The sequence below is a fragment of the Pan paniscus genome, chromosome 9 (assembly GCF_029289425.2).
Source record: "Pan paniscus chromosome 9, NHGRI_mPanPan1-v2.0_pri, whole genome shotgun sequence".
Taxonomy (NCBI): Eukaryota; Metazoa; Chordata; class Mammalia; order Primates; family Hominidae; genus Pan; species Pan paniscus.
Window position 1 is genome coordinate 61,119,931 of NC_073258.2, and position 70,346 is coordinate 61,190,276.

General features: G+C 37.8%; 2 protein-coding genes across 2 annotated transcripts; both read left to right on the plus strand.

The window, feature by feature from the left end:
- Positions 1–28,868: 28,868 nt before the first annotated feature.
- On the plus strand, positions 28,869–42,918 carry OOSP4B (oocyte secreted protein family member 4B). Its single transcript, XM_034934203.4, has 5 exons — positions 28,869–29,101; positions 35,584–35,765; positions 36,614–36,711; positions 41,603–41,750; positions 42,625–42,918. The coding sequence occupies exons 1-5, from the start codon at positions 28,993–28,995 to the stop codon at positions 42,655–42,657; spliced, it is 570 nt and encodes a 189-aa protein (XP_034790094.3). The 5' UTR covers positions 28,869–28,992; the 3' UTR covers positions 42,658–42,918.
- A 9,170-nt stretch (positions 42,919–52,088) lies between these two features.
- Positions 52,089–60,716, plus strand: OOSP2 (oocyte secreted protein 2). The gene is made up of 4 exons (XM_003826353.4): positions 52,089–52,348; positions 55,309–55,487; positions 56,509–56,612; positions 58,785–60,716. The coding sequence occupies exons 1-4, from the start codon at positions 52,285–52,287 to the stop codon at positions 58,912–58,914; spliced, it is 477 nt and encodes a 158-aa protein (XP_003826401.1). The 5' UTR covers positions 52,089–52,284; the 3' UTR covers positions 58,915–60,716.
- Positions 60,717–70,346: the final 9,630 nt, after the last annotated feature.

The following is a 70,346-nucleotide window of genomic DNA, read 5'->3' on the forward strand; positions in this document are numbered from 1 at the left end:
TGTAGTATAATTTAAAGTTAGGTAATGTGATTCCTCCACTTTTGTTCTTTCTTGCTTAGGATAGCTTTGGCTATTCTGGGTCTTTTGTGTTTCTATATAAATGTTAGGATTGTTTTTCCTATTTCTGTGAAGAATGTAATTGGAATTTGGTACAGATTGCAATGAATCTGTAGATTGCTTTAGGTACTATTGATATGTTAACAGCATTGATTCTTCCAATCCATGAAAATGGAATATTTTTCCATTTTTTGGGGGTGTCCTCTTTAATTTCTTTCTCTAGTGTTTTATAATTTTCATTATAGAGATCTTTCACTTCTTTGGTTAATTCCTACATATTTAATTTTGTGTATGGCTATTGTAAATGGGATTACTTTTTAATTTATTTTTCACATTGTTTATTGTTGACATATAGAAATGCTACTGATTTAAAATTTTTTTAATTTTTAATTTTTTAATTTCAATAGGTTTTAGGAGAACAGGTGGTGTTTGGTTACATGAATAAATTCTTCAGTGTTGATTTCTGAGACTTTGGTTCATCCATCACCTGAGCAGTGTACACTGTACCCAATGTGTAGTGTTTTATTCCTCACCACCCCCCACCCTTCCCCCGAGTCCCCAAAGTCCAATGTATCATTCTTATGCCTTTGCATCCTCATAGCTTAGCTGCCACATATGAATGAGAACATATGATGCTTGGTTTTTCATTCATGAGTTACTTTACTTAGAATAATAGTCTTTGATTCCATTCAGGTTGCTGTGAATGCCATTATTTAATTCCTTTTTATGGCTGAGTAGTATTCCATGGCATGTATATACCACATTTTCTTTATCTGCTAGTTGATTGATGGGCATTTTGGGCTGGTTCCATATTTTTGCAATTGCAAATCATGCTGCTATAAACATGAATGTGCGAGTATCTTTTTTGTATTATGACTTTTTCTCTGGGTAGATACCTAGTAGTGGAATTGCTGAATCAAGCAGTAGATCTACTTTTACTTCTTTAAGGAATCTTCACACTATTTTTCATAGCAGTTGTACTAGTTTACATTCCCACCAACAGTGTAAACATGTTCCCTTTTTACACCATCCATGCCAACATCTATTATTTTTTGATTTTTTGATTATGGCCATTCTTACAGAAGTGAGGTGGTATCGCATTGTGGTTTCGATCTGCATTTCTCTCATCATTGTGATGTTGAGCACTTTCCATATGCTTGTCAGTCATTTGTATATCTTCTTTTGAGAATTGTCTATTCATGTCCTTAGCCCACTTTTTGATGGGATTGTTTTTTTTTCTTGCTGATTTGTTTGAGTTCCTTATAGATTCTGGATATTGGTCCTTTGTCAGATATATAGTTTGTGAAGATTTTCTCCCACTCCGGGTTGTCTGTTTACTCTGCTGATTATTTCTTTTGCTCTGCAGAAGCTTTTTAGTTTAATTAAGTCCTATCTATTTACCTTTGTTTTTGTTGTTTTTGCTTTTGGGTTCTTGGTCTTGAAGTCTTTGCCTAAGCCAATGTCTAGAAGGGTTTTTCTGATGTTATCTTCTAGAATATTTAAGTTTTTAGGTCTTAAATTTAAGGCTTTGATCTGTCTTGAGTTGATTTTTGTATAAGGTGAGAGAAGAGGATCCAGTTTCATTTCTTCTACCTGTGGCTTGCTAAGTATACCAGCACCATTTATTGAATAGGGTGTCTTTTCCCCACTTTATATTTTTGTTTGTTTTGTTGAAGATCAGTTGGTGATAAGTTTTTGGCTTTATTTCTGGGTTCTTTATTCTGTTCCATTGGCTTATGTGCCTATTTTTATACCAGGACCATACTGTTTTGGTGACTATGGCCTTATAGTATAGTGTGAAGTTGGATAATGTGATGCTTCCAGATTTGTTCTTTTCACTTAGTCTTGCTTTGGCTATGCAGGCCTTTTTTGTTTCCATATGAATTTTAGGATTGTTTTTTCTAGTTTTGTGAAGAAGGATGCTAGTGTTTTTATGGGAATTGCATTGAATTTGAAGATTGTTTTTGGCACTATGGTCATTTTCACAATATTGATTCTACCCCTCCATGAGGATGGGATGTGTTTTCCATCCCATTGGAAGCACTTGTTTGTGTTATCTATGATTTATTTCAGCAGTGTTTTGTAGTTTTCCTTGTAGAGGTCTTTCATGTCCTTGGCTAGGTATGTTCCTAAGTGTTTTATTTTTTTTGAATCTATTGTGAAAGGGGTTGAGTTCCTGATTTCTCAGTTTGGTCACTGTTAGTGTATAGCAGAGCTACTGATTTGTATACATTAATTTTGTATCCTGAAACTTTACTAAACTCATTTACCAGTTCTAGAAGTTTTTTAGATGTCCGTTTAGGGTTTTCTAGGTTATACGATTATATCATCAGCAAACAGTCACAGTTTGACTTCCTCTTTACCGATCTGGATGCCATTTATTTCTTTCTCTTGTCTGATTGCTGTGGCTAGGACTTCCTGTACTATGTTGAATAGAAGTGGTGAAAGAGGTCATCCTTGTAGTGTTCTAGTTCTCAGGGGGAATGCTTTGCAACTTTTCCCTGTTCAGTATAATGTGGGCTGTGAGTTTGTCATAGATGGCTTTTATTACCTTGAGGTGTGTTCCTTCTATACTGATTTTGCTGAGGGTTTTAATTATAAAAGGATGCTGGATTTTGTCAAATCCTTCTTCTACATTGATTAGATGATCATGTGACTTTTGCTTGTAATTCTGTTTGTGTGGTGTATTATATTTATTGACTTGCATATGTTAAACCATCTCTGCATCCCTGGTATAAAACCCACTTGATCATGGTGAATTACCTTTTTGATATGCTGTTGGATTCAGTTTGCTAGTATTTTGTTGAGGATTTTTGCATCTATGTTCCTCAGGGATATTGGCCTGTAGTTTTCTTTTTTTGTTATATCCTTTCCTGGTTTTGATATCAAGGTGATATTGGCTTCATAGAATGAGTTAAGGAGGATTCCCTTTTTCTCTATCTTGTGGAATATTGTCAATAGAATTGGTACCAATTTTTCTTTGAATGCCTGATAGAATTCAGCTGTGAATCTCTCTGGTCCTGGACTTTTTTTTCTCAAGCAGGAGTTTTGCCCCATAGCCACCACAGCTTTATCCGTAATGTGGTAAGTCCCACCTGAAGTCAGCAAGTCTCAGAGGCTCCCCCCAGGCCCTTGATGTAGTACCTGCTTATCACTGCTGATAATTCAGGGCCCAAGGGCTTCTCAGTTAGCAGGTGATAAATGTTGCCAGGACTGCATCCTTCCCTTCAAAGCAGTGGGATCCCTTCTGGCCAAGGGTGTGTCTAGAAATGTCTGGAAGCTAGGACCTGGAATCGGGGGACTAACAACTCTGACCAATGCCCTCTCCTGCTGTGGTTGAACTGGTATTCAAGATGAAGACAAAGTCCTCCCCACTCTCCTTTCTCCTCTCCTCAAGCAGAAGAAAGAGCTCTCTTTGGGAGCCACAAGCTGTGCAACCTGGGTTTAGGGGTTGGGTAATGCCAGCACTTCCTTAGCTGCATGGCTTGTATCTTAGTAGGTCATGTGTTCCCCCAGTTCACTGTCTCTGGGACCAGTTCAGCACTAGGACTCACCTAAGAGTTGCAGTCCTTATGGCCTAGACTGCCTTTCAACTTTACTTAGAGACTCAGAGCACTTTAGCCCTCTGTGGTGAGGTTCGCGGGAACTCAAGTTCCGACTGCTGGGATTGGTGATTCCCTTCTGGCTAGGGATAGTTTAAACATTCTCTCTGTGGATGGGCATCAGCTGAATTTGGCCTGATTTTTCTTTCTTCTCTAACAAGATTTTGTTAGTGAACTTTCCTTTTCCCGGGCATTCTTTGTTTGTACCTACCACTTCCAACCTGCCCAGTCCCAAGGCTATCATAGGAACTATTGATTTCTTCTGTGAACATACCACCACTCTGCAGTTGTTGGTCCCAGGGATAAGAATGGCCCAAGAGATTCAAAATGATTTTTGCTTCCAAAATGTTCAAACTAAAACAGAGTCAGTTTCTGATTTACCCAGAGTTATAACAGTGAAGACTTGCTAATGACCACCATTTTCTCCTCGTTTTGAAGAACACTTCTGCAATGAGAGAATAACGTAGAAGAGCCTATAGATGCAGAGGTCAGGTAACTTGGCCCATTCTTGGCTCAGTTATTTATGTGGCCCAATTACGTATCTGTTGGAATTTTAAATATAGTCTACTTTTTGAATAATCGGAGCTATATAAAAGCATAATAAGTAAATGATTATATTTCTTTTTCAATAACTCAGCTCAGCTCTGTTCTGTAAAGTCTTCCCTTCCCATACCATTACAACATCTTTTGCCTTTTTCTCCTATGGTAAATTAAGCTCAATGAAAACCTCAATTTCATATCAAATTTAATGTTCCCCTCCTTTACTACTGCCTGCCCTGGGTACAAATGATTGGACAAAAAGAAGGCTCAACCTACTCTATAAAAACTTTATCTTCTGCTTTCTTTACTGCCTTGGTGTGTTAAGGTAGAGAAAAAGGATAAAAAGAGAGGAAGGATGAGTGTCAACCTGGCACAGTTGCATCCATTTCTATAAGGTAGAGAAAAAGGATAAAAAGAGAGGAAGGATGAGTGTCAACCTGGCACAGTTGTCATCCATTTCTAGTAGCTTTGATCAAGTAAGTTTTTACTGTACACTCTAAATGTTGCTCAGATTTGCTTGGGTCTTTAGGGCTCACTAAAAGCCTAGAGATGCCAATGTGTAGTTTTGATGAGGCAATCTATATAAGGCTTTACTGGCTCCACACAGATGTTACTTTTGATACCCTTCCTCAGTCTCTTAACTTGGTTGTTGATCATTGAGCCTCTTATTTCTTGGGGACCCCTACACAGATAATTAGTAACCTGCACATATAAAGCATTGCTAGTTGCTATACTTCAGAAATAACTCAATCCGGGTATTGGTAGGAAATCACCTGCCAAATGTTGGGGTTGTGTGGCTCTTCCACTCTACTCTTTTTGCTTCTTGGACTTCTCAAATTTTTTTTCTCCGTACTAAAGATGTATATGTGGAAGATACAGCAGCCTACTACATAAGCAGATAGCTACTTGGAAGTGAGATGCCAGTCTCCAGTGTAGGTATCCTTGGTGTCTAACTCTTCATTTAAGACACCTTACTTTGGCTTCACAAAGAAGAGGAGTATTTCAGTAGACTCCTCACCCACCAGGCCAGGAATGCAAAACAGAATTTCATGATTTTCTATAGACTATAGGGTGACATGTTTAAAGATACCAGATCTGGTTCAGCAAATCTAAAAGTTTCTGGCATTTGCTACTACTTTGATTTTAGCTCTGGGTCACAATCACTAATTCTGGGGTAATGGAAAGTTCTAACTAACATTCTGTTAGAAACTTTTGCTTATCCTTCTGCAAAATAGCAAATTTCCGTTTCAACATAAAATGACTTGATTTGGTGTTCTATCTTTTAAAACCCAAAGAGAGATGTCTAGTTTATTTCTATTCTCATATTCCCTGCCATTACAAAAATAACAGTAATGTATATACCAGCCTCAAATCCCTGCATATGTTTTTCTCCCTGTTTTTCAGAAAGCCTTCCTCATTTGAACAAAATGTAATACAGAATAATACTGATAAATCTTTTTTTTTTAAATTTGCATTTCTCTTTTTTTTATTTTTTTATTTTTTTAATTTTTTAAATTTTTTTTATTTTTTATTTTTTTATTATACTTTAAGTTTTAGGGTACATGTGCACATTGTGCAGGTTAGTTACATATGTATACATGTGCCATGCTGGTGCACTGCACCCACTAACTCGTCATCTAGCATTAGGTATATCTCCCAATGCTATCCCTCCCCACTCCCCCCTCCCCACCACAGTCCCCATAGTGTGATATTCCCCTTCCTGTGTCCATGTGATCTCATTGTTCAATTCCCACCTATGAGTGAGAATATGCGGTGTTTGGTTTTTTGTTCTTGCGATAGTTTACTGAGAATGATGGTTTCCAATTTCATCCATGTCCCTACAAAGGACATGAACTCATCCTTTTTTATGGCTGCATAGTATTCCATGGTGTATATGTGCCACATTTTCTTAATCCAGTCTATCATTGTTGGACATTTGGGTTGGTTCCAAGTCTTTGCTATTGTGAATAATGCCGCAATAAACATACGTGTGCATGTGTCTTTATAGCAGCATGATTTATAGTCCTTTGGGTATATACCCAGTAATGGGATGGCTGGGTCAAATGGTATTTCTAGTTCTAGATCCCTGAGGAATCGCCACACTGACTTCCACAATGGTTGAACTAGTTTACAGTCCCACCAACAGTGTAAAAGTGTTCCTATTTCTCCACATCCTCTCCAGCACCTGTTGTTTCCTGACTTTTTAATGATTGCCATTCTAACTGGTGTGAGATGATATCTCATAGTGGTTTTGATTTGCATTTCTCTGATGGCCAGTGATGATGAGCATTTTTTCATGTGTTTTTTGGCTGCATAAATGTCTTCTTTTGAGAAGTGTCTGTTCATGTCCCTTGCCCACTTTTTGATGGGGTTGTTTGTTTTTTTCTTGTAAATTTGTTTGAGTTCATTGTAGATTCTGGATATTAGCCCTTTGTCAGATGAGTAGGTTGCGAAAATGTTCTCCCATGTTGTAGGTTGCCTGTTCACTCTGATGGTAGTTTCTTTTGCTGTGCAGAAGCTCTTTAGTTTAATTAGATCCCATTTGTCAATTTTGGCTTTGGTTGCCATTGCTTTTGGTGTTTTGGACATGAAGTCCTTGCCCACGCCTATGTCCTGAATGGTAATGCCTAGGTTTTCTTCTAGGGTTTTTATGGTTTTAGGTCTAACGTTTAAATCTTTAATCCATCTTGAATTGATTTTTGTATAAGGTGTAAGGAAGGGATCCAGTTTCAGCTTTCTACATATGGCTAGCCAGTTTTCCCAGCACCATTTATGAAATAGGGAATCCTTTCCCCATTGCTTGTTTTTCTCAGGTTTGTCAAAGATCAGATAGTTGTAGGTATGCAGTGTTAAGCATTCCTATACACCAACAACAGACAAACAGAGAGCCAAATCATGAGTGAACTCCCATTCACAATTGCTTCAAAGAGAATAAAATACCTAGGAATCCAACTTACAAGGGATGTGAAGGACCTCTTCAAGGAGAACTACAAACCACTGCTCAAGGAAATAAAAGAGGATACAAACAAATGGAAGAACATTCCATGCTCATGGGTAGGAAGAATCAATATCGTGAAAATGGCCATACTGCCCAAGGTAATTTACAGATTCAATGCCATCCCCATCAAGCTACCAATGACTTTCTTCACAGAATTGGAAAAAACTACTTTAAAGTTCATATGGAACCAAAAAAGAGCCCGCATCGCCAAGTCAATCCTAAGCCAAAAGAACAAAGCTGGAGGCATCACACTACCTGACTTCAAACTATACTACAAGGCTACAGTAACCAAAACAGCATGGTACTGGTATCAAAACAGAGATATAGATCAATGGAACAGAATACTGATAAATCTAAGAAAATAGTCCAAACTCAGTATTATCAAGCAGGAAATTGGGGTATCGAGGAATGTTACTTAGGTAAGTACTTTGACTTAGTACTCTAAATGTTTTCCAGTATATTAATGGAAAAAAGGTGAGGGTTCAAGGTGACATACACCATACATTCTACAGCATGTGCCCATATAATTCCAGTTTAGGATCATTGTTACCATGCATTTGTGGTGATTAGGGATATATTCTGTCATAGTGTTTCTCATTTACTATTTTGAGTAAAATGTGGCCAATTTGCAAGAAACAATAGCTATTCATGTTATGAATCCCAATCAACCAAAGAATGAAAATTTGACTACAACATGAATATAGAATGGGACTGGAAATTTCCAGGAATTGCCATGAAGACAGTAATTGATATGCATGTTAACTCTTGTGTTTGGATCTGCAAGGACAAAATGCCTACAAGAGAAGACCCTTCTTGAATGGAAAGTTGAGTCCTAAGACCTATTCATATAGTCTATAGTTCTTGAACTTTAGCATCCTAGAAGATACAGATCTATACACTATTATTTCAGGGATCTATTAACCATCTTAAATTGAAATTTGAGATGCTATTATTTAAATTTTATAAATATTTGTTAATAATAGCTATACGTAAGTATTGCATTGACTATACTTGGATCATTACAATATTGTAGTCAATTCTGCAGTTTAAAATTGGGTTTATTATAATATTGTAGTAAATTATGCAGTTTAAAATCAATGCCCTCTTTCTCAATCCCTGTATTCCTCCCTAGTTGAGCCACAGTGAAATATCTAAGATTTTTATGTAAAAGCTTCTAATCAGTACTACTCCCTGTTTGTTTTTCTTCCTTACAGGAGCAGCTTTTTCTTTTGTTGGACTATATAATTTTTATTCCCTGAACTAAGCAAAGGAATTAAGCTTTGAATTCTGGTGGTTAAGGCAACCTTTGTAACCTTGGTCCTCTGATTACCTGAGGATTTTGCACTACCTTTCAGAAGCTGCACTAATGCTGATGGATGCTATCTTTTGCTGTTTTAATAATGTTGTTTTAAAAATGAATTTGCTCTATTTTACATGCTTATGAACTCTTTGGATGGGGTAAAAAGGAGCTTCCCCAGACTTTTAAATTTGTAGGGAAGGCTACTTTTAAAAATAAAGTTTTGAATATTTGAGTAGTTATTTCTCTTCTGTGAAGAAAGCTGAAATCCTTACAGGGTATTTTTCTAGGCACCTGTATTTTGTGAAGGGTAAAGGTGTACTCGTTAACCAACAATCTGGGTGGGCAGACTTGGTAACTATTATACTGTCGTATATAGTTTTTTGATTAATTGCCATTTCACTTCTTTCTAATGATATGTATAAAAGTAGATAAAATCAGATTCTCTCTGTAAGGTTGAAAACATTAGACTATTCTATTTCCTACTTCTGGCTTTTCTGTAGTTTTCTTTTGTTCCTTTTTGTATCACTTTTCTTTTCTATATAGTAGTAATTTCAAGTGAGTTTGAAAATTTGGGTTCATTCACTTTGTGCATATGAAGGAGCTATTTTTGGGGAAAATAATATTCTAATTGATGTCACAATTTATGACAACTTTGAACCAAAAATGAATCTTGTCTAACTTCTTGTTCATATATCTCAAAATATTTAAAGTGATGGATTAAGTGGTAACGTTTGAAAAATCTTGTAAAAAAATCGCATGCTTTCAGGTGTTCTCTTGAACCTACATACTTATTTTTCTCTGGATGTGGAATCAGTTGGCAAAAGTAAGAAGGAAATCATAATTACAGTGTGTTCTTTATTCCTTATACAACTACTGAAGGGAAAGTAACCTCCAGAATAAAATCAGGCTCTTTTTGGAAAGCCTGCCCTTTTGTGGACTAAATCAATCCCAGGATGGGACACCTGTCTCATAGTTTTCATACTGCGTGAGACCTGGAAGCCAGGAAGATTCCAAGGTGGAGGGGGAAGCAAAACACCAGCTAAGTGTCGAGTGACTTTTTTTCCACCTTGCAAATAGGATAAAGATTGAATTCTCTCATGAGAAAGTAGATGAAAGTTACAGTCCAGAAATATACCTCAAGTGTGGCTCCCTCTTGGGTAATAGAGTAAATAAATACATTCCCCTAGTGCTAGTCATTCAGCTCTACTTTCTTGCCTCTATTTTTTGTTTATTTTCTACTTCACCCCCTCTCCCTTTCTTAACAAAATACTGACTAGAGGATTCATTGACATACTGTGGAATATCTCTAACCCTGAATATAAGAACACGGTTTTTAATCTCAATTTATATGAAATTATTTTTTATTTTCCTTCTCTGGGGATTAAATCACTAGAACATCATAAGTGATTCATTTCTACCAGATTGAGGACAATTTATTTTAGCTGTTTGAGTTTCAGTAATTCTTTCTGTAAATGAATGTCCTATATTTTAAAAGTTACATATTCCCTACTCGTCTTTCAACCCAAATATTCCTGAGTTAGGTCTAGCTTGCTGAAATTCTAGAAAGCCAAAAATTGAACACTTAAAAATTTTAAATAAAATCAAAAGCAAAAAGAAAATGCCCTATTAGTTTTAGGCACATTAGGCCATCTCTGAAAGACACAGCACCTCCCAAAGCTCATAGACCAAAGGATGATGCTAAAAATCACATGGGGAATAAAATCAATTTAAAACTTGTAGTAAGAGGCAAGGAAAAATAAGTAGGCACTGGTGGAAGATAACACACTTAGGGTAGGGGGCAAGCAGGATGGAAGGACCACACTTGCAGCATCCTGGGGTGTATACTGTACATATATCTTGTATCTTTCCCTACTGTATCATCCTTCTCTATTGATTAATTATGAGGTTACAAGGACCAGCATTGAGGATTGAGCAAGGCCACAAACAGAAGGTACTCAGAGTCAACAGCACACGTTTGCTCTATCAGAAAAATGCAGTGGTAAGTGTTACTGGAGTTAGCTATGACATAATTCCAAGAGATTGTGTGTGTGTGTGTGTGTGTGTGTGTGTGTGTGTGTGTGTGTGTGTGTGTGTTTGAGGGGGTTGTAGTGGAAAACATGGGGCCAGGATGGGACCAAACTAGATGTTACTAATTGGTGGGCAATTTGGGGTTACAGAGTTGTCTGGTCAATGATGACATGATGGAAAAATATTTTTCCCCATATTTCCCCTAATGTTTTTGTGTGTTTCATCCTGTTTTCTATTTATTTATCCTTCTGGTTAGTATTTCACCCACCTATATTCAATGCATCTTATTCTGCCTGTTTCACTGGCTTCTTACTTGCTTATGTCACTTCTAATGAGTTTTGACCACTTTGTTTTCTTGCTTTTAGAGATAAATATTCTCAAATCACACAGTAAATCTACACTATAAAAGGTTATTAACTTGTACAGGCTTATCTGTAAACTTGGATGCTAAAGGTCTACAGAATAATAGCAATTGTGATCAAATTTATTTTAATCTTTCCCCCCATATTCAGGCTAACTAGATTTCATTTGTGAGAAGAAAAAGATTTAAATGTATAGTCTTAAAGTATTATTCATCTTAGATATCCTGATGGCATAAAGATATCAAAAAATCAAATAAGGATTATAATAAATAATACAGATCCCCTTCTAAAGAATTATTAGACTATGTGCTCCAAAAGAAAAAATGTAAATGCAAATAAAGTTAGAGAGCTAAGATATTGGCAAAATTCATTCTTTGGCATAAATTTAGTACTGGAATGTAAAATCTGAAAATCCCAAATTATCATAAAATGTTGGAAAAATGTGATAAGTTCCCCGCACAAGAATACAGATTGTGTATTAGCTTTGTTTTTCTCACAACGAATTTCCACAAATTTATCGGCTTCAAACAACATTCGTTTATTGCCTCATAGTTTTCTGGGGTTGGAGTCCAGGCACCAAGTGGCTCATTTAGATTCTCTGGAGTCTCACAAGAGTGAATCAAGTTGTCAGCAGGGCTCTTGGGTAATTTAAGTTGGCAGAATTCAGTTCCTTGTAATTGGAGAACTGAAATTCCTATTTTCTTGCTGGTCATCGGCTGGGGGTAGTTCTCAGCTTCTAGAGAACTCACATGTCTTCCCATATGGATCCTTCTAAAGCAGCAATGACAGGACGAGTTCCTCACACACTTCGATTTCTCTGACAGATCCTTTTCTGAGGCAGTCTCCCTGGCTGGAAGCAGTCCTTACTGTTAAGGACTCACTCAATTAAACTGGGTTTCTCAGACAATCTGGGATAATCTCTCTATTTTAAAGTCCTTAATCTTAATTATACCTGCAAAGTACCTAGATTAATGCTTCATTGAATAAGTCAGGGATAGGAATCTGGAGGAAATAGCTTTAGAATTCTGCCTACCACATACTAATTAACTCCAGATGATCATAGAAAAATGGAGGATTCTCCATTTTGAAAATTCAAAGATGTACAGAGAAGATTTAAAAATAGCAGGCCTGAGACTGCTACTCTTAGGCCTGCTTGCAAGGTTGGCTCTTGGCTACCATGTGGTAATTTGGATTTGAGGAGGGTCCCCTGAACCCTAACTAATAAGAGTAGCTCAGTGTGCCTAAAACCGTACAAACAATATGTTGTATACCTGCTTTCCTTTTGGGAATCTGGGTTGTGGGTACATGCCAGGAACAGAAGGCTTACCTGACCAGCCCCTAATAATAAAACAGACCCTGGATAGTGAGTCTCTAATGACCTTCCCGGATAGACAATACTTCACATGTTGTCACAAATCAGTGTAGGAGGAATTAAGCCCATCCTGTGTGTCTTCACTGGGAGAGGAATTTTGGAAGCTTGCACCTGGTTTCCTTTGGACATCATTCCATGGACCTTTTCCCTTTGCTGATTTTGCTCTGTATCCTTTTTCTGTGATAAATCATAGTGGGATATGACTACATGCTGAGTCCTGTGAGTCCCCGTAGGAAACTGCCAGTGATCTTGAAGACTCCCGCCCTCTTAAAAAAAATATATAAAACTTTCAAAGAAATATATAGGGACTCACAAGTTGCCAGAGAATTAACCATGTAGAAACAAGGCAAATCTAATAAAACTCAGGTGTAAGAAGAAAAATTATAATAAATAACATAATGTAGCAGGAATAATCCAAAATTATCACTTATCTTAAAATATGTAAATAGTTTACATAATCCCTATAAGAATTTTATAATTAGACATTTTATAAATGTTATATAATTTTAGGCCAATATATTTGAAAATGAAGATGAATAATACTTTAGGAAAGTATTACAATATAGATTCAAGATACAGAAAGTCTGAAGAGAGAATTAGAGACCAATTTAGAAGTCGTCACATATTTACAAATAATATATTTGTTAACATATGTTATAAACCAATTTCACTAATTGTAAACAAAGATATCTGCATTTCATAAGTAATCTCATAGTCTTAAAAAAATAAGGACAGATAATTCTCTCCAATTTATGATAACTGGCCAGGGCAATACAGGCACCTAAATTGTTGACCTATATATAAATATATGTATATAAAAATATAGGAAGAGATTCAGAAATATATAATTAGAAAACTAAATGCAGTATCTTTAAAAATAATCAGGAAAGAATTCAAAGTAATATTAACAGGCATTCTATTAAGGTACTTCAGTATAGTAACAGATTCAAGTGAGAAAAAGAATTTTTCATTGCGAGGACATGCTCCAAGTAATTAACCCCTTTAATCATGTGAATTAACACTTCAATCCACACAGCCAGCAACCCCTCTATAGTATATTGACTATTTTTTTCTGTACAAAGGAAATAACTGCGGCAAATAGAGGTTAAATAACATGTCCTAGATGATACCACTGCTAGGCATAGCTTCAGAACTTTTGCTTTTAAAAATTATGTTTTACTGCTTCTCCATATTAGAGAAATCTTAGTAGTAAACATGTAAAAGTAAAATAAAATTTGTAGTAATTATTCACCTAATTATAAGAACATAAACTAAAACTGTATTAATGTATAGTTTTACCAGAATAGAAATGGTGATGCTGAAACAGGTTTTAGAAATTGACCTATACATAGGTGTATGATTAATTTATGACGAAAGAAAGTGTGGATTAGTTCATAAGGCATGTGGACTACACTTTTAGGTACATCTCTACACTCTGCACAAAAATTATAATGACTTCAAGAGGTAAAAATATTTTGAAAATCAGAATATTTATAAAATAAATGACATAAATTATATATAGTATATATTTACAACATAAATATTTATAACATTATAAAGTAAACTGGTATAGATGATATTTTCCAAGCAAGAGTCAATATCCAGGAATCATTAAGAAAATATATCTTTATAGTTTTATAACAAAAATTTTGAAGATAAATGACAGAAAACTATCACTAAGTATAATTTTAAAAGCTTCATATCCAGATTATAAAAATTATACCTATATAAAAGAATAAACATTTAATATAAAAATAATAAAATGATATAAATTATCCACATAGGTGTGTAGTAACCATTTAAAAAACTCAGCCTTATTAGAAATCAAACAACTCAATGACAAGAAAAATAACTCAGTCAAAAAATGGGGAAAAGACCTGAATAGACATTTCTCAAAAGAAAACATACAAATGGCCAAAAGGAATATGAAAAAAATAACATTACTAAATATCAGAGAAATGCACATTAAAATCACAATGAGATGTTAGAATGGCTATTATAAAAAAGATGAAAATTCACAAATCCTGGCAAGAATGTGGAGAAAAGGGAACCCTTACATTCCTATTGGTTGGAATATAAGTTAGGACAGCCATTATAAAAAACACTATGGAGGTTCCCCCAAAAACTAAAAACTGAATTACCATGTGATTCAGCCATCCATTTCTGGGTATATATCTAAAGAAATTGAAATCAGTATGGTGAGGAGATATCTGCATTCTCATATTCAGTGCAGGAGCATTTACAATGTCCAAGATATGGAACCAACCCAAGTGTCCATCAATGGATGAATGGATAAAGAAAAATGTGGTACATATGTGCAATGGAATATTATTCAGCCTTAACAAAGAGGGAAATTCTGTCATTGGTGACAACATGGATGACCCTGGATAACATCCTAAGTGAAATAAGCCAGGCACAAAAAAGCAAATACTGTATGATCTCACTTACATGTGATATCTGAAAAAGTCACTCATACAAGTGGAAAATCGAATGGTCATTACCAGAAGCTGGAGAGTGGATGAGAGGGAGAGATGGAGAGATGTCATTCAGTTAGGAGGAATAAGGATTTGAAATCTATTGCACAGCATAGTGACTATAGTTAAATAATAATGTATATTTTGGGCTGTTCTTGGAGATCATGGCAGACAGGAGTCAGGGCTAGATTGCAGCTCCAACTCACACAGACAGAGCAGTGTGCAGAGGCTTGCATTGTGAATTTTAGTTCCAAATCAACTGCAAGAACAAACCAGCAATCCCAAGAAGACCCACAGGCCCTCTGAAGGAAGTGGACGGCTCCTGCAGGACACAGGAGACACCCCAAATACTGTGAGTGCTCCAACTGCAGAAGTGGGAGAGGGAAATCTTCCTCTCTTGAACACACACCCCTGGAGAAACTGAAGGTCTGTTTGCAGGAGAAGTTTCTGACCTTACCTGGAGCTGAGACAGTTTAGAGAGCCAAACAAAATATAGGGGTAGAGGAAGCAGTAGGAAATGCTTTGGGACCTCGCTGGGTCCCCAAGCAGGCCGTTCCTGCCTGGCACCACAGGTATCCATCAGGAGGGAAGACAGAGAAGTTGGGGAAAACACCACAGGGAGAAGCAAGTCTCCAGCTGAATTTTGTAACAATTTGAACCAGGCAAGAAGCCTCCTGGCCGAATTCGGGAAAGGGTGCGAATCTGATGTGCAGACTCCACGGGAGGGGGAAGAACCAAGCTCTTTTCTTTCACAGCTGGGAGGTGGGTAGCCTGGGGCAAGTTCTCAAGCCCAACTTGCCCACCACCTGGAAAAAGGCTCAAGGCTGTTAATGGGGGCATGATAGGAGTGAGACCAGCTCTTCGGTTTGTGTGGGAATTGGGTGAAACCTGTGACTGCCATCTTTTCCCTACTTCCCTGACAACCTGCATGCATGACTCAGCAGAGGCAGCCATAATCCTCCTAGATACACAACTCCATTGACGTGGGAACCTTACTCCCATCCCCTACAGCAGCTGTAGCAAGACCTGCCCAAAGAGAGTCTGAGCTCAGACTAGGGTGATGGGTGCACCAGAATTTCACAAATCATTATATGAAATTTCACAATAATTTATGAAAAAAATGTATATTTCAAAATTATCAAGAGTAAATTTCAAGTGCTCTTGCCACAAAAATAAGTACGTGAAGTGATGCATGTGTTAATTAACTTGATCTAATTGTTTCATAATGTATACATGTATTAAAATATTACATTGTACCCTATAAATATATAAATATTATTTGTTAATTAGACATTTTTTAAAAGCTATGAAACTATTTTAAAAAGTAGGACTAGTTTGTTTAACAGAATATCAAAATTTGATAACATAGACAATAACCAATGTTTATAAATTGAATTTAGATTTTCAAAGTGAAAACAGATCACACATTTATTTGAAGGCACATAGGATGTAGCTACCAAAATGTAAATATTTGGCCCTTTTCCTAAGCTTCTTCTAATTCTATAAATAAATTTTAAGACAAATTTTTAAAAATGCAAAAGAGAGTTAAAGTTTCTGGTAATGGCAGGCTGGGGTTTATAGATGAGCATGTGAGCTGAAAAACATGGATAATGTTAGAATAAACATTTTTTTCCTAACACAAAGAAATAATACACATTTAAGATGATGGATGTCTTAATTACCCCAATTTGATCATTATACATTGTATGATTGTATCAAAATATCACCTGTATCCAATAAATATGTACAGCTATTATGTATTCATAATAATTAAAAATAAAAGAATTTTAAAAGATTATAGAAGCTGAAAAATTCCCATTGCCTAGTGAAGCATAGCTGTCATAACGTTGTAGCACAATGCATTACTCACATGTTTGTGGTGATGCTGTTGCAAATAAACCTGTGCCGCCAGTAATATAAAAGTATAGAAATACAGTTATATACTGTATATAATACTTGAAAATGATAACAAATGACTATGTTACTGGCTCGTGTATTTACTTTTTATAATTGTTTTAGAGTGTATTCCTTCTATTTATTAAAAATAAGGTTAACTAAAACAGCCTCAGACAGCTTCTTCCGCAGGTATTCCAGAAGAAGACCTTGTTATCACAGGAGATGACAACTCCTTGTGTGTTATTGCCCACGAAGACCTTCCAGTGGGACAATATGTGGAGAGGGAAGACAGTGAGATTGAGGACCCTGACCCTGCGTAGGCCTAGACTAGTGTGTATATTTGTTTCTTACCATTTAAGAAAAAAGTTTAAAGAGTAAAAAATGAAAAGTTTTAAATATAGAAAAAAGCTTATAGAATAAGGATAGAAAGAGTTTTTATACAGCTGTACAATGTATGTGTTTTAAGCTAAGCTGTTATTACAAAATGGTCAAAAAGTAAAAAAAAAAAATTTTATAAAGTAATAAAGTTAAGCTAAGGTTAATTATTGAAGAAAAAATTTTAAAATGAATTTACAGTAGCCTAAGTGTAAGTGTTGAGTCTCCAGTAGCTTACAGTAATGTCCTAGGCATTCACGTTCACTCATCACTCACTCACTGACTCACCCAGAGCAACATCCAGTCTTGCAAGATTCATTCATAGTAAGTGCCTTATACAGGGGTACCATTTTTTTAAAATTTTACTTTAAGTTCTGGGATACATGTGCTGAATGCACAGGTTTGTTACATAGGTATACATGTGCCATGGTGGTTTGCTGCACCCATCAAGCCATCATCTAGGTTTTAAGCCCTGCATGCATTAGGTATTTGTCCTAATGCTCTCCCTCCCCTTGTCCTCCACCCTCCAGCAGGCCCCAGTATGTGATGTTCCCTTCCCTGTGTCCATGTGTTATCATTGTTTAACTCCTACTTTTGAGTGAGAATATGCGATGTTTGGTTTTCTGTTCCTGTGTTAGTTTGCTGAGAATGATGGTATCCAGCTTCATTCATGTATCTGCAAAGGACATGAACTCATCCTTTTTATGGCTGCATAGTATTCCATGGTGTATAAGTGCCACATTTTATTTATCCAGTCTATCATTGATGGGCATTTGGGTTGGTTCCAAGGCTTTGCTATTGTGAATAGTGCCGCAATAAACATACATGTGCATGTGTCTTTATAGTAGAATGATTTATAATCCTTTGGGTATATACCCAGGTATGGGATTGTTGGGTCAAATAGCATTACTGGTTCTAGAGCCTTGAGGAATCCCCACACTGTCTTCCACAACGGTTGAACTGATTTACACTCCCACCAAGAGTGTAAAAGCATTCCTATTTCTCCACATCCTCTCCAGCATCTGTTGTTTCCTGAGTTTTTAATGATCGCCATTCTAACTGGCATGAGATGGTATCTCATTGTGGTTTTGATTTCCACTTATCTAATGATCAGTGATGATGAGTCTTTTTTCATGTTTGTTGGAGCATAAATATCTTCTTTTGAGAAGTGTCTGTTCATATCTTTTGCTCACTTTTAGATAGGGTTGTTTTTTACTTGTACATTTGTTTAAGTTCCTTGTAGATTCTTGATAGTAGAGGATAGATTGCAAAAATTTTCTCCCATTCTGTAGGTTGTCTGTTCACTCTTATGGTAGTTTCTTTTGCCGAGGCCTAGCTCTTTAATTTAATTAGATCCCATTTGTCAATTTTGGCTTTTGTTGCAATTGCTTTTGTTGTTTTAGTCATGAAGTCTTTGCCCATGCCTATGTCCTAAATGGTATTGCCTAGGTTTTCTTCTAGCATTTTTAAGATTTTAGGTTTTATGTTTAAGTCTTTAATCCACCTTGAGTTAATTTGTGTATCAGGTGTAAGGAAGGGGTTCAGTTTCAGTTTTCCCAGCACTGTTTATTAAAAAGGAAATCCTTTCCCCATTATTTGTTTTTGTCAGGTTTGTAGTAGATCAGATGGTTGTAGATGTGTGGCGTTATTTCTGAGGCCTCTGTTCTGTTCCATTGGTCTATATATCTGTTTTGGTACCAGTACCATGCAGTTTTGGTTAGCCTTACAGTATAGTTTGAAGTCAGGTAGTGTGATCGCTCCAGGTTTGTTCTTTTTGCTTAGGATTTTCCTGGCTATACAGGCTTTTTTTGTTTGTTTGTTTCATATGAAGTTTAAAGTAGTTTTTTCTAATTCAGTGAAGAAAGCCAATGTTAGCTTAATGAGAATAGCATTGAATCTATAAATTACTTTGGGCAGTATGGCCATTTTCATGATATTCTTTCTATCCATGAGCATGGAATTTTTTTTTCATTTGTTTGTGTCCTCTCTTATTTCCTTGAGCAGTGGTTTGTAGTTCTCATTGAAGAGGTCCTTCACATCCCTTTTAAGTTGTATACCTAGATATTTTATTCTCTTTGTCACAATTGTGAAAGGGAGTTCACTCATGATTTGACTCCATTATTGGTGTATTCAAATGCTTATGATTTTTGCACATTGATTTTGTATCCTAAGACTTTGCTGAAGTTGCTTATCAGCTTAAGGAGTTTTGGGGCTGAGACTGTGGGGTTTTCTAAATATACAATAATGTCATCTGCAAACAGAGACAATTTGACTTCCTCTCTTCCTATTTGAATACCCTTTATTTCTTTCTCTTACCTGATTGCCCTCACCAGAGCTTCCAATACTATGTTGAATAGGAGTGGTGAGAGAGGACATTCTTGTCTTGTGCTGATTTTCAAAGGCAATGCTTCCGGCTTTTGCCCATTCAGTATGATATTGGCCTTGGGTTTGTCGTAAATAGCTCTTATTATTTTAAGATATGTTCCATCAATTCCAGCAATCTACAAATTCAATGCAGTCACCTAGCTTACTGAGAGTTTTTAGCATGAAGGGCTATCGAATTTTATCAAAGGCCTTTTCTGCATCTATTGAGATAATCATGTGGTTTTTGTCATTGGTTCTGTTTATGCGATGGATTCTGTTTATTGATTTGCGAATGTTGAACCAGCCTTGCATCCCAGGGGTGAAGCCGACTTGATTGTGGTGGATAGCTGTTTGATGTGCTGCTGGATTTGGTTTGCCAGTATTTTATTGAGGATTTTCACATCGATGTTCATCAGGGATATTGGTCTAAAATTCTTTTTTTTGTTGTGTCTCTGCCAGGTTTTGGTATCAGGATGATGCTGGCCTCATAAAATGAGTTAGGGAGCAGTCCCTCTTTTTCTATTGTTTGGAATAGTTTCAGAAGTAATGGTACCAGCTCTTCTTTGTACCTCTTGTAGAATTTGGCTATGAATCCATTTGATCCTGGGCTTTTTTATGGTTAGTAGGCTATTAATTACTGCCTCAATTTCAGAACTTGCTATCGGTCTATTCAGGGATTCGACTTCTTCATGGTTTAGTCTTGGGAGGGTGTATGTGTCCAGGAATTTGTCCATTTCTTTTAGATTTTCTAGTTTATTTGAGTAGAGGTGTTTATAGTATTCTCTGATGGTAGTTTGTATTTTTGTGGGATCAGTGGCGATATCCCCTGTATTATTTTTTATTGTGTCTATTTGATTCTTCTCTTTGTTCTTTATTAGTCTGGCTAGTGGTCTGTGTATTTTGTTAATCTTTTCAAAAAACAAGCTCCTGGATTCACTGATTTTTTTGAAGGGTTTTTCATATCTCTAACTCCTTCAGTTTTGCTCTCATCTTACTTATTTCTTGTCTTCTGCTAGCTTTTGAATTTGCTTACTCTTGCTTCTCTAGTTCTTTTAATTGTGATGTTAGGGTGTTGATTTTAGATCTTTCCCACTTTCTGATGGGAGCATTTAGTGCTATAAATTTTTCTTTTAATATTGCTTTAGTTGTGTCCCGGAGATTCTGGTACGTTGTGTCTTTGTTCTCATTGGTTTCAAAAAACTCATTTATTTCTCCCTTAGTTTTCTTATTTACTCAGTAGTCATTGAGGAGCAGGTTGTTCAGTTTTTGTGTAGTTGTGTGGTTTTGAGTGAGTTTCTTAATCCTGAGTTCTAATTTGATTGCACTGTGGTCTGAGAGACTGTTATCATTTCTGTTCTTTTGCATTTGCTGAGAAGTGTTTTGCTTCCAATTATGTGGTTGATTTTAGAATAAGTGCTATGTGGTGCTGAGAAGAATGTATATTCTGTTGATTTGGGGTGGAGAGTTCTGTAGATGTCTCTTAGGTTCACTTGGTCTAGAGCTGGGTTCATCTGTCTTGTTGATCTGTGTAATATTGACAGTGGGGGTGTTAAAGTCTCCCACTTTTATTGTGTGGGAGTCTAATTCTCTTTTCAGGTCTCTAAGAACTTGTTTCATGAATCTGGATGCTCCTGTATTGGGTGCATATATATTTAGGATAGTTAGCTCTTCTTGTTGCATTGAGCTCTTTGCCATTATGTAATGCCCTTCTTTGTCTTTTTTGATCTTTTTTGGTTTAAAGTCTGTTTTATCAGAGACTAGGATTGCAACCCCTGCTTTTTTCTTGCTTTCCATTTGCTTGGTAAATATTCCTCCATCCCTTTATTTTGAGTCTGTGTGTGTCTTTGCATGTGAGATGGGTCTTCTGAATACAGCATACTGATGGGTCTTGACCCTTTATCCAATTTGCTAGTCTGTGTCTTTTAATTGGAGCATTTAGCCCATTTGCATTTAAGGTTAATATTGTTATGTGTGAATTTGATTCTGTCATCATGATGCTAGCTGGTTATTTTGCATATTAGTTGATGCAGCTTCTTCATAGTGTCATTAGCCTTTATATTTTGGTGTGTTTTTGCAGTGGCTGGTACTGGTTTTTCCTTTCCATATTTAGTGCTTCCTTCAGGAGCTCTTGTAAGGCAGGCCTGGTGGTGACAAAATCCCTCAGCATTTGCTTGTCTGTGAAGGATTTTATTTTTCCTTCACTTATGAAGCTTAGTTTGGCTGGATATGAAATTCTGGGTTGAAAATTCTTTTGTTTAAGAATGTTGAATATTGGCCCCCACTCTTTCCTGGTTTGTCGGATTCCTGCAGAGAGATCCGCTGTTATCTGATGGGCTTCCCTTTGTTGGTAACCTGACCTTTCACTCTGGCTGTGCTTAACATTTTTCCCTTCATTTCAACCATGGAGAATCTGACAATTATGTGTCTTGGGGTTGCTCTTCTGGAGGAGTATCTTAGTGCTGTTCTTTGTATTTCCTGAATTTGAATGTTGGCCTGTCTTGCTAGGTTGGGGAAGTTCTCCTGGATAATATCCTCAAGAGTGTTTTCCAACTTGGTTCTATTCTCTTCATACTTCAGGTACAACAATCAGTCATAGGTTTGGTCTTTTCACATAGTCCCATATTTCTTGGATGCTTTGTTCATTCCTTTTCATTCTTTTCTCTCTAATCCTGTCTTCACACCTTATTTCATTAAGTTGATCTTCAATCGCTGATATCCTTTTTTTCTGCTTGATCAATTCGGCTATTGATACCTGTTTATGTTTCACGAAGTTCTCATGTTGTGTTTTTCAGCTCCATCAAGTCATTTACGTTCTTCTCTAAACTGGTTATTCTAGTTAGCAGTTCCGCAACATTTTATCAAGGTTCTTAGCTTGCTTGCATTGGGTTAGGACATGCTCCTTTAACTCAGAGGCATTTGTTATTACCCATCTTCTGAAGCCTACTTTTGTCAGCTCATCAGTCTCATTCTCCATCCACTTTTGTGCCCTTGCTGGGGAGGAGTTGCGATCATTTGGAGGAGAAGAGGCATTCTAGTTTTTGGAATTTTTAGCATTTTGCATTGTTTTTTCCTCATCTTTGTGGATTTATCTACCTTTGGTCTTTGAGGCTGATGACCTTTGGATGGGATTTTTTCTTTTGTGGGGGTCCTTTTTGTTGATGTTGATGTTCTTGCTTTCTGTTTGTCAGTTTTTCTTCTAACAGTCAGGCCCCTTTTCTGCAGGTCTTCTGGAGTTTGCTGGAGGCCCACTTCAGACACAGGGGTACCATTTTAAAATCTTTTATACTTTTTTTTCTTTCTTTTTTTTGGAGAGGTGGAGTCTCACTACATTGCCCAGCCTGGTCTCAAATATACCATATTTTTACTGCACGTTTTCTATATTTAAATACATAAATATTTACCATTGTGTTACCATTGCCTACAGTATTCAGTACAGTCATATGCTGTACAGGTTTGTAGCCTAGAAGCAATAGGTTATACCATATAGCCCAGGTGTGTAGTAGGCTATACCATCTAGGTTTATGTAAGTACATGCTATCATGTTAACCCATGATGAAATTGCCTAATGATTCATTTCTCAGAATATATCCCTATCATTAAGTAATGCATGTGTGTAAGAGGAAAATTTTAACACACCTTTCACAGTAAATGATACAATGATACATTCACAATTCTTTGGGATTTTGGCAATTTGGATGACACAGTTAACAAAATTGACCTAGTGACATCTACAGATGACCATATCCTGAGTGTAGAATATATAATCTTTTAAACTGTACATAGATTTACAAAAAGTTGACAAGTTTTGTTTCAAAGGATTGAAATAATATACTGTATGTTTTCTGATAGGTGGGAATTAGAGTTCAACAATAAATGATAAATGATAAAATAATGCAACTATTTTAAAATTCAACATGTAGAGAAATTGGGTAAGACCTCTCTTAATAAGCAGTGGATCAAAAAATCACTATAATAATTAGAAAGCATTTTGAATAAAAACAACACTTTTGGTTATCATTTGGTTGTAGGATACAACTAGAGAAATTGATGGTGTAAAATTATACATTACAAAAGAAGAAGAGCTGAAAGGTATAGTACTAAACAACGATTAACAGACATTTGAAGAGAAGAATTCCAAGAATGAGAGGTAAATAATTAAAATAAGAGCAAACTACAATAGAAAGCCTCAATTAGACATAGATGTAAAAGCTCTATATAAAATATTAGAAAAATCAACTCCAGAAATACATTAAAAAATATGTGATCAATTGGGTTTGTGTCTATGGTGAAATTTAGATTTAGTATTAAAAAATGTATTAAAGTTTGTTACCACATTAACAAATAATGTACTTAGTAGAACACAGTAAAAAATTTGATAAAATTCAATATTCAATGGTGATAAAAATAAGTAAACTACAATGCCATCCCCATCAAGCTACCAATGACTTTCTTCACAGAATTGGAAAAAACTACTTTAAAGTTCATATGGAACCAAAAAAGAGCCCGCATTGCCAAGTCAATCCTAAGCCAAAAGAACAAAGCTGGAGGCATCATGCTACCTGACTTCAAACTATACTACAAGGCTACAGTAACCAAAACAGAATGGTACTGGTACCAAAACAGAGATATATATCAAGGGAACAGAACAGAGCCCTCAGAAATAATGCAGCATATCTACAACTATCTGATCTTTGACAAACCTGAGAAAAACAAGAAATGCGGAAACAATTCCCTATTTAATAAATGGTGCTGGGAAAACTGGCTAGCCACATGTAGAAAGCTCAGACTGGATCCCTTCCTTACACCTTATACAAAAATTAATTCAAGATGGATTAAAGACTTACATGTTAGACCTAAAACCATAAAAACCCTAGAAGAAAACCTAGGCAATACCATTCAGGACATAGGCATGGGCAAGGACTTCATGTCTAAAACACCAAAAGCAATGTCAGCAAAAGCCAAAATTCACAAATGGGATCTAATTAAACTAAAGAGCTTCTGCACAGCAAAAGAAACTACCATCAGAGTGAACAGGCAACCTACAGAATGGGAGAAAATTTTTGCAATCTACTCATCTGACAAAGGGCTAATATCCAGAATCTACAATGAACTCCAACAAATTTACAAGAAAAAACAAACAACCCCGTCAAAAAGTGGGCAAAGGATATGAACAGACACTTCTCAAAAGAAGACATTTATGCAGCCAAAAGACACATGAAAAAATGCTCATCATCACTGGCCATCAGAGAAATGCAAATGAAAACCACAATGAGATACCATCTCACACCAGTTAGAATGGTGATCATTAAAAAGTCAGGAAACAACAGGTACTGGAGAGGATGTAGAGAAATAGGAACATTTTTACACTGTTGGTGGGACTGTAAACTAGTTCAACCATTATGGAAGTCAGTGTGGCGATTCGTCAGGGATCTAGAACTAGAAATACCATTTGACCCAGCCATCCCATTACTGGGTATATACCCAAAGGATTATAAATCATGCTGCTATAAAGACACATGCACATGTATGTTTATTGTGGCACTATTCACAATAGCAAAGACTTGGAACCAAGCCAAATGTCCAACAATGATAGACTGGATTCAGAAAATGTGGCACATATACACCATGGAATACTATGCAGCCATAAAAAATGATGAGTTCATGTCCTTTGTAGGGACATGGATGAAGCTGGAAACCATCATTCTGAACAAACTATCACAAGGACAAAGAATCAAACACCACATGTTCTCACTCATAAGTGGGAATTGAACAATGAGAACACATGGACACAGGAAGGGGAACATCACACACTGGGGACTGTTGTGGGGTGGGGGGAGGGGGGAGGGATAGCATTAGGAGATATACCTAATGTTAAATGACGAGTTAATGGGTGCAGCACACCAACATGGCACATGTATACTAACCTGCACTTTGTGCACATGTACCCTAAAACTTAAAATATAATAAAAACATGAGTAAACTATTAACATAAAGAAATTCCCTTATTTTGATAAAGGTTCCATCAAATATACCTGGTAGTTAGAAAACATTAAAAAATTACAATAGCATATAAATAATAACTATTTTGAATAAATCTAACAGAACCTTTGTAAGAATGTAAAGGGATAATTATAATGCTTTACTCACGGACGCTAAACAAGACATAAATAAATGGAGGGATAATATGTTCATGATTTGGCAGTCTTGTGGGATATAGATTGATTCCAATCACAATAAAAATTGCAACCATTTTAAAAAACATTTTATCTTTATACAGCAGTTTTAGGTTCACAGCAAAATTGAGAGGAAGGTATTTCATATTTCCCCTGCCTCCACATATAATTGCCTTCCTCATTATCAACACTCCCAGAGTGGTAAATATGTTACAATTGATGAACTTACATTGACATATTATTATCACTCAGAATCCACAGCTTACACTAGGGTTCACTCTTGGTGTTATACATTCTATGAGTTTAGATCAATGTATAATGATGTATATCCACCATTATAGTATAATACAGAATAGTCTCACTGTCCTAAAAATCCTCTGTGCTCTGCCTAATTATCCCTCCTTCCACCCAACTCCTGGAAACCACTGATATTTTTATTATTCCTGTAATTTGGCCTTTTCTAGAATATCATATGGTTGGAATCATACAATATGTAGCCTTTTCAGATTGGTTTCTTTCACTAAGTAATGTGCAAATATTTTAGGTTCCTCCATGTCTCTTCATGGTATGATGATAGCTCATTTCATCTTGGCATTGAATAATATTCTATGGTCTGGATGTACCACAGTTTATCCATTCACCTATTGAAGGACATCTTGGTTGCTTCCAAGTTTTGGCAATTATGATTAAGGCTGCTATAAATATTTGTGTGCAAGTTTTTGTGTGGACATGAGTTTTCAACTTCATTGGTTAAGTACCAGGGAGCACATTGCTGGAGCAGGCACTAAGAGTATATTTAATTTTGTAAGAAACTACCAAGCTGTCTTCCAAAGCGGCTGTACCATTTCCTATTCCCACCAGCACTGAGTGAGAACTTCTGTTGCTCTACATCCTCACCAGCAACTAACTGGTGTTGCAAGTGTTCTGGATTTTAGCCATTCTAATAGGTGTGTAGTGGTATCTCATTCTTTGAATTTGCATTTCCCTGATGACATGTGACATGCAGCATCCTCTCATATGTTTATTTGTCATCTGCATATCTTATTAGGTGAGGTGTCTGTTCAGGTATTTGGCCCATTTTTAATTGCATTGTTTGATTCTTTATTGTTAACTTTGAGTACTTTGTATATTTTGGATAACAGTTGTGGAGATAAAGCAACTACATCTTGAATGCTAATTTGCCATGTTGACTTTTGATTAACCCTGGTTCCAAGAAGGCCTCTTAAGATTTCCAGTTTATCTATTGCTCCCTAGGTAAGAGTGTGTAAATCCTGCCTTTAGGTCAAAACAACCTTCATGTCATCGTACTTCAGTTGTCCTACACATCTCTTCTGAATCATGTATTTCCCTTCCCTATGGTATACACCTCTGGATCTAGGGGAAAAAGGCATGGGATCCACCATCTGGTCTCGTTTCCACTGAGGCACAACATGGCTACATGGTTTCTAAGTCCCTATTAAATGTTTCTTTTTAAGAAACTGGATTTGTCAACCACTTTCTTCTGCCCCTTCAGCTTCCTTGGACTTTGGGGTCGGTTTGCATAGATCTGCCCACTGCAGAACAAAAGTCTTTTATCAGTTATGTCTTTTGCAAGTATTTTCTAACAGTGTACGTCTTGCCTTCTCATTCTCTTGAACGATAGGTTTTTCTTTTTCTAAAACTTGGCAAGCTGTTCTTAAAATTTACATAATTGGTCAAAAAAATGGGAACACTTAGAAAAAAGAAGGAGGACTTACTGTACCAATATCAAGATAAATCTATGGTAAACAAGATATATTTGTATTGATACAGGAATAAATAAATAGATAAATGAATAAAATAGAGGCTCTGGAAATAGGCATACACACCTTGACTTATGAAAGACAGACTTCAGAACTGTGGATAAAGATGGACTTTTAAATAAATAAATTATTTCAATCCCCAGATGGCTATCCATATGGTCAAATATGCTTTTCTATTCACAAAAATCAATTCCAAGTAGATTTAAAACCTCAATATGATGAGCAAAATTATAAAGTTTTTAGAAGAGAATACTGGAAACAATTGTCATGGATTTCAGATCAATAAAGACATTAAAAGAGGCATAAAGTGCACAAACTCTAAAGGAAAAAATTAGACCACAGTAATATTTAATTATTCTGTTTATTATCATTAAATAAATACGCCATGAGGAAATTAACAAGGTTACCTACTGTATTATTTGGGCTCTCTAGAGAAATAGAATCAATATGAGATGTATATGTCTGTATAATATACCATATATATGTGAGATATATACACACACACACATATACACACACATATACAATAAGGAATTGGCTCCTGTGATTCCCAGTGTCTCAGAAGTCCCAAGATCTGCAGTCAGCAAGCTGGAGATTGAGAAGAGCTAAGGGTATCGTTCCAGTGCAAGTCCAAAGGCCTAAGAACCAGCAGAGGTGACGGTGTAAGTCCTAGTCTAAATTCAAGTCAGGAAAAGGAGACCAATGTTCCAGCTGAAGACAGTCTGACAGAGAGAGTGAATGCTGCCTCTCTCAACCTTTTTATTCCATTCAGGCCTTCAACAGATTAAATGAGGCTCACCCACATTGGCGAAGGCAGTTTGCCTTACTCAGTCTACCCGTTTGAATGTTCATCTCACTGAAAAACGCCTTCACAGTCACCCCCAGAATAACGTTAAACCAAAGATCTGTGCACCTTGTGGCCCAATCAAATTGACATATAAAATTAACCATCACAGTACAGAGTGGTAGAAGATATTCACAATACACATAAACCAGGAGATTCATATTCAGAATATATAGAAGTCTCTTGCAAATTAACCTTAAAAATACAGACAACGAAATAGAAAATTTGGAAAATGATTTCACAATAGAGGGTGTCCAAATGGTCAGTAAATGTTTGAGAAGGGGCTCAACCTCATTAGTAGTTCAGGAAATTTAAAATTGAACCACAATGAGAGAATGATGGTGAGATGAAATCACAAATGTGTCACCTGTGTCAGTCTCCTGATGCTTTTTAAATCCTAGGGCTCTTGTTCCTTACAGTTTAATTAATAAGTATCACAGGTAGGTGTGTAGGACTTCACTGAGACACATCCATATACCTAGAGATGTATAATAGATTGAGTAACTTTATTTACATCATGATTTCTAATTTTAAAATAATTTTTAAGAAGTCGGTAGTCAAGTGGCCCAGACTAAAGCTATGCTAAGAAAAATGCCTCTCAAATTTAATATGCAGGTGAACTACTTGGAAATCTCGTTGAAATGCAGTTTGTGATTGATACTGTAAGTCTAGAGTGAAACCTGTTATTTTGCGTCTAACAAGCTCCCGGGTTGCCTATGGCACAGGTGAAGTGTTGCAGCTACTGCCAGCTGATGGGCCATGTTTTGAGAAGATGCTAAGGGGTTTCCCTGGGCTGCCCCAGCAGAGGGTAATTGCAGACAGCTGAATGTGGCCAAAGGTTTATAAGCACTCAAGGAACCCCCAGCTCCTTGCCATTTCTTGTTTCCTATGTTGTGTCTTGGAGTCTGGAGCAATGAAGACCTCTGTGCTCTTAGGTAGGTCCTTCCTCTTTTCTTTATTGTTTTGGAATTCTTCTGGATTCAACCCAGGTATGCATAAGAAGTATCTTCAGAGGTGGTGATTTAAACTGATAAGATTACTTTCTAAAACACTGCTGTGTAAAAAGCTGAGATTTTTTTTTCCCCCTGATTATAAACCAACAGGTAGGGCTGCCTGTTTCTATTACTCAGTTAAGAAAAAATTACTCTTTCTGGTCACATAAACTGTGCTCAGTTTTCTTTATCTATAAGCCAATTTGAAAGTTCTCCAGTTTTAGTTTATCTTATGCCATTATCCCTCTTCTTATGTGAGACCCATGTTTCTAACATAACTGGGGCTCCTATAATTTGAAAGAACCAGGGAAAGGAAGGACTACCTTAGAGATCTCTGGGTTTCTGGGGAGGGTTACAGGCTCTCTTGGCCGATCCATGGTGCTGGAGAGATAGAATGAAAATTATATAGAGAGTAAGCAGCTGAATTTGGATGAGTTCTAATTGCTTCCTCTATATACTGAAGTTTGGGAAACAGTTGAGCCCCAGCATTGTACTTGTTAGCTGCATGAACTTGGGCAAGTTACTTTTGAAGTCTCTCTAATTTTGGCTGCCAGGAAAAAATTACTAGGAATGTATAGTGTCTTAAAATAAGATGATGAGAGGCCCCGTGAAATGAAAACACTCAAATCTTAGTGTTGGAATTACCGTGAGGTAATGAGAGAATAGCTGTTTGGTTCAGTGCGCCAGAGTGATGTCGGCTGTGTCTAATGTCAGTGTGAGAGGTTTGCCAAATAAAGCAGCCTATGGACTTTCTCCTGTTTCTGTAACCATGCACTGGTTCTCTTCTACCTTTACATTAGAATACTGGTTCTCAGCGGGTGGTTTTGCCCTCCAGGGGACATTTGGCAATGTTTAGAGGGATTTTTGGCTGTCACAACAGCGTTTGTCACTGGTATCTAGTGGATAGTGGTCAAGAATGCCACTACACATTCTGCAATGTATAGCCAACAACCACAAAATCTCTTTGGTTATAGATCTCAATAGGGCTGAGTTGAGAAACCCAGCCTTGTGTTTTATTTCAGCTTAGAAGCACTTTAAGGCACATATTTGTGAGACCCCTTTTCTAAGGAAAACCAGTGCCAAACCTGAAACCAGCTGAAACCACTGCTGCGTTTCATATAATCTTGATTTCTAACAACCGAAGCTAATGACTGCCTCTTTGTACTTCTCAGAGTGAATAAGATTTGTGGGGGGCTACCCAGTATCAAATCTCAAACCTGCGATTACCTTTCTCATAATCAGACTTGGCTTCTCTGTTACACCGGAGTTTGTTTGACCTTTCTTTGAGATTTCAATGCCTTAATGTCTTTTTTGTATGTGGGTCTTTCTCTATTACCATTCCCTGAGAACAAAATTAGGGTATGTAGTTAGGGATGAGATTGAGACCTAAGTGTACTTTAGTCACATTACATGAATCTAGGGAAACTTAGGGAGTAAAATGAGTTAAAAACCTAGCGCCTGTAGGCCGGGTGCAGTGGCTCACGCCTGTAATCTCAGCACTATGGGAAGCCGAGGCAGGCAGATCACGTGAGGTCAGGAGTTCGAGACCAGCCTGACCAATATGGCGAAACCCCGTCTCTACTAAACAAAAAAATACAAAAATTAGTCGGGCATGGTGGTGCGTGCCTGTAATCCTGACTACTCAGGAGGCTGAGGCAGGAGAATCACTTGAACCTGAGAGGCAGAGGTTGCAGTGAGCTGAGATCGTGCCATTGCACTCAAGCCTGGGCGACAGAGTGAGACTCTTTCTCAGAAAAAAAATAAAAAATAAAAAAAAACCTAGTACCTGTAATCCCAGCACTTTGGGAGGCCTAGGCGAGAAGATCACTTGCGCTCAGGAGTTCAAGACCAGACTGGGCAACGTGGTGAAACCCCATCTCTACTAAAAATACAAAAATTAGCCAGGTGTGGTGGTGCATGTGTGTCCAGAATTGGTGGGTTCTTGGTCTGACTTCAAGAATGAAGCCGCGGACCCTCACGGTGAGTGTTACAGTTCTTAAAGGTGGCGTGTCGGAGTTTGTTCCTTCTGATGTTCGGATGTGTTCGGAGTTTCTTCCTTCTGGTGGGTTCGTGGTCTCGCTGGCTCAGGAGTGAAGCTGCAGATCTTCGTGGTGAGTATTAGAGTTCTTAAGGCAGCGCGTCTGGAGTTGTTTGTTCCTCCTGGTGGGTTCGTGGTCAAGCTGGCTTCGGGAGCAAAGCTGCAGACCTTCGCAGTGAGTGTTACAGCTCATACAGGCAGCATGGACCCAAACAGCAGCAGCAAGATTTATTGCAAAAAGCCAAAGAATAAAGCTTCCACAGTTTGGAAGGAGACCCCAGCGGGTTGCCAGTGCTGGTTCAGGCAGCCTGCTTTTATTCCCTTATCTGGCCCCACCCACATCCTGCTGATTGGTCCATTTTACAGAGAGCTGACTGGTCCGTTTTGACAGGGTGCTGATTGGTGCATTTACAATCCCTGAGCTAGACACAAAAGTTCTCCACATCCCCACTAGATTAGCTAGATACAGAGTGTGGACACAAAGGTTCTCCAAGTCCCCACCAGAGTAGCTAGATACAGAGTGTGGACTGGTGCATTCATAAACGCTGAGCTAGACACAGGGTGCTGATTGGTGTGTTTACAAACCTTGAGCTAGATACAGAGTGCTGATTGGTGTATTTACAATCCCTTAGCTAGACATAAAGATTCTCCAAGTCCCCACCAGACTCAGGAGCCCAGTTGGCTTCACCCAGTGGATCCCATACTGGGGCTGCAGGTGGAGCTGCCTGCCAGTCCCGCGCAGTGTGCCCGCACTCCTCAGCCCTTGGATGGTGGATGGGACTGGGCACCCTGGAGCAGGGGGCCCCGCTTGTTGGGGAGGCTCCTGCCGCTGCAGGAGCCCATGGTGGGGGAGGAGGCTCAGGCATGGCGGGCTGCAGGTCCCCAGCCCTGCCCCGCCAGGAGGCAGATAAGGCCTAGCGAGAAGTCGAGCACAGCAGCTGCTGGTCCAAGTGCTAAGCCCCTCACTGCCCGGGCGTGGGCGGGGGCCAACAGGCGGCTCCGAGTGTGGGGCCGCGGAGGCAACGCCCACCCGGAACTTGCGCTGGCCTGCAAGCACAGTGAGCAGCCCCGGTTCCTGCCCACGCCTCTCCCTCCACACCTCCCCGCAAGCTGAGGGAGCTGGCTCCGGCCTTGGCCAGCCCAGAAAGGGGCTCCCACAGTGCAGCGGCGGGCTGAAGGGCTCCTCAAGCGCGGCCAGAGTGGGCGCCAAGGCCGAGGAGGCGCAGAGAGCGAGCGAGGGCTGTGAGGGTTGCCAGCACGCTGTCACCTCTCACATGCTTGTAGTTCCAGCTACTCCAGGGGCTGAGGCAGAAGAATCACTTGAACCCAGGAGGTGGAGGTTGCAGTGAGCTGAGATCTCACCACTGCACTCCAGCTTGGAAGACAGAGGGAGACTCCATCTTTCAAAACAAAACCTAGCTCCTGCTCCCAGAGTACTACCAATCTATTTTTTATGGCATTTTTGTAACTGTGGTCTAGCCATAATGCTTGGCACACACAGCATCTTCCATCCTTGCACTGGAAAGTGTTAGTTATATAAAAATTGAATGAATGGCTATGTGAAAGAAATCTGGCCTCTCATCTATCCTTCTCTTCACATGTTTTTATCTGCTTTTATTATATTCAGTGGTCATCTTGCAGCTCTGAATGTTGGTACCTCTTAGACCAGTTCTCAAACTTTGTATATGTAAGTCATCTTATTATTAAAATGCAAACCGAGTCAATAGGTTACAGATGAGATCTGGAACTCAATATTTCTAATGAGTTCTAAGGTGATGTTGATGTTACTGATTTGTGGACCAGACTTTGATTAGTAAGGCTTTAGACAAATTACTCACCAACTAGCATTATTAATAGAGAATAGAGAATTCTCTGTGAATAGAGAATAATTAACTGAAACCTGAGTCGGGCACTTACTGTTATTCTAATTCTCACTTTTTCACTCCTACCTCTCCTAAGACACAGATGTTCAGTGGACAAAGAAGACACTGTTTAGATTGCAGCAATGACTGAGTTGACTACTGATGGCCTAGATCACTGTCTGATTGGTATTAGGGCCAGCCATGTTATGTACCAGACTTAAGATTCTTCAAGTAATTTAATGGTTTGAGCATTTAATTTCTTATCTGGAAAATGAAGAGATTATCTGTCCTATCTCAGGTTTTCTTTGTTAGACTCAATAACAAGAACATAGGCTGGGTGCCATGGCTCACGCCTGTAATCCCAGCACTTTGGGAGGCTAAGGTGGGGGTGGATCACCTGAGGTCAGGAGTTTGAGACCAGCCTGGCCAGCCTGGCGAAACCCTGTCTCTGCTAAAAATACAAAAATTAGCTGGGTGTGGTGGCGCATGCCTGTAGTCCTAGCTACTCAGGAGGCTGAGACAAAAGAATCACTTGAACCCAGGAGGTGGAGGTTGCAGTGAGCCAAGATCCTGCCACTGCGCTCCAGCCTGGGTGACAAAGCAAGACTCTGTCTCCAAAAAAAAAAAAAAAAAAAAAAGAATGTGGTGAAATTTGACCTAGGAATTGGTACATAAACAGCAGAACTTCTTATTTAATGTGGTGACAATAAATGTGGGAATCCCCATGGGAACAGGCTTGTGGTCTAACATATTAACCCCTCAATGACAGCCTGGCCCTGAAAGCTTTGCTTTTTAAGATAAATATATCTATCCTTGGGATACAAACAGAAAATACATAGGCTACAGCTCCTTTCTTAGTCTGAATAAAAGGAGGGACTTGATACTAATTACAATTCCCATTTCGACATGGACCAAGAAGGACATTGTACCATAGTCCTGCTGCTATGAGGTAAGTGGATTGCAGATTTTTTTCATCCTCACCCTAAACTTCACTTCTGCAGCTGTCATCACTGTATTTACTATCAGTATCTATCAACTTTCTTATATGAATAACTTATGCTATTAATCTCTCTAGGAAAATGGTTTCTCAAAATTCTAAATGCTGAGTTCCATGTTGTACTTGTGTCTCTGTTCTTCTAGCTGTCCCAAAAAGCATGTATCAAGTTGGTAACCTCAGGTTTCTAGGCCAAATAAGGCTCATTCTAAGCCAAACATTTTATGGAAGACAGAGTTCTGTAGATCCTTGGATACTGCCAACTGTCCTGAGATTAAAACCTGGGTCAATGTCTTATGTGGTTGGACTAGTCACTTATTTAATTAAAATTCATACTGAAGACCAAATACATGCCATATGGGGATAAAGAGATGAAGATGTGTTTTTTTTTTCCCCTAGGGGTGGGGAGAGATAGTGGTAAAATGTGAAATGTCCCTGTGTGCCTGATATTGTAAAAATGTTCCTAGGATATAGCCACAGCTTCTTCAGGTTAATATGAGAAGATTGGACTCTGAAACCTAATCTTTTATATAGTATTAAATTCTGATCAGGTTTAGTTTAATTGATACTGAGGATGGATGGATGGAGATCTATCTCTATGGAAGGAATTGGTGGTGGTAGTGTCTTATATAAAGACCATTAAATTGTTTTTACCTTAATAAACATTAATTGAGCATTTAAGTTCTAGGCAGTGTTCCAAGATCTTTTATATGCCTTATTTCATTTAATCATCACAGAACCCTAAAAGGTAGATAGTAATGACTACGTTCACTCTAAATATGAATAAATGGTTGCAAAGAAATTAAATAACCAACTAACCTCTCTGTGGATTTTTGCAGCTATGTAAAGTACAGAGTAGCACAGCAGCCACCATCCTTAAGGGGCTTTTGAGCACATGAAGTGTGGCCAATTTGAATTGTGCTACAAATACAAAACACACATCAGTTCCAGAAAATTAGTATAAGAAATGTAATCTCAATTTTTGTTTTGTTACATGTTAATGATCATATTTGGGATATATTAGCTTAGATGAAATATATTTTAAACTATACCTGCTTTTTTAAATTTTAATTTTAATGTCTTTTTTGGAGATGGGGGTCTCACTCTGTTGCCCAGGCTGGAGTGCAGTGGCATAGTCTCGACTCACTGCAGCCTCTGCCTCCTGGGCTCAAGCAATTCTCCCACCTCAGTCTCCCAAGTAGCTGGGATTACAGGGGCGCGCCACCATGCTTGGATAATTTTTGCATTTTTAGTAGAGATGGGGTTTCACCATGTTGGCCAGGCTGGTCTTGAACTCCTGACCTCAGGTGATCCACCTGCCTCGGCCTCCCAGAATGCTGGGATTACAGGCATGAGCCACCGTGCCTGGCCTATACCTGCTTATTTTTGAACATGGCTAATAGGAGACTGAACGCTACCCATGTAGCTTGTGTTATATTTGTCTGTCAGCACTGATAGTGTAATGTCTTGAGAGGAAGTATGCTACCATATTACTTTTTGGATTTTTTTCTTTTTTTTTTTTTTTTTTTAGCAATAACTGCAATGTGCTCTGATGATTGGTTGTTAGTCAGAATGAAAATAAGGCCTTTTGATAACAACACAGAAATTAGAATTGGCGACATACACCTGAGAGATAACTGTCCTGTAACAAGACTGTTGTCATTTAACTACGAGTTTTCTTATCCTATCACTTCTTGTGGGATCAAGAAAATTGTAAATGCCATGATGCTTTTCCCTAAAACATATACTGAATTTTTTTTTCAGGGCTACATAGTATCAAAAGTTCCTTCCTAATTAAAATTTTCAAGCATCTTCCTATCTCTTGCAGTGATCAATTGTTAGATAGGACCAGGTGCTTATCTACTTAATTGGGACATTTCAGATAAGGGACTTTAAAAAGGTCATAAGGGGCTGGGCATGGTGGCTCACACCTGTAGTCCCACCACTTTGGGAGGCTGAGGTGGGTGGATCACCTGAAGTCAGGAGTTTGAGACCAACCTGGTCAACATGGTTAAACCCAGTCTCTGCTAAAAATACCAAATTTAGCTGAGTGTGGTGGTGGGTACCTGTAATCCCAGCTATTTGGGAGGCTGAGGCAGGAGAATCGCTTGAACCTGGGAGGCAGAGGTTGTAGTGAGCTGAGATGGCACTATTGCACTCCAGCCTGGGTGATAAGTGAAACTCTGTCTCAAAGTCATAAGGTACGGCCTGTGCCTTCTCAGTTTTACTACCTCCATCTGCTGTCAGATTTTAATAGCTGGGAACATTGTTTATGATATATGCAATTGTACTACTTTGGAAAAAGCACATATACTTTAAAACAGACCCAGAGACAATTATTTTCTCCTATCCCCCATCTGGTATTAGAGATGGGGGTAAAGAAGTTGAAGGACAAGGAGAAAAAGGAGAATAAAGTATTTCTCATGAGGTCTACTATTTTATATCTATTAAATTAATGTAAAATGCCATTTCCAGATTTTCCTAAAGCAGATTCTATTAAGATCATTAAGCCACCAAAAGAATTTAGTGCCTTCTAGTATTAAAACTCTCAATTGTTTCAGATGTTCCAAACAAATGATGACGCCATATTATCAGAGATCAGTTACAAACCAAGGTTGCATACTACCTATGAATTTCCAGTGGTTTGCTTTGTGAAGAGGTATGAATAGCTACTTCTCTTACACATTCTTAAATTTATCATTTGGTTGATAGATGTTTCTGTTAAGAATGCAGGTATAAAAATGCCCTGGAGGGATGTGTATGGCACAAATTTCTAAAGTTTCTCTAATTCTAAGGAAAATGTTCAAATGTACAGAATTGAAGGAATTTATATATAGTACCTAGATTCTACCATTTTGCTAAACTTTGTTACACAATCATTTCCCCATCTATCAATTTTGATGCACTTCCAATTGAAGACATGAGTACACTTTTCCCTAAGTGCTTCAGCATGTGTATCATGAATTAAGGATCAACAATTTATTTGAAGAAAAACTCACATGCAATTAATATATAAATGTTACACAAGTTAATGCATTTGTCAATTGAGCTTTATGTTTAACATAAAACCCTATTGACATGAGTAAGACTGATTGCTGCAGAAAGTGGATCTTCCCAGTTGGTTCCTGCAGCCACACCTCACTGTTCTTGTCTCTTCTATAACTTTGTAGAAATAGAATCGCAGCATGTATGCTTTTGTGTCTAGCTTATTTCTTTCAGCAGAATGTTTGAAACTCGTTTATGTTGTATATTCCAGTAGCTTGTTTCTTTATATTGCCGAGTGGTATATTTCATTAGATATGTATTATTTGATGAAGACTTGTGCTGTTTTCAGTCTCTGGCTATTATGAATAAATATGCTATCACCATATGTTTGCATATCTTTGGGTGTATGTTTTTGTTTCCTTTAAATACCTAAGAATGGGACTGCTTGATCATAGGGAGAGTATGTTTAGTTTTGTAAGAAATGATGAATATTTTCCCAAAATAAGGTGTCCTTTTTGGCACTAATACGAGGAATGTATGGGAGTCCAGTGGTTTCACCCTCTGATGTCAGTTTTTTATTCTAACCATCTAAATAGGTGCATAGTCGTATTTAATTTGCATTTTCTGATAACTAATTATTAGTGCCCATTGGCCATTTTTGTGTCTCTTGTGAGCCATGTCTTTTGTTCATTTTTACTCTGCATCATCTGTCTTGAGTTGTAAGTGGTCTTCATATCTTAAAGACCAGGACTTTGTCAGATGTATTTCGCCCCAGTCCCCACATTGCTTATTAATTTTCTTAATGTGTTTTTTGATGAGCAGACGTCTTTAATTTTGGAGTTTAATTTATAGACTCTTCCTTCTAGTTATTGCTTTCTGTTCTGTCGTAAAATTCCTTGCTACTGCCAAGTCTTATTTTCTTCTAGAAGTTTTATGGTTTTGAATATATTTGGGTTTATAATCCATCTGAACTTAATTTTTGCATGTAATGTAAGAAAGGTCAAGATTCTTCCCTCTCCATAGGGACATCCTGTTGATACAGTACCATTAACTGAAATGAAATTTCTTTCATCCTTGAATTGCTCTGACTCTTTCGTTATATCAATGACCTTATAAGCTTGGATTTCTCTGGGCTCTTATTTATGTCTTAATGATCTATTTGATCTTTATCTTGACTACCTAAGTTCATTTGCAACTTAGCAATGCCATTTTCAGCTGTTCAGGATGATTTCAAACAAATTCTCACTATATAAGGATAATATATATATAATATCCTTATTATATATATAATATATATTAATATCCTTATTATATATATAATGTATATATATCCTTATTATATATATAATTATAATATATAATTCTCACTTCTTGAAGGGTGGAAAAGGTCAGACCAAATTAAGGCACCCTGCAAGGAATGACTTGAAATCAGCTTTTAAAAGGAACCTCTGTTCTTCCAACTTCGCCAGTCATCTCTAAACCTTTGCTGTCTAATATAGTAACCAGTAGCCACTGGTAATATTACATGTAAATTACTAAAATTAAAACAACAAAAAATTGAGTTGCACGAGCTATTTTTTCAAGTGCTCAGTAGCAGCATGTGGTTAGTGGTAACATTTGCACAGTGTAGACTTAGAATTTTCTGTAATAAAGATTTACTAATGGACAGTGTTGCTACATCAGGATAAACACAATTGTTAACCAGACAGTAGCTAAATATCATAAACATTCATGTTGATCTTAAAGTGGTTCTAACCTTTATTTTTAATTTTCTAAATTTTAACTCTTATTTTAGATCCAGGGAGTACATATATAGGTTTGTTACATAAGTACATTGCATGATTCTGAGGTTTGAGATACTATTGACCCTGCTATCCAGGTACTGGGCATAGTCCCCAGTAGGTAATTTTCTCATTTTCCCCACTCCCGCCCCCACATTCCTTTTCCTCACTGTCACGGAAGGAAAGATTTAACAGTGGGAATGAACACTACAGCTCCTAAAGTAGGATGGTGAAGGGTTGAAATGATAGCCAAAGGTGGTGGAATCTAACTGCGTTTTAGCCTTGGAATGGGGTGTCTCCCTCTCTTGCCTGGCTAAGATTTTGGTGGTAGTCTTTGTTTTTTTAAAGAACATGCTTCCCTGACCATGAGGAATTTTTACAAATTGGTATGAGTCCCCCATACTTCCTGGAACGGGGTAGAAAATGTACCTCTGTTGTATCCTCTTTTAATCTGAGAAAGTATGTTTGTTCTTCCAGCCCCCAATGTCTTCTCAACCTCTGTCTATAATATTAGCTGCTATATTGTTATAGGCACCTCCTATCCTCTTCCACTTTATTGACCCAGGGGTTAGCACCTGACTTGGACAATGCCAATTAGTTTTTCAAACAGCCTTTGTAAACTTGTCAGCCTCTAAGCAGGTAAAGGCTATGATATTAAAAAAAAAAAAAAAAAAAAGATGATCCCAGCACTTTGGGAGGCCAAGGCAGGCAGATCACTTGAGGCTAGGAGTTCGAAACCAGCCTAACCAATGTGGTGGAACTCTGTCTCTACTAAAAATACAAAAATTAGCCAGGCCTGGTGGCACATGCCCATAATCCCAGTTACTTGGGAGGCTGAGGCAGGAGAATCACTTGAACCTGGGAGGTGGAGGTTGCAGTGAGCTGAGATAGCGCCACTGCACTCCAGCCTGGGTGACAGAGTGAGATTGTCTTTGAAAAAAAAAAGCCGTTAGTCTCCTCCTTTTGGATCATGGAAAGAAGTGGTACTTATGGCAATGGAGTCAAGGCAATGAGCATATAAATGTGGTGATAAGTTACATGTCATTTAAATTCCTACTTCTGATTCCTGAGATCTAGTTGCCTTTTTGCAGTTGATATTGTCATATTCACCTTTTAATTATCAGATAGTCTAAACTTGCAGAAAGTAGTTTCGTCGTCACTGTTTTTTTTTTTTCTTTTTTTGAGACGGCTGGCGTCTCACTCTGTTGCCCAGGCGGGAGTGCAGTGGTGCGATCTCAGCTCACTTCAACCACCGCTTCCTGGGTTCAAGCGATTCTCCTGCCTCAGCCTCCAGAGTAGCTGGGATTACAGGCATACCCCACCATGCCAGACTAATTTTTACATTTTTAGTAGAGATGAGGTTTCACCATGTTGGCCAGGCTCGTCTCGAACTCCTGACCTCAAGTGATCCACCTGCCTTGGCCTCCCAAAGTGGTAGGATTACAGGAATGAGCCACTGCACCTGGCGTGTAATCACTGCTTTTATGCAATGTAAATTTTTCCTCAATGTTTGACATCATCTTGAAGTTCATTTTCTGGTTATTAGACTTGTGAAGCCTAGTGGAATACAACTTAATACTAGATTTTCATACTTAGTTTTCTTCCTTCCCTTCTTTCCAGTTCCAGCTACGCTGGGGTTTGAGTTTTGGAGTAGATTCTTAAATGTGATCTTTTTGTGGTTTTAAAATCTATTCTCTTCCCCTACTTTTCCTGTGTTTGCTGGGATAGGGTAATGGTATTAAGACATGAAAAGAGAAAATATCTCTTTGCTGAAATTGTTGTAGGGGTCTTTTGGCCAACACTGAGCATAGATGCCTTCTCCACGGTGGGTCCAAATGCCGGTCTTCCTCACTTAATGACTTTTTGAGTGGGTCTATCATGAACATCAGATTTGATCCTTGGATTTCTCACTTGGTGCTGGCCATCTTAAGGGGAATCTTAGCAGATGGGATTGAACTATATTGCCGTCTATATAGGCATCCACTGAGCTCTCAAAAAAAAATGGTTTCAATAGCAGATTATAGAAGTAAAGGCTATTATGCCTTGTCTATTCGCAGTCCATTTTTCTCCCAGATCAAATAGGCCAGGACATATTAGCCCTTCTAAATTCAACAAGAGATATAGAAAATTTGAATGAGATTTTAGCCTCCCTTTACACATGTACTCTGAATCTGAATCATTCTCCTGGAACTGCCTACATGCTGGCTTTGGGAGACGAGCAAACCACATTCCTTTTTCTTACATGCAGGGAAGGAAAGACCAGCAGTGGGAATAAACACTACAACTCCTAAGATAGGTTGGGGAAGGGTTGAGATGGTAGTTAAAGGTGGTGAAATCCTTTTTAACCTTGGAATGGGGTGTGTCTATGTCTCTATTTCCTGCCTAAGATTTTGGTAGTAGCATCTTTTTGCATACGTATGGGTCTCTGTTTTCAATTTCTAATCTTGGGATGTGTGTGTGTGGCCTGGCTTGGCTGAGTCATAGTCCATTCAGCATAGATAGAATGTTTGTCACATCTAACAATCATTTTGCTTTTCAAAACTTTTATTGACCCCGGAGCCTCAAAGTCAAGTCAACGATCAATTCTGGATCACTAAGTACCATCCTATTCAAGGTTCTGTTACAAACTCTTTATTTAGATTTACTGAGCTACTTGGCCTTTCCTCCACAAGTCAGTTATTTTGGGTTATCACTTATAACGAACCTATCTAATACATATTTTTCCCACAAAAAATCTGTACAGCTATTAATCCTGTGCTTTTCTTTTGTTTGCTCTGCATTTAGGCTTAAATTCCCCTCTGTGATGCATTTTGGAATGAGTGGGTTTGATGCCCACACCTTGAAAGAAATCCCTCAAAAAACAAAAGGACAAGAGTCACCAACTCCCACACAAAGTAAAACATGGACACTTAATTTTAACAGTGTTAATAAGGTGAGAATATTAAGGTTGTTTATTTTATAGTTAACCACAATTTGTTAAATATAACTTTAAGGAAGGCAATAATGTAAATTCCTATTTGAATGCTGCATGCTGAAATTGCTCTGGTTTTAATATGAACCCTGTAGAATTAGGTACCGTAGTCTGTACTTGGATATAGTTATAATTTTCTTGTTGCACATGAACATGAATAGCTTCCATACTGGTCAGTTTCCTTACCTATTCTCTCAGGTACTAAACTGTTCATTTTCAATATAGCCTGTGACAAAATGAAATTGTTGTCATAGAAGGCCCATACCAGATCTCTAATTTCATACTAATATTTGCAGAAAAACATGTCTATATACATATATGTGTATAAAATAAGTAGGCAGATAGGTAAACTAGGCTTAAATTCAGAGGAAGTCACTACATCTAATTCGCACTTTTCCTAAGATTAATACCTGTAGAAAACACTCTTTTTAATCAGGATTTTTCTACTGAGCTTATTTTAAAAGGATGCCAGAAAACTTGTGCATATTGACAATAGCCTTGAAGTTGACATTTCATAAAGAAATAAGCTTTGTTCTAGAGATCTGAAAACCACTTAAAATCAAAGTTGAAATGTATGATGTAATTACTTGATAGTCTCAGAAAGGCAGTCATCTAGCCAACACATAGATGCTAATCACTTCTAATAGCATAATATCTAATGGTTATATTTGATATAGCTGGTTAATTCCATAGATTACATTATAGGGTAGAAATGTGATTTCTTTTTTTCCGCATTACTTCTAATTGAGCACCCATGAGTTCTCTGAACGTGTTTTCTTTTTAGGTAAGGTTATATTTAAGCAGCTCTTAACTGCTTTTCCCCCCTATCCTACAGGAGCAACTATCCAAGAAGTCACTGTATCAATAATGCCTGTGTTATAACACCCTCTCCTCCCTAAAGCAAGGGAACAAGTGATACATCTTGTCTGAAAACCAGTTTCATCAATACTGTTGATGTGTCTGTACAAAGATGAGTAGCAACATCTGTTACCAGTTTCACTACATTTTGGAGTTTTGAATAACATATCTATACCATGATATTCACACTTTTTAATGAGTTAATTTTAAGTGAAATTGCCATTCTAACTCTGAAATCAAGCTCATACATAATAAAGCTTGCCCATACCCAGTGTGTTCTTTTCTGAATTAACATTCAGCATTTTTATGATTTAGTTGCTCACTTTAGTTTTACCCATTATGCTTAGTAACCGTGTCTCAGTGAAATATATTGAAGTCTCCCTCTTTTATAATGCACTCAAAAGGAGGATTTTCCCATGAGCCCTTCATCTATGGCTTTCTATGCTGCTTTTTTCTTTTCTGTTTCCTGATAATGTCTCATGAGGAAACATTGTAAACTTATTTTGACATTGTGCATTTCTTTTCTATTACCTTGATAAAGCAAGAACCTAGAAGAAAATATTTCAATTGCTTTTTGGCCTAATTCTGAAAGTGTTGTAACCATACAGGGCCACAACTACACTGTCACACCACCCTTCCCACCATCAGTGCTTTGGTGGAGATTTTCTTAGTGAACAAGATGACTTGCTCTTCCTTTTGAGGCTCCTGAATTGATTGGCAAAATGTCGAGTAGGGAGATCCAGCTATGAATCCCAAATAAGAATTCCCATTGCATGGAGGGTGGCAAAGATAATAGTGCCAAGCACCAGGAGTGGGAGCTCACATATCTAGACCCACTGAATCTATCTTGGAGTTGCCAAGGATGACTTGGCACACACAAGGCACTGGTTGGAACCAGTGTCTTTTTTTGTGTGTCAGGAAAGAAGGAAAGGTGAAGCAAGGAGAAAAGATGAAGCAAAATCAGCATTTGTTGTGTGTATTAGTCTCCCATGTAGGTCCCTCCTGATAGCCAATGCAAAGTGGGGGATGCATGCACCCCTCTGGAGCTGTAGGCAAAGACCCTGATACCTTACCACAGGGGGTGGGTATACCTATACCGATACCAGCCAAGTGCCATATGACACCCACACCTTAAGCAATACAGGGAATGTGCCTTGTGTACCCAGAACAGGGAAATGATTTCTTCTAATAAAGAACCTGGAACCGAGTGACAACTTGGCTCCCAGCTTCCATATGGCACAGTGTCCCAGGCCCAGTGAAAATCCCTTAGAGGGACGGCAGGCTCCACAATAGCTGCTTATTCCAACACAAAAGTGCTCAAAACTCAGATCATGCTGATCACAGCTTGCATCCCAGGTGGAAAGATATCTAATTCTTCTCTTAATTTAAATTGCTTAGTATATCTCTGGAAGTGAAGTCTTGTGCCTTTGAGTATACTGTAAAAGAGTACAGGTGCCAAATTCATTCCAGGGAGCCTGAACCAGAAAGTACCACATACATGAGCAGGGATGCATGCACACAAATGATCTTTACTCAAAGCAAGGTCAGTCTTCTTCCACAGGGAAAACGTAGTTGGGGCAGAACATTCTTATGGCTAGACTTCTTGCTCCTGGGAGGGAGAAAAACTCATGGACACAAGAAAATGTGAAAAAGGTCTCTCTCCACCTCTTTAGACACAATTTATTTTTGCTAAATCTGAAAGTACCTCTCTTTCCCCTCTAGAAATGGGGATTTTTGTTCCAAGAGAATACAAAGACATCTAAATTTGAGTTGTCTAGAACTGCTAAATAACTTAGCTGAGCTGCTGGGCTTGGTTGACTAACAGGTACCTAACTATGTCAGTTTCCTGACCTTCAATCCTTCCCAAGACAGCTGAAGCTGGAAAAGAGCTGGGATTGGTTGAAGGGACTGAATACTTTTGTTTTTGAAATGAAAATGACAGTAAAATTTTGTCATCTGAATATATGTGATTCTTTTACTATTTTTATTTCTTTCCACCTTGAGTAAAATTAAAGATGCAGCATGACTTGGCCTGACCTTTCTTTTTTATTTGATTTTTGAGATGGAGTCTCACTCTGTCATCCAGGCTGGGATTCAATGGGCACGATCTTGGCTCACTGCAACCTCTGCCTCCCGGGTTCAAATGATTCTCCCACCTCAGCCTCCTGAGTAGCTGGGATTACAGGCACCCATCATGCCTGGCTAATTTTTGTATGTTTGTAGAGATGGGGTTTCACCATGTTGGCCAGGCTGGTCTTGAACTCCTGACCTCAGGTGATCCACCCACCTCGGCCTCCCAAAGTACTGGGATTACAGGGGTGAGGACACTTGGCCTAATCTTTCATTTCGATAAACCCTAGTAGATTTTTGACTACTCCTGGAAATATAAATCCCAATTAAAAAATATTTTTGGGCTCTTATAAAAAAGTTAAAAAAATTACAGATGCTTGCCAGGTTGCAGAGAAAAGGGAACAATTACCTACTGCTGGTGGGAATGTAAATTAGCTCAGTATTGTGGAAAGCAGGGTGGCAATTCCTCCAAGAACTTAGGGCTATCATTCGACCCAGAAATCCCATTATTGGTTATATACCCAAAGGAATATAAATCATTCTACCATAAAGACACATGTTTGTCCCAGCACTATTCACAATAGCAAAGCCATGGAATCAATCTAAATGCTCATCAATGGTAGACTGGGTACAGATAATATGGTGCATATACACCATGGAATTCTACACAGCCATAAAAATGAGGCATGTCCTTTGCAACAACATGGATGGAGCTGGAGGCCATAATCGTTTAAGTGAAATAATGCAGGAACAGAAAACCTAATACCGCATATTCTCATCTATAAGTAGGAGCCAGACCTTGAGTACACGTGGAGACAAATCAGGGAACAACACACACCAGGGACTACTTGAGGGATGGAGGGTAGGAGGAGGGAGAGGATAGAACACTACCCATCAGTTACTATGCTTATTACCTGGGTGACTAATCTGTACACCAAGCCCCGTGACACGCAGTTTACCTATATAACAAACCTGCACATGTACCCCTGAACCTAAAATTAAAAAATAGCCATCTGTTGCCCTCATTGCAATAGGATACATGCATTTATTTAACAATCACTACAGTAATGAAGCAGGTACTCATTAACTCAACCTAAAAAGTCTCAATGGTGAATTCAATTGACCAAAATCTCTACATGTCAGAATGAGGTTTTGATCCAGATACTTTTGGTTTTAGATCTTAATTTTTGACATTTAATGTCTGATACTTTGAAAAATCTTAAGTTTTTAAAATTAACTTTTAATATAAGTATTCACTAATTCCAATAATAATGATTTCAGGGATATACAGTGTATCAAAGGGAGATAAGATGGATAACAATCTTTTATTTTTGACAAGGATTTGTGCAACTGTGAAATTGAAGAAACAATGTCTCTGGGTTAAAGAATCTTGTTAATTTCCTGGAGACATAGCAGTAACAGGCTGACCAGAAAGTTGGTGAAAATTGTTTTTGACTTGAAAGGTTACAGCCAAGGGTCAAGAGAAGTGGTACAATTGAGGATATATTTTGCAGGATATTAAAACATACAAATGGTATGGACACAGAGTGTGAGAAACACAGTGGAATCGAGCATGTCTCCTGTGATTGGGGGCTATAAGTGGGTGACTTGTGGTGCTACTTAGATGGGAAAGATTTCTTTGGGAGTCAACACTTAATGTTTGTGCAAGCTTAAACATTTAGCATCTTTTAAGTTTAGCAGTTTTTGTGGTTTTCTTTCTATCTTGCGTTCTTCATCAGTATTCAGATGGGATTTTTGCTAATCACTCCAAAAAAGGCTGGACTCAAACTTAATGTGGTTAGGGGAGTTAGCAGGTTTTGTCCTCCTTAGTAGTTGTGACAAAATGTAGAATAAAGGCAAACTGAAAGTCAGTTCTGTGGGTGCCCTGGTCAGAGAATGGGACAAAGTGGGGCACAGGTAGGTGTCAGATAGGTATGATCAGAGATGGCCTCTACAACTGCTGGCACCCGAATAATCCTAACAAAGGAATTTAAGTAATGCAGTCTTCCCATCCCTTTACTTCTAGCATATACAGTGTAACCTAGATAGCTACAGAGAAAACTGCTGTAATATTTATTGTTTAATTTTGATAAAGCTAATCAATTATTTACACATATGAGTTCATTATGCTAAGATATGCTTTGGGTAATACAAATAATTACACGTGTGGTCTCTGCCAAGAATACTCTGAACAAAGTGTGTATAACAACTTTAAAATTTCCTTATGCACTTGCTTTATTCTGCATGTGTATCATAGAAAGGTTGTTTTACATTGGGATAAGGTCACAGTGGTGGTATAGTTTGAGTTGCCCCAAATCTTACACAAACAGACAGTGCAACCAATATATTGAAACAAAGCACACAGACTGTTATCTTTAGAACTTAGTGATCAGGTATCCCTAAAAATTGTAGAACACAATGAATGGGGCCAACCAACTGCCAATATGAGGCCCTCTACAGGGTTTCATGAAAACTCGGGAACAATTACTAATGGGATTCTTTTATTCTCATTTTTTTTTTTTTGAATTGGATCAATGAATCCAAATTAGCACATATGACTGCTTTAAGTTTTTTTTTGAGTAGTAATATCCATCATGCTTGTTGAATTTTTAATCAGTTTAATAATTTGTTAGTTGATTCTCTTTTTTTAATAAGTTGATTATATCAGCTGAAACTAATATTGATATTAACTATTTCAGGCCAGGCACAGTGGCTCACACCTGTAATCCTAGCACTTTGGGAGGCCAAGGCAGGTGGATTGCTTGAGCCCAGGAGTTTGAGACCAGCCTGGGCAACATGGCAAAACCTCATCTCTACAAAAATTAGCCAGACATGGTGGTGGGTGCCTGTAGTCCCAGCTACTCAGGAGGCTGAGGTAGGAGGATCATCTGAGCCCAGGAGGTCGAGACTGCAGTGAGCCATGATCATGCCACTGCACTCCAGCCTGAGTGACAGAGTGAGATCCTGTCTCAAACAAAAAGTAACTATTTCAAATATATAAACTTTTTGTCTCTTGTCGGAGTGCAATAAGTTTTTTTTTTCTGCAATAGCAAAGTTAGAGGCCTTGTTTTGTGCTTAGTTTTAATAGAAATAATTATTCTCAGTATGATGTATCTCTGGGTATATTATTGATATATTAATTCTTCCGGCCAAATTTTTAAAAAATCTTGCTTCTGCAATAGCATCCTTTCTCAGTGATCACTGTTTGTCTTTAGTAGATCCTCTGTGGTTGATATTTCTCTTCTTTTCTAGCTTATTGGGGTTCCTAGGGATTGGACATTGAACTGCTCACCCCATCTCTACATATCCACTCCCTTCGAGAGTTCATTCAATCTCATTGTTTTAACTAACATCCCTGTGCTGATGGCTTCAAGTTACATCTCTATCCTGGACTTCACCCCTGAAATGCAGACTCAGTTATTCATTTTCCTCTACAACATATTCACGTGGCTGTTCAAAACACTGTTTAACCAAAGTATGTATAACATGAATGCTCCTATTTGGAGGTTTGTGGAGTGGAGGTTTCCCACTCCAAACCTCCACCTTTAGCCTTCTCTATCAGAATGTCACAAAGATATTCTGTCCTACGTATTTCTCTTAAAAAATTACAGTCTTGCTTTTCACATTTAGATATGTAATGTAATCGTTTTAATTTTATTTTTAATAAGATCTATATAACATAAAATTTACCATCTTAACCATTTTAAGTGTACAATTCTGTAGTGTTTAGTACATTTACATTGTCATGTAACAGAACTCTTCATCTTATAAAACTGTAACTCTGTAGCCGTTAAACAACTTTGCAGCCACAATGCAATAATGCTGGCTGCTTAGACTTTAAAAACTTTTTAATTTTTGCAGGTATATAGTAGGTGTATATATTTATGGGGTCCCTGAGATATTTTGATACAGGCATGCAGTGCATAATAGTTGCACCATGGAGAATGGGATATCCATCTCCTCAAGCATGTATCCTTTGCATTATGAAGAATCTGATTACACTCTTCATTATTTTAAAATGTACAATTACGTTATTACTGACTGTAGTCACCCTTTTGTGCTATCAAATAGTCTTATTCTATTTTTTTTGTACCCGTTAACCATCCCTATCTCCCCCGTACTACTTTTCCCAGCCTCTGGTAACCATCCTTCTCCTCTCTATGTCCATGAGTTCAATTGTTTTGATTTTTAGATCCCACAAATAAGTGAGACCATGTGATGTTTGTCTTTCTATGCCTGGCTTATTTTACTTAGCATAATGGCCTCTAGCTCCATCCCCGTTGTTGCAAAAGACGGGATCTCATACTTTTTATGGCTGAATAGCACTTCATAGTTTATATGTACCACATTTTCTTTATCCATTCATCTGTTGATGGACACTTAGGTTGTTTCCAAATCTTAGCTATTGTTAACAGTTCTGCAACAAACAGGAGTGTAGATATCTCTTCAATATACTGATTTCGTTACTTTGGGGTATATATGCTGCTCAGAATTTTTGATGTCAGGACTCCTTTAGACTGTTAAAAATATTGAATTACAAAGAGCTTTTATTTATATGGGCTTTATCCATCCACATTACCACATTAGAAATTAAAACTGAGTTAAAAATATTTATTGAATAATTAAAATAGCTAATAAACCCAACAGGTGTTAACATAAAATAGTGAACATTTAGTGAAAAATTACTGTTTTCCAAAAAAAGAGTGACATCATTTTATATTCCCATTTTTGCAAGTCTCTTGTCTGGCTAACTAGAAGAAAATTGGATTATCATATCTGCTTCTGCGTTCGGTCTTTGTAATATGTCACTTTGGTTAATGTACATAAAGAAAACCCTGCCTCACACAGATACGTGGTTGGAAAAAAGGAGAGTATTTTAAAAGCCTTTTCAGATAATTGTGGCTTTTTTTTTTTTTTTTGATACTGCACCAAAACTTACTAAGGGGCAGTATCTTCGAGGTTTGTTGCAACATGGGATCTGAAAATATATCAATAAACTCTTCATACTTATTCCCATTAAAATCCACTGGTCCCTCTTGTACTTTGCCCATGAATGTTTCTGTAACATCATGTGCAGATAATTGGGAAAATTTTAGTTCAGAGTTATGCAGATGTTTTAAGTGATGATATTTTATTATGCAATACAAGAAATCATAGTTAAGATATCACCAGTGAGCTTCCAAGCTCATAGTAGAGAATACAACTTTTTCAAAATGCTAATTTTTCCTTTAAGCTTGAATTTTATCACTGAGTTTAATTGTTGTTAGTTGTTTTCTTTGAAGTGACAAGTTTACATCATTCAATTTCCAAAAATGTCGAATACCCACGGGTGAATAATCATTGTTTGTCTGATAGTCATTCTTTAAGTAAAGATGGTGTTCTATGTAACAAGTGGCTAGTTCAGCTCACAGCTCCAATAACTGCACAGATTTTCCTTGAGACACTCTTCATACTTTGATACGCAGCAAAAGTGTATTATGCATACTTTCTATTTTATCACTCTGAATAGTAAAAAGGCATGCATTCAACGGTTGGTATTTAATAAAACAGATACTTTTTACTGCTTCAAGACTTAAGTGAAACTGGCTTTTTCCCTTTACTGTGAGTGCACAGGGGTGAAGAATACAATGGTGACTAACGAACTAACACATTCTTATGCTACTACCTTGATTGGTGCTCAAGAGGCAGGAGCATTTCCCACCACTGTTTTTGCACACCTGTGCAAATGTCGACATTATGAAAAAGAAAATGTGTTATTGTGAAAATAGATCTGATCCCATGGACCCCTCCATCATCTAAGTTCCAATTATTGAGAAGCACTCTAGTAGAAGAATGGCCTTATTTGTTGGATATATACTTCAAAATATTTACAGTCAAGGGAACATCTTACCAGCAACCTGCTCTCAAAAGGTCCAGGAAAAAGAAAGTTTTTTTGTACTATAGTTGCAACATTTCCCTAAGTTATAAATTGTTTTAAAATATTTGTTTTATCTCTGCTTTATCTCCATTTTACATTAAAGTTATATTTAAATTCCATTACTGTTTCACAGTAAAATTCTGTATTAAAATTGGAATTTTTGGAAAATGAACTTTGTTCATTCTGCGGCTTTGAGTAATCCTTGAAACATTGCATAAAGTCCTGTTACTAACTGTGCTTCAAGATACAGGAAATAGTCATATATTAGATATTTTTTGTACGCTATTGACTTGAGCAAGACAGTTTACATTTGCTATGTCTTATTCACAATAAGTTTAGAGAGAATATATCTCCTTTTTACAGCGTAGGAACAGCAGCCTTAGCTTGTTTAACTTTCTCAAACTGAAATACAAGAAACTGGCCAATGATTCCTTTTGGAATAATATTAGATGTTTACATAGGCAAGATTTGAAAGCTGCATATGAAGTTAATAAATTTTAGATCCTGAAAATGTTCTTAACATCAGAAAAATGTTTAAAGAAATGAAAGATGAAAAAATAACATGTAGACTTGCCCTTCTCTTTCTCTAATACTCTTTCCCCATTGGTGATTGGGCGACTGGATTCTCCAGGCTTTCCTGATGCAGAGCCCTGTGTGGGTCACAGCTTTGGGGATCTCACTGTCCACAAGAGAATGTAATGTCAGAAATAGAAGTCCTTCTTAAATGCATAGGGAAGCTCTGTGCATGTAGTCATTTGACAGCAGATTGTAACATTGAAAATATAATTCAGATATGACTAAAAGCAATAATAGGCATTTAATTCAGCCTCTTTGAATTTTATTTACTGTTAGCCTTTGAGTTTCAATTACCCTTAAAACCACGCAGTCACATTCAGGCTGTGACTAACATTTTAAAAAAATACAATAAAAATCTTTGGCTGGAACTTTTATTCTACTTCAGTATTGAAAAAATTATACATATAAAGTTATATACATACAAAGTTATGTGTATATATATGCATATAAAATATTCTCTTGTCTCAGGTTTGAAATGACTAAAGTTACCAACACCTTAATTTAGAAAGAATCAACAGAGCTGGAATTGTCAACTTTCCTAATACCAATAGACTTTACTTTCCTTTGGGTGCCTGTCCCCTCCTAGAGATTTATGTTCCTGGTCAAGTCAGTTTATCATGTCTGCTTTGCTTCTTCCAGCCAAACCCATAGAAATGAAGAAATAATAGTCTTTTGATTTCAAGTATGAAAGATCTAGGCTGTTCTCATATTAGATGGAAACTTAAAACACCTGAACATTAGCTAGTAAGAACAGTTTCCTGTAATTTAGTATTTACTGGAAGCATTGTGTGCCATGCCATCCTCCTGATGTTTGTAACAGGACTTGTACAGACTGTTATCAAATAACACTTTTTTCTTGATATGTCTCTTTGAGCTTCAGTGTTTGGATAATCAAGAGAGTCTCAGCCTTTAGGTAGTTGACACTGTGATAAGAGCATCCTGTGAACTACCCAAATAAGGAGGAAAACGAACGCAGCTGAGCATGGGATGCCATATAAAAATCACTTAAACCAGTCGCCACTCCTTGTTTCCTGAGTTGTCCTGTGCTGGAGGTCTGCCCAGACGAAGGTCTCCATGGCGTTAGAAGTCTTGATGCTCCTCGCTGTCTTGATTTGGACTGGTGCTGAGAACCTCCATGGTAAATAACAAGTTTTAGAGAATGCTTCCTTGAAGGAGTTAATCATAATGATCGCTTTCCATGCAGGTGTTTTACTCCCTGAAGAAATCTGATCTTATTCTAACTGGCTAGAAGAAGAAGCGCTTTCAGGCCAAGTAGACTTGTGTCAATATACGGAGGATACATTTTCTCTTTCTGCCTAAATGTCCCAGTTCTCAGGCTTTTATTTCTCTCTCTCTCTGTTTTGGTCTTCTCTCTAACTTGAGACTCATTTTCAGAGGTTCTTCAGGAATAGTCCTTGGCTCTCTTTCAGTCTAACATTTCAAACCCCTGCCAATTACTGGTGCTTGATTGTATCACATTGTAAGATATTCAGTTGCATCTTAGCTGATCTTCCTGCTTCCAGACTCATATTTTTGCTTAATGCTGATATTATTGCTGTTTTGTTCCCTTAAAAAGACTGCTCTGAACTTCACCCATGTTAAACTCATCAACGGTTCTGCAAAGTTAATAGGAGAAAGCTAAGTCAGCGCGTTGCTGTCTACAAGTTGATTCCAATGTATCTTTTCTGTTTTGCCTGGAATCCAAATGCTTGCCAGCTCCAAGGCCTGACTAAATGTAATCTGTAAAGTAGCATTTCAATATTACTTTTTATGTTCTTTATGGTTTCTTTTTGTAGACTTTTTTTGGTAATTTGAAATGGGGTTTTTCTTTGAAACTGATACGTCAATTTCTTACCCATTTGGCCTGTAATACCTTTGGAAGCAAAGACCACATATAGCTCCTGATATTTTTCCATTTTACCTAAGATGAATTTTAAGAATGCCTAGATCAGTGAAGCTCACCAGGTAACAGTTAACAGTTAATTATTGAAATGAACAGCACATGGAGAGAAAGAGCCACTGTGAATTCTGGCTATTTAGGGTGGGTAGGGTGTTTAGGCCCTAACTGTCTTTCAGGAAGCCTGAGCAAAGGAAGATTCTGCTGCAGTGAAAGTATCTATGTGTGTTTCTCAGGCTTTTCTCAGCTGACGTTCTATTTGATAGAACGTTAGACTAAAACTGAGTTTCTGGCTGGGCACGGTGGCTGATACCTGTAATCCCAGCACTTTGGGAAGCCGAGACGGGTGGATCACCAGAGGTCAGGAGGAGTTCGAGACCAGCTTGGCCAACATGGTGAAACCTCGTCTCTACTAAAAATACAAAAAGTAGCCTTGTGTAGTGGTGGGCGCCTGTAATCCCAGCTACACGGGAGGCTCAGGCAGGAGAATCACTTGAACCCGGGAGGCGGAGCTTGCAGTGAGCTGAGATCACACCACTGCACTCCAGCCTGGGTGACAGAGCGAGACTCTGTCTCAAAAAAAAAAAAAAAAAAAAAAAGCAAAACTCCGTCTCAAAAACAGGCTGGGTACACGGTGGCTCACGCCTGTAATCCCAGCACTTTGGGAGCCCAAGGTGGGCGGATCACGAGGTCAGCCAGGCGTGATGGCGGGTGCCTGTAGCCTGTAGTCCTAGCTGCTCGGGAGGCTGAGGCAGGAGAATGGCATGAACCTGGGAGGCGGAGCTTGCAGTGAGCGGAGATAGCGCCACTGCACTCCATCCTGGGCGACAGAGCGAGACTCCGTCTCAAAACAAACAAACAAAAAAAACCCCAAAAAACTTGACTTTCTAATGTTACTGTGAAAAAAATGCAGTGAAATCGTAAGTATGGGCTTTCTGTGTGTCATGTCCACTTCTCCTTTCCATCCATCTTTAATCTTAGCTGCTGGAATTTATTTTCCTTTAGGAAGGACCTTCCTGATCATCTTTCCTAGGTGATGTGAGAACAGTATTTCAAACACGTAGAGAGACGTGATTTAAAGGTTATGATCACTAATGCAGGACATTTGCCTCCTCTACACCTTTTCTGAAATGTGCATTGTCTTACCTTGTTGATGATGATTTCTCTCTAAAGGCGGAACTTCCAAGCTCCAGTGGTGGTGGAGTCCTCTGTGGCCACTTGCTCATTAATAATTTAAATATGTACTTTTTAATGCTGAAAAGACTCAGTTCCTCCAAATGAATCTATTGCAAATAATGCTTATTATTGACTTACTGACGATTTAAATATAGAGGATAAAGATGGGTTTTACAACAAAACGTGCATGGAGCTAACATCCCAAATAAAGGGCTTTCTCTCTCTTTTTCCTTTTATGGCTGAGATTGTTTCTGGTTCTGGCTGCTCTAGACAAGAATTCTACTGTTCTAGAACCACCCTTTCTCCTCTTTCTCTTTCCAAAAAGTATACTGGGATGATATCGCTTTTATTCTAACACATTGCAATTCACTTCTGCCCCTTATGTTTTGTCCTAAATATATCCCCCTCCATGGAATATTTAGGAAAAATTAAGGGGCTATACGGTTATGGTTTTTCATTTTCTTTCTTATTTTTTTTCTTTTTTGGAGTCTCGCTCTGTCACCCAGGCTGGAGTGCAGTGGCGCGATCTCGGTTCACTGCAAGCCCCGCCTCCTGGGTTCTCGCCGTTCTCCTGCCTCAGCCTCCCGAGTAGCTGGGACTACAGGCGCTTGCCAGCACACCCGGCTAATTTTTTGTACTTTTAGTAGAGACGGGGTTTCACTGTGTTAGCCAGGACGGTCTCGATCTCCTGACCTTGTAATGCGCCCGCCTCGGCCTCCCAAAAGGCTGGGATTACAGGCGTCAGCCACCGTGCCCGGCCCATTTATGCTTTTTCTTATTCTTGCATGTTGATCCTCCCACCTCCTCCATGAAATTGCTGAAATCTAGTTACATGGGGGCATAATTAGTTAGGTATTTTGGAAAATAATTTTAATAGTGTTTGTAAGAAAACCTTTAAGCCATGGTTACCCTTGCCAGATAAATAAATGCCTTTTATTTATCACAGAGGGCAGAGTTGACTATTCTTTGAACACTTTCTTAAGATAGACACCCTTCTGATGCTTTTCATATGGTTCTTTCCACAGTGAAAATAAGTTGCTCTCTGGACTGGTTGATGGTCTCAGTTATCCCAATTGCAGAAAGCAGAAATCTGTATATATTTGCGGATGAATTACATCTGGGAATGGGCTGCCCTGCAAATCGGATACATACATATGTATATGAGTTTATATATCTTGTTCGTGATTGTGGCATCAGGACAAGGGTAAGAACAGTGATTGTTTGTAAAAAATACTGCATGTTTTGTCAGACTTTTATGCCTAGTATTAAAATTGTCTTTTAAAAAAATAATGTTTGCTTCTCATTGTAGTAATTTATGGGCAGAGGACAACGGAATTTATCATTATTTTTCACTGAATATTGGGTCATTCTGTGTGCACAGGACCTTAGATCACAGATTTATAAATTGGCTAGGGAACTGATTCTAAGTTGCCCTTAGGCTACTATTATATTTTACTAAATATTAGCAGACTGCTTTAAATTTTGTGTGATTCTTCTAATGTGGAAGGTCACCAATCTTGGGAAGCTCCATCATGTTCAATGTTAGGTCATTTGAAATCTATCCATGTTCCATGAGGATTTGTGTAAATATATAGTGGATTTTCATTGAAATGAAATCTCTTGTCATTCAGCTAGGCACAAATCCTAAATTGCGTTGTTATCCTGGGATATTATCTTCTCATAGATTCCCAAATTTAAGCAATTTATATTCACACTACACAAATATTTTGGGCCAGTGACCAATGATAATAACAATCATTTTTGAATAAAGTATTTTATTTTAGAAATTGGGAACTTGGAGCTTCAGAAGGTGCTTTACCAGCTTTTCCAGGGATGCACTGCTTGTTGGTGGTAGTTTAGATGCCAAACCAGGATGAATACTCTCCGAAGCTTGTGCTTTAAACCACTCTGTTATTTGACTTACAAATCACCTTTCTCAAAAGAACTGTTGGAAACCTTTTCATTAATGAATCATAAAGATGGCTGTAAGTGGCAGTTTAAATTTGCTGCAATGAATTAAGATTGTTTTGCCCCCAGGCATTTTAAATTCACTCTTAGGGATAACACTCCTCTTCTGTCCCAGTGAGTTGTCATATCTTTATTTATATTTAAGAATGACAGTAGCCATTTTTGAGATCATGAATGTTTTTTACATCCTATTCAAGTGTGTGTATTCCTCCTCTGTTACTCCAAATATCTTCCACTGAAACTTCGTGCTCTCCTAGGTAGTTTCTGAGGAAACTCTCCTTTTTCAAACCGAGCTGTACTTTACCCCAAGGAATATAGATCATGAACCTCAGGAAATCCATTTGGAGTGTTCCACCTCTAGGTAAGTCCAGCAGATTTGATTCCTTTGGAATGTTTTAGCTTTACCTTTGCTTATGAGAAGCTTCTGCAGAAGCATAGATTTTAGAGAATATAACATGATTCACCCATAAGTATAATTGTAAACAAACCCCAAATTAGTATTTACACAAATATTTTAATGAGTACTTTAAAATGTTTTAATATTTTGAATGTAATGTTTATTTTAGAATAAAAACATATAGATTTATAATGGTCCTAACAGACAATCTAGTGTAACTATGTTATTTTATAATAACTCAACTACAAAGCAGAGTCGTTAAATACTCTGTCACCTTTAGTAAGTGATAGGATTAAGCACTGATATTATCTTTCAATGTTTTGTCTTTTATAATATTTCTTCTGATACATTTTATTGCTCAATTTCATCTTATAAGAGTAAGTGGCTAAAAACATAAGAAAATCAATCCTTCATTTAATACTAACTCATGGAGAATACATGAAGGGAGAGCTTATCAGCCTAATTATTAAATGTACTTTGCTTGCAATTTTGTGGAACTGAGATATTGAATCCCAAGAGCCTCGTGTGAACTTTGAGACTAAGTGGAAAGGTATGCTGATACACTTTTTTTTTTTTTGCCATGCCATTGAAATATTTATGTTAAGTTTTATAAATCTGAGTGATGAACCTTGGAAACTATCTCAAAACCACAGGAAAATTTTTATCCTTGCTTAATATGTGAAAATAGTTGACATCAAAATGAGAATTTAGAGCTCAGCCAATGTGCAATGTCTTAATGTGATTATAGTACTTTTTCTCAAGGAGAGGCAGAATTTTTTTTTAATTTTGGTAAAATATACATAATCTTGTACATTTGTACATTTGTACAAGTTGTAAATTTGTTAAAATGTACATAATCTTTTTTAATTTTGGGAAAATGTACAAATCTTTTAATTTTGGTAAAATGTACATAATCTAAGATACCATTTAAAGTGTACAGTTCAGTGGCATTAAGTCCATTCACATTGTTAATACTTTTACTCTTCCCTTTAACTTATTTTCATAAAGTATTTTCATAATACTTTTACTCTTCCCTTTAACTTATTTTCATAAAGGCTGAGGGGTTTAGTGATATTCAGGAACATAGCTGAACTCTAAATAGAAACCACCCCTTGATTCTCTGTCTCTATCTCTGTCCCTGTCCCTGTCTGTCCCTGTCTTTCTGGTCTGTCCCTGTCTCTCTGGCCTGTCTCTCTGGTCTGTCCCTCTGTCTCTCACTCTGCCTTTGCCTCTGTCTCTGTCTCTGTCTGTCTGTCTCTCTGTCTTTGTCTGTCTCTCTCTGTCTGTCTCTCTCTCTCTGTCTCTGTCCCTGTCTCTCTGGTCTGTCCCTGTCTCTCTGGCCTGTCTCTCTGGTCTGTCTCTCTGCCTCTCGCTCTGCCTCTCTCTCGTTTTCTCTGTCTCTCTCTCTCTCTGTCTTTCTCCCTGTCTCTCTCCATCTCCATCTCTTTGTCTCTGTCTACCTTTCACACACATACATATGTTTTCAATTCTATGAACTACCCAAAGCTTGGAGCAACACAGAGTTCTGATCTAATGCCTCAGAACTACTGCCTTTCCGTAGGCTGCCAGAGTAATCATGATAAATAGATATTCCTATTTTGATAGTAACTACTATGTTGCTTGAAGCCTACTTTCCTTAAAAAAAAATGAAGACTTGGCCAACAAAGTTGTCTGTTTAGGTTTTGGGTGCATGAATTTTAATGTTGTAGTCTCTGTCTCTCATATTGACGTACTCACATTGACATATAGAACTTTGCCACCACTACAGTGGGACAGATTAAGCTTTTGGTGGCTTTTTCTTACTGTTCTTAGGATCCATTTGGCTGAGTCTGTTTTGCTGGGTACATTGGTACTCTTCTAATGCAAGCATCACAAATTATCTAAGACCATTCGTCTTTCTACTCAGTGTTTGATGCAGAAATCATGGGGAGACTATCTGGAATTAGTTCTTCTGTAAGCCTATCTGCTCAAATCCTGTACCAAGAGTCCACGAGGATCTAGAAGGCGTAGTATGCTGGCTCTATGCCATACTCCTGAATGACTATTCTGTAAATGATCATGATATTAAACAGTGGTAAAACTGACTTGATCCCAAGTGTGCCAACACTATCTGCTTTCTGTTTCCCTTTTCTTTAGGAAATCAGTGTGGCTTACACCAGTTTCTACTGAGAATGAAATAAAATTGGATCCTAGTCCTTTTATTGCTGACTTTCAGACAACAGCAGAAGAGTTAGGATTATTATCTTCTAGTCCAAACTTGCTCTGAGCTAAAGGAGAAATGGAAACTTGAAGCTGGTGTTATGTATTTTGCAGGAAAACAGTCATTTTTTCATAGCAAAAATATAGTTGGTGTATATCTCTCCTTAAGTCTCTGGTTTCTAAAAACCCTACTTCAGTAAAGGTCCTGATTAGTTGATTAGTGAATGTGTATTTCTAAATGTTTGTATTCAGTAGGGGTATGGCTGATTAATTTAACATTAACTATTAGGTAATTCATATTATACATTTAAGTTCTTTCTGTTCTGTGTAGAAGATTCAGAAATATGTCTTCAAAGACAATGACTTGATCTAATTGATAAGAACCTCCAATAAATATGTTCTAATATTTTTCAGGAAGAATAAAGAATAGAGAGAGACATATAAATGTGCAAGAGGCAAAACTTTGAGCATAGTGTAAAATTTAACATATTAACTCTCACGAAAGGCAAAATCCTTTTATGTGCAGATACTTTAATTCATGTAGACTTTCCTATTAATCAGTAAAGTTGAATCCTAACAATAATGCCATGTGACAACCTATTTAGATTATTCTAGAATTAAATTCAATTTATTTTCTAGAGCTCAAGTAACCACTACCTTAACTGAAATTTGATGTTAGGTTTCCCTTGTTCCTCCGAATGGTTCTTCCACACTCAAAATAAGTGAATGGTTGAGTTGGTTAAGCAAAGAGTTATCCTGCCACCTAAGAGCATTCATTAAATGATTATTTATTACCACCTACTTTATACTATCTTCCTTTCTTTAAACACGGAGTCTAAATATGTAATATATCAAAAAATACTTCTGATTTGGTAGATTTCTTATATCAAGGGTGAGAATTGAACTGTGCCATTGGCTATTCAATAGCTTATTGAATGTATGTTTTGGATGCCACATCCTCCTGGAAGCAAATTTTGCCAAGATACTGTTTATTATTATTTTTAATTAAAGTGATACTCTTCCATTTTCAATTAAATGCTGTCTGTAGCTGTTAACTTGTCAGATAAAGAATTTGACCCTGTCATAGTGAACATCTGTCTTTACCAGTTAACATGCAGCTAAGAGGTAATACTTCTATGGGACTTCCTAAGGGTCAGAATATGGTACAAGTACATTGCGATAAATTATTTAATCTTCTTAAAGAGTGAAATATATCATGATTATCCCAATTTTACAGATAAGCAAACAGAGGTTAAATCATTTGCCTGAGTCACATAACTTGTTGGTGTTGGTTCAAGATTTAAAATAGGGCAATCTGCCTTTAGATCTGTCTCTATACTCTCTCTTTGTGCATTAGCCACTATACTCTACTGCTTGGAATCATCTTAAGTTGCTGAACTTTAGTTCTCTAGAAAACAATTGCTATTCAAGCAGTTATACAACTCTCAATAAAACTTAAAGTTGAGCAATAGTGTTTCTCTTGAATATAGAAGTAAAATTATTTTATATAAACCGATTTGAGAGAATATTGGGCAGGTGAATGGTTGCTGAAAACAAAGTAAATTATTGAGTGTGAGATAATACGTATGTACAAGATAAAGAGTGATGTGGCTGGATTTTAGAAGGGTGGCTCTAAAGCCTCTTCATTTTTTTCTTTTTTTAAAAAATTATGATTTACACATAATAGTATGTATCAGTGATGTTTCAATACATACATAAATCACGTAATGAGTACTTAGCATATCTGTCACCTTACACATTATTTCTTTTAATGAGAACATTCAAAAACCTCTCTTCTAGCCATTTTGAAATATGCAATACATTATTCTTGACTTTCATCATCCTACTATGCAATAAAACACCAGAACTTATTCCTCCTAACTTTAGCTTTGTTGACCAATCCCTCAGCATCCCTCCTCCTCCTCTCCCCTCCCCTCCCCGCCCCTCATCTTCTGGTAACCACTATTCTACTTATTCCACATATGAGTAAGATCATGTGGTACTTCACTCTAGTCAGATAGCTACTATAAAAAATCAAAAGATAAGTGTTGGCAAGGATGTAGAAAAGAAGGAATCCTTACATACTGCTGGTGGGAACGTAAGTTAGTACAACCACTATGGAAAACTTTATGGAGGTTCCTCAAAAAATTAAAAATAGAACTACCATATGCTCCAGCAATCTCATAACTGGGTATATATCTAAAGGAAATGAAATCAGTATGTCAAAGAGAGATCTGTTCTCCCATGTCCACTGCAGCACTCTTTGCAATGGCCAAGATATGGAGTCAACCCAAGCATCCAGCAACAAACAAAATGTGGTGTACATACACAAGGAATACTATTTAGCCCTTAAAAAGGAGAAAATCCTGCCATTTCGTTTTGTAGGTGATGCCAGTTAGGCTCAGAAAGAGGAAGTAATTTGTCTTAAATTCACATAAACGTTTAAGAATGAAGCCAGGCCAGGCGCGGTGGCTCATGCCTGTAATCCCAGCACTTTGGGAAGCTGAGGCGGGTGGATCACCCTGAGGTCAGGAGTTTAAGACCCATCTGGCTAACATGGTGAAACCCCGACTCTACTAAAAATACAAAAATTAGCTGGGCATGGTGGTGGGCACCTGTAATCCCAGCTACTCAGGAGGCAAAGGCAGGAGAATCGCTTATATCCAGGGGGCGGAGGTTGCAGTGAGCCAAGATCCCGCCATTGCATTCCAGTCTGGGTGACAAGCGAAACTCCATCTCAAAAAAAAAAAAAGCCAGAATAAATATAGTTCCATTCTTCATTTCACAAATTCTCCTACCTTCTTTAATTGTGATGGATTCAGTTATTTCTATTACATCTGTACATATTAGTTTAAAACATTTGAGAGTGCTTATTTTATGTGGTTGAATCAAAGCTCAATTTAGCTTCTCTCTTTTCCTCCTAAGTAAACCAGGGAATATTATATATTTAAGACAAAAATAATTCAAGTTAAACATATACATTACTGCTAACTCTTTGGTAGCTTTTAATTATACAAAGTCAAGCTTTGCCTCCACAAAAACTAAAAAAAATCTACTGATCATGAGAATTATACTGGATTTTACATATTATCTTTAGTGAATTTCTTATTCAATCATTTACCAAAAGAAGAAACAATGCCCATGCCCATAAAAACATAATGGGGAACCCATCAGGCTACCAGCAGCAACATACAGTTATCTTGGAGAGATAAGAAGCCACTGCAGGCACTGTAAGCAGAGGAGTGACAGGATCTGATTTGTATTATAAAATCACTCTTTATTACCCTGTGAAAAATGGATGAGAGCAGTAGCCAGGAGCGCATGTAACAGTTTTATAAAAATTAAGGCAAATGATGATGTTGTCATAGCCTGAGTTTGTGGCAGTGAAGACGGAAAAATATGTGGGCTCATTTTCTATGTATTTTGTAAAATATTTCCAAATGGATTTAAAGTGAGGTAAGAAATTAGTGAAAATCGAGCCTGACAACCAGATGTCTGGTCTAGGCAATTGTGTGGACAGTAATAATATTTACTAAAATTGGAAAGATTGAGGATAGGACATTTTTCCCACGATAAGTCTGAACTGTCAAAGTAATAATTAACTGGATAATTAGTCAAGGACCACCTTGACTGGCATTTGAGAAAATGAAAGCAAGGGGTGCAATAGGATTGTAGGATCTATTTTTCTTGACTGAATTCTACTAAACGGTATTTACTCTTTCATTCTAATGTATAAAAGTAGGTAAACATTTGAATCATCTCTATTTCTATAATTAATTTAAATATTTGAGCAAGTCCTTTGTTTTCCCATCTCTGACCCATCCTCCATTTGCCCACAAAAACTTGTCTCTGTGTGTGTGTGTGTGTGTGTGTGTGTGTGTGTGTGTGTGTGTGTTTAAGTGATTTGGGGGAGTTATAATCACCACACTGTTCTTGAATAGTAGTTTAGGGCAATGACCGTTATTAGAACAACTGAAACCTAGGAGTGACTTAATTCAGATTTCAAATTATTTCAGGTCTCAAACTGCCAGTTGTATAAAGCAGTATAAATTTGTTTCTTTACCTGCATCAGGCAGTACTGATTAGGTTCTGCTACAATAACATGACCTCAAATATCAGTGTCTTAAAAAAACAAATGTTTATTTATCACATGCAAAGATTTCAGTCTCAAAATCATTGTCATTTTGGTTGAGGTGTTGCTTACATGATTACCGGTCCTTATTAGAAATCAAAGATGCAAATGATAAAATAACCAGTGTCTCTATTGTTAAGTACTCTGTTTGTGACTTCATGGCTGGTAGCCTGGTGAGACTTTCTATGTGTATATGTTCATTCTCTTTCATTACATGTAAGTTATGCAGGGATGAATTCATCAAGAATACTTATAAAACCCAATATATTTCACACAAACAACAGACACTTTGTTTTCAGTTTTGCAGAAGGCAAAGCTAGACTTGGTATGATTAAAAATCATCAAAGAGTTAGTGTATTTCATATATTTAAATGCTGATTTATTTTTTCTTGAAAATATATCCCTGTTTTTCTTCAGAAGTGGAGAAGGTGACAGGTTAGAATAGAAATTCTTTCTTTAGAATCATGTTTTAGTGACGCGATGGAGTTAGAGTCTTCATTCCAGGAACAAACGTGAAGGAAGGTATGCTGCAAAAAGCTAAGTCAGTATGAGTCTCTGCACAGACCTAGGCCCACTGGGAATGAGATCTGTCTTCACGGACAGTGGGGACACAAATGCAGGAAGGTATGACAGCCATGTGGGCTTCTCTCTAGAAAAGCACCTGGGTCTTAGACGTGGACTTCTTACCCAGGAGGAAAGCACAAGAAGTAACTCCGGGTCTACGTGGGACCCACAAGTGAGTGACTACAGGGCTTCCTCTCCCCTACTACGTCTGCAGATTCATCTTCAATCAATATTTGGGACTAATTAGGATACACAAATACATCAATTCCTATTTCTAGTCTGGATATAAATTTAGGAAGATGTAGGGCTAGCAAAAGCCTCACATCATAAAAAAGAGATGGATTATTTTGATAAAGATCCTGTATTCCTCTGACGCTTCCAAAATAGTCAGAATTTCAAAAGGTTATATAATCTTTAATATGTGAAACTATATATTTAAAATGTTGAATGGAATGGAAGTAAAATTAATGATATTTTAAAGTCATCCCTAAAATTAAGGAGTAATCCTGAGGGCAGGGGATTCTATATTCTGTGAAAACCCTAGAATTCCTTAGCATCTACTGTTCTTCTTCAGAGAAGGTTGAAAAGGCATTTTAAAACTGAAAGCTGGTTTCAGTGAAATGTATGTTATACTGTTCTAATCAAACAAATCTACTGATGACTCAAAGGAAAACAAGTCCAAAAAGCTAATAGAGAAACGAAAACCAGAAAAGAGTCATGATATAATACTTATACCTTGTAGCAGTTAGGGTTCAATCAGGTAAGCAGAACCAGATTGAGTGATATTGATAAGGGATTTATCGTAATTAATTTTGAGAACTGGGAAGGCTGTTACTTTTGCATCTGATGGTGAGCCTGATGTTGCTTGTAGGTCAGCAGGGCTGGCAACCTGGAAAACAAGCTGGACTTGAAAAAATGGTTAAGATGGTACATTTTATGTTATGTGTTTTGTACAGTAATTAAGCGACCTTGAAGCATGGAAGCAAAAGAACACATTGGAACCACATCTTCCTCTCATCTCCAACCTTAATCACAAGGATGACCTGGCATCCATTGCCATGGAGTTGTGCAAGCACTTGGTGCAAGACTCAGAGATGCTAAAGGAGATTTGGTGAGAGCAGAAGAAATTATAGGCCCAGTTATAGTCCGGTACTAGGGAGGTGAGCCAGAGGACCAGAGACAAAATGTGTAACCTGCACCCTAAACCCATTTTGGTGCACCATGGCTACTGTCTTACTTTCTACCTTCCAAATCCCACACAAATTTCTTATATGACCAACCCAAAGACTGTTCAGGAAAGATAATTCTAGTAAATGTAGTTACAGCTTAGCTAAATTTACCCAGAAATACTTTTAGGCTGGTAAGAAATGGAGTTGAATAGTGCCATGGGTGGCAGTAAGTGGAAATATTGAGTGCTACATGCACTGTATGTGTGCACATAGAGGTGCAGACATTCTAGAGTTTACTACCTGGCAGTCCTCAGTCAAGTTAATTATGTGCACATCCTATGGCCCAGCAATTAGGATTTTGATTATACATTGCAAAGAAATCCTCACACAGAATTAAGGAACATGGGTATGAGAAGGTTCCTGATATCAAGCTACAATCCCTGTGTGTTCATTTATGGGTGGTGGTTAGGTAAAACATAGTGGATGTCAGTGCAGTATTTGGATACAGCAGACTGCACACTCACAGTGGCTCAGGCCTGTAATCCCAGCACTCTGGGAGGCCGAGGTGGGTGGATCACTTGAGGTCAGGAGTTTGAGACCAGCCTGGCCAACATGGTGAAACCCCTGTCTCTACTAAAAATACAAAAATTAGTGGGGCGTGGTGATGCGTGCCTGGAATCCCAAGTATTTGGGAGACTGAGGCAGGAGAATCACTTGAACCTGGGAGGCAGAGGTTGCAGTGAGCCTAGATCATGCCACTGCACTTCAGCCTGGGTGACAGAGTAAGACTTCTCTCAAACAAACAAACAAACAAACATTGGATATTACTAACAGAGCTGAGTGAAAAAGAGGACCATGATATATATAACACAATGGCATTTAGGTATCTTAAGAATGTTTTTCCTTGTACATTTGTTTGAGTTCATTGTAGATTCTGGATATTAGCCCTTTGTCAGATGAGTAGGTTGTGAAAATTTTCTCCCATTTTGTAGGTTGCCTGTTCACTCTGATGGTAGTTTCTTTTGCTGTGCAGAAGCTCTTTAGTTTAATGAGATCCCATTTGTCAATTTTGGCTTTTGTTGCCATTGCTTTTGGTGTTTTAGTCATGAAGTCCTTGCCCATGCCTATGTCCTGAATGGTAATGCCTAGGTTTTCTTCTAGGGTTTTTATGGTTTTAGGTCTAACGTTTAAGTCTTTAATCCATCTTGAATTAATTTTTGTATAAGGTGTAAGGAAGAGATCCAGTTTCAGCTTTCTACATATGGCTAGCCAGTTTCCCCAGCACCATTTATTAAATAGGGAATCCTTTCCCCATTGCTTGTTTTTCTCAGGTTTGTCAAAGATCAGATAGTTGTAGATATGCGGCGTTATTTCTGAGGGCTCTGTTCTGTTCCATTGATCTATATCTCTGTTTTGGTACCAGTACCATGCTGTTTTGGTTACTGTAGCCTTGTAGTATAGTTTGAAGTCAGGTAGCATGATGCCTCCAGCTTTGTTCTTTTGGCTTAGGATTGACTTGGTGATGCAAGCTCTTTTTTGGTGCCATATGAACTTTAAAGTAGTTTTTTCCAATTCTGTGAAGAAAGTCATTGATAACTTGATGGGGATGGCATTGAATCTATAAATTACCTTGGGCAGTATGGCCATTTTCACGATATTGATTCTTCCTACCCATGAGCATGGAATGTTCTTCCATTTGTTTGTATCCTCTTTATTTCATTGAGCAGTGGTTTGTAGTTCTCCTTGAAGAGGTCCTTCACGTCCCTTGTAAGTTGGATTCCTAGGTATTTTATTCTCTTTGAAGCAATTGTGAATGGGAGTTCACTCATGATTTGGCTCTGTTTGTCTGTTATTGGTGTATAAGAATGCTTGTGATTTTTGTACATTGATTTTGTATCCTGAGACTTTGCTGAAGTTGCTTATCAGCTTAAGGAGATTTTGGGCTGAGTCAACAGGGTTTTCTAGATATACAATCATGTCATCTGCAAACAGGGACAATTTGACTTCCTCTTTTCCTAATTGAATACCCTTTATTTCCTTCTCCTGCCTAATTGCCCTGGCCAGAACTTCCAACACTATGTTGAATAGGAGTGGTGAGAGAGGGCATCCCTGTCTTGTGCCAGTTTTCAAAGGGAATGCTTCCAATTTTTGCCCATTCAGTAAGATATTGGCTGTGGGTATGTCATAGATAGCTCTTATTATTTTGAGATACGTCCCATCAATACCTAATTTATTGAGAGATTTTAGCATGAAGGTTGTTGAATTTTGTCAAAGGCCTTTTCTGCATCTATTGAGATAATCACGTGGTTTTTGTCTTTGGTTATATCAAATTTACAAGAAAAAAAACCCCATCAAAAAGTGGGCGAAGGACATGAACAGACACTTCTCAAAAGAAGACATTTATGCAGCCAAAAAACACATGAAAAAATGCTCACCATCACTGGCCATCAGAGAAATGCAAATCAAAACCACAATGAGATACCATCTCACACCAGTTAGAATGGCAATCATTAAAAAGTCAGGAAACAACAGGTGCTCGAGAGGATGTGGAGAAATAGGAACACTTTTACACTGTTGGTGGGACTGTAAACTAGTTCAACCATTGTGGAAGTCAGTGTGGCGATTCCTCAGGGATCTAGAACTAGAAATACCATTTGACCCAGCCGTCCCATTACTGGGTATATACCCAAAGGACTATAAATCATGCTGCTATAAAGACACATGCATACGTATGTTTATTGTGGCACTATTCACAATAGCAAAGACTTGGAACCAAGCCAAATGTCCAACAATGATAGACTGGATTAAGAAAATGTGGCACATATACACCATGGAATACTATGCAGCCATAAAAAATGATGAGTTCATGTCCTTTGTAGGGACATGGATGTAATTGGAAATCATCATTCTCAGTAAACTATTGCAAGAACAAAAAACCAAACACCACATATTCTCACTCATAGGTGGGAATGGAACAATGAGAACACATGGACACAGGAAGGGGAACTTCACACTCTGGGGACTGTTGTGGGGTGGGGGGAGGGGGGAGGGATAGCATTAGGAGATATACCTAATGCTAAATGACGAGTTAATGGGTGCAGCACAGCAGCATGGCACATGTATACATATGTAACTAATCTGCACATTGTGCACATGTACCCTAAAACTTAAAGTATAATAATAATAAAATAAAAATAAATAAAGTCTCTCTTGCCATAAAAAAAAAAAAAAGAATGTGTTCATGTAGAACTCAATGGTTACCTTTGGTGAGGAGAATGCAAATCAAGGCAAAAGAAGATTAAAAAGCTGTAATATTACACATGAAGCCCATCTTGCACTATAGAAAATGTACTTATCAGGATGAAATCCCATTAAAATGGCTGTCAATAATGAAATCTGTTTAACTCCAAACTAAGATACAATTTTACACCGTAAAATAAAGTACATAGGCCACCCTAGTAGAAGAGGTGATCTTTCTTAGAGAAATGCATTTGTTCTTTCCTATCTTATTTCCAACTATCTCGTTATAAAGGTCTTTTAGACATACCCAGTAGTTCTACAATCTGGCTTCACATTAGCGTTACCTTGGGACCTTTAAAAAATGTTTGTGTTGGGCTGAGTGCAGTGGCTCATGCCTGTAATCCTAGCACCTTGGGAGGTTGAGGCGTGTGGATTACTTAAGGCCAGGAGTTCAAGACCAGCCTGGTCAACATGGTGAAACCCTGTCTCTACTAAAAAAAATAGAAAAATTAACTGGGCATGGTGGTGTGCCCCTGTAATCCCACCTACTCAGGAGGCTGAGGCACAAGAATCGCCTGAACCCGGGAGGCAGAGGCTGCAGTGAGCCGAGATTGTGCCATGGCACTCCAGCCTGGGCAACAGAGTAAGACTGTCTCAAAAAAAAAAAAAAAAAAAAAGTTCACCTTCATGTTGGGTTCATGACAAATATCCTGATTTAATGTCTTATAAACTTCCCAGAAGATTCCACTAGGTAGTTGAAAGTAGAACTGTTGTATTAGCATTTTCTATCTAGGCTATTTCCATGTTTACCAATAAATGACATGATAAATTCTTCCAGTTTTCTTAGGACCTCTAAAACAACAGTGCCTTCATTCAAATGCTAAGATTGGATTTCTAGTCCATTTTCCTCGTTTATTTGAAAACACAGCATGAGGTCAAAACAAGAATGAATCAAAGGTAGTTTCTGATTGTTGGTTTTATTTTATTTGATGGCTCATTATTTCAAGACCTCTTGGAACAACAATCCTTGTCTGTCTTAATCTTTTATTAATCTTACAATTATAGTAACTAATGCCATTTCAACGTGATTTCAACTTGTGACTTTTGCAACATTATAAACTGGTAAATTATGAATTAAACATGTTTAATGCACCCCAAAGTCAAAAACCTTAGGTGGTTAAGTGTTTTAAGAGCTTATACATGTGTTAAGATATATAAAGGTACTGCTTCATGAAGAATGTGATTTTAATATGTACACACATGGGCATGAGTGTGTATGGGGGGGTAAAACAGACAGTGCAAGCAATAATATTTAGTAAGTAGATAAGACCAGCAAGTCTTGAGAAATATATTGCTTTTTAGTCAAATGGGGCACTTGTAAATGAATAGCTAGACTATAGGTGAATTCACTTGAAGATTTCCTTTTCCTTTTGGAAATTTGCTACTTGAGTTTTGAACTTGATTATTCTTTAAGGTATTTCAGCACTGAAAGCTAGTCAGTCTCTCCTTGATCATGTCTCCTTGCCATTGGGAGATATTGCATGCAAGTGGAAAAAAGGTCTATGAATCTTCTATTTTTCCCTTTTTAATTTGTTTTAAAAATTTTTTAATTTATTTATTTTTATTTATCAGCCATAAAAAAGAATAAGATCCAGTCATTTGCAACAACATGAATGGAACTGGAGATCATTCTGTCAAGTGCAATAAGCCAGGCACAGAAAAACAAATATCACATGTTCTCACTTGTGGGATCTAAAAACCAAAACAATTGAACTCATGAAGACAGAAAGTAGAAGGATGGTTACCAGAGGCTGGGAAGGGTAGTGGGGGCCTGGGAGGGGAGGTGGGGATGGTTAATGGGTACAAAAAAATAGAATAAATAAGACCCACTATTTGATAGCAAAACAGGGTGACTGTAGTCAATAATAACTGTACATTTTTAAGATAAAGAGTGTAATTGGATTGTTTGCAATGCAATGGATAACTGCTTAAGGGGATGGATACCCCATTCTTCATGATGTGAGTATTATGCATTTCATGCCTGTATCAAAACATCTCATGTACCTCATAAGTATATACACTAGGTACCTACAAAAATGGAAAAAATAGGGGGCCGGGCGTGGTGGCTCATGCCTGTAATCCCAGCACTTTGGGAGGCCGAGGCAGGTGGATCATGAGGTCAAGAGATCGAGACAATCCTGCCCAACGTGGTGAAACCCCATCTCTACTGAAAATACAAAAATTAGCTGGGCGTTGTGGTGTGTGCCTGTAGTCCCAGCTACTCGGGAGTCTGAGGCAGGAGAATTGCTTGAACCCGGAGGCGGAGCTTGCAGTGAGCTGAGATCGCGCCACTGCACTCCAGCCTGGTGACAGAGTGAGACTCTGTCTCAAATA

What these genes read in the sequence shown, in the direction of transcription:
- OOSP4B (XM_034934203.4), top strand. Translation starts at nt 28,993, where the DNA reads ATGTGGCCAAAGGTTTATAAGCACTCAAGGAACCCCCAGCTCCTTGCC. An exon ending in CTTGTGGGATCAAGAAAATT is followed by an intron (nt 35,766 to 36,613) that starts GTAAATGCCATG and finishes CAATTGTTTCAG; the next exon opens with ATGTTCCAAACAAATGATGA. An exon ending in GTGGTTTGCTTTGTGAAGAG is followed by an intron (nt 36,712 to 41,602) that starts GTATGAATAGCT and finishes CTCTGCATTTAG; the next exon opens with GCTTAAATTCCCCTCTGTGA.
- OOSP2 (XM_003826353.4), top strand. Translation starts at nt 52,285, where the DNA reads ATGGCGTTAGAAGTCTTGATGCTCCTCGCTGTCTTGATTTGGACTGGT. An exon ending in TGGTGCTGAGAACCTCCATG is followed by an intron (nt 52,349 to 55,308) that starts GTAAATAACAAG and finishes TTCTTTCCACAG; the next exon opens with TGAAAATAAGTTGCTCTCTG. An exon ending in ATTGTGGCATCAGGACAAGG is followed by an intron (nt 55,488 to 56,508) that starts GTAAGAACAGTG and finishes GTGCTCTCCTAG; the next exon opens with GTAGTTTCTGAGGAAACTCT.